Here is a 72089-nt window from a genome sequence, read left to right as displayed (position 1 = left end):
TGTTGAATAAGTCATGTGATAACTGATATTGAGGGGATAGAAGAGCATGAGTAGGCTATGATTGATACAGACATTGATGTTGAGACAGATGATGTGTAATACTATGATGTGGTCGTGATATGGTTGTGATTGAGACAGGTGATGTGTAATACTATGATGTGGTCGTGATATGGTTGTGATTGAGACAGGTGATGTGTAATACTATGATGTGGTCGTGATATGGTTGTGATTGAGACAGATGATGTGTAATACTATGATGTGGTCGTGATATGGTTGTGATTGAGACAGGTGATGTGTAATACTATGATGTGGTCGTGATATGGTTGTGATTGAGACAGGTGATGTGTAATACTATGATGTGGTCGTGATATGGTTGTGATTGAGACAGGTGATGTGTAATACTATGATGTGGTCGTGATATGGTTGTGATTGAGACAGGTGATGTGTAATACTATGATGTGGTCGTGATATGGTTGTGATTGAGACAGGTGATGTGTAATACTATGATGTGGTCGTGATATGGTTGTGATTGAGACAGATGATGTGTAATACTATGATGTGATCGTGATATGATTGTGATTGATGACATGTGCATATTCATTATTCATCCCATGTGTGAACTATCTGTTGCATGAGTTCTGAGACACTGATATGAGGATGGATGGATATGAGACACAGTTGAGACTAGCTCCGGCTAGAGATATATGAGATGGACTAGCTCCGGCTAGCGATTTGGATGCCGATGGGATCTGGTTCCGGCGGTGATACATGGTCCATGTGTGGCCCCCATGGGTTCTGATTTGAGTATTCAGCGCGGACTGATTACGTCAACAGATGTGTATCGTAGGACAGACATGCATCACGACTACATGACATCATTATTGCATTTTGCATCGCATTTGCCTTATCTTTGTCTGTGATGTGTGGATTGTATCGGTTTACCCTTCTTATGTGGAATTTGATCTACTTGCTCTTATTTGTTGATCTGAGGTTGATGAGGATATACTGTTGGTTCTGGCTGTTGAATATGATCTGTTTAGTATAGGTTGGTTGGTTTGCTGCTAGATTGAAGTTTCGGTGGTTCGGTTGGGATTGAAAGGAGTTGTTTGTAGCTGCTAGTTTTGCTTAGTTTAGAGTTACTTGCGAGTACCTGTGGTTTTCGGTACTCACCCTTGCTTCTACACAATTGTGTAGGTTGACAGCTCTCTCTCAGATTCGGCTTAGTATTTTCTTTAGCAGATTGAGCTTCGGGACATACTCGAGAGGTAGCGGTTCATTCCAGACGTGCCCTTGAGTTATCTTTACTTTCAGTTTTGTTCTATTCGAGAACTATACTTTGATACTTGTATATTTTTATTCGAATCCTGTATTTAGAGGTTTGTACATGTGACAACCAAATTCTGGGTAGTGTTGAGTCTTAATTAAAGTCTTCCGCTTATTTATTATCTTTTATTCTCGTATTTCTACTTCTTTATCGTTGTGGTTGGGTTAGGCTGACGTGTCCGGTGGGAAATGGACACGTGCCATCACATCCGGCTTTGGGGTGTGACATTTTATTTCCAGAAAATCTGAATTGGAGCCTATTTGGATTGACTTAAAAGTTGATCAAATCTACTTTTAACTTTTAAGTTATTTTTAACTTTTGAGAGTATTTGACAAAGTTAAAAATAACTTAAAATTAATTTAAAATGATTTTTTAAAAAAAGTTAAAAACCAAAAGTAGGACTGTCCCTACTTTTTATTTTTTGACTGTCATTTAGAATTTTATTTTTTTATTTTTTGACTTAAAAGTTACTTCCTCTATCCATTTTTAATTGCCATGTTACACTTTTTAAAAGTTATTAAATTATATTAGTTCGATATTTTTTTAAAAAAAAATAGATATTCAAAAACCATACAAAAAGTACTATAAATTCCATTTTTTTGCATGTAAATATGATGAAAAAATACATCATAAAATGTTGGTCAAATTTATTATTATTTGACTCTAAAAAAAAAATAACAATTAAAAGTGAACGACTATAGTACATTTTTTAAGTCTATCCAAACGGGCTTTTAGTTAACACTCCTTGGTGTATCTGAAATGTTTAAAATGAAAATCAAGAAAATGTTACAACAGGATCAGTACACTGTACATGTGATATAGATCGTAAGATTAAGATATGATTCAACAAATGGAATACTAAGATAAGGCCAAAGACAGCAAAAAGAAGATTAAGACATAAAGAAATGCAAATAGAATAATCTTATTTATTTATTTGCCTAGGAACATGATCTTTTAAACTTTTAATAACACTTTAATGTACATTAAGAGAAAACAATTTATTTTTATTATTATTTTTTTTTATTTTTTTTTTAAGAGAAAACAATTATGATTGGTATCCAAAGTCTCTTTTCATTGGGCAAATTCAATGTATTAGCAAGCACAAACTTCACTGTTCACAACCAAAGAAAATGTAATTTGGCTAGCACAAAATCGATCAAGGATAAAAAAAACTTAGAAACTTTCCCGCTTCCTAACATAGATGATTTCGTATTCAGGAATTCAAATTCGAAATCTCTTGGTTAAAAATGAAAGATTACTCATCGCTCCACCACAACTCTGATTGGTAACTTGATAAAAACAAATTAGTATTAGACAAGTAGACATCAAGAAAATTTAAAATATAGACACTTTATGCTGAAATCTCAAATCCTGAACATTTGATGGATCCCATGGATATGTCAATCTCTATCAAATTGTCTTCTTCATAGACATCACTTATATCTGCCAAGAAATCCATTAAGCAATGTTGTTGAAAGATGGATTTTGGTACTAAATCTGCAAATACTACCTTTTGGTGTTGTTGATGAAAAGATGATAATTTGGGACTATCTTTTACAAATTGACCACTTGGAAGTGCTATTTCAATAAGGCTTTCTTCATCAGAAATTGAACCATCTGAGCATAGTGGACTCTGTTCTAACTCACCAGAGAATGGCCACTCAATATCTGAATCTTCACTTGAAGATAAGGGGCCACCAAGACTCTCACTTTCTGAAAATAAATCATGAATTTGAGTCGCCCCATTTTCAATTCTTGGATTTTGGACTGATGAAATTTGCTCAACTTGTTTAAAGTTAACATTTTGAGCAACCCCATTTTCAATTCTTGGATTTTGGACTAAAAAAACTTGCTCAACTTGACCAAAGTTGCCATTTTGAGACACCCCTTTTTCAATTCTTGGATTATGGACTGATAAAACTTCTTCAACTTGTTTTTCAATTCTTGGATTTTGGACTGATAAAACTTCTTCAACTTGTTTAAAGATCGCATTTTGAGCCACCCCTTTTTCAATTCTTGGATTTTGGAGTGATAAAACTTCCTCAACATGTCCAAAGTTACCATTTTGAGGTTCTTCTTCTTGGACTGATGATTTCTTGAGGATTTTATGTTTTTGTTTTGAGAATGTGAAAGCTATGGTAGATACAACCAAAACTGAAGTTGTGATGGAAATAGAAACAACCCCATGACCTGAAAAACTGGCAAATAACAAGTATGGTGGAACCAGAACTGCAATCCATGGTATTGAGCTTCTGAGAAGAGACATAGATGAAGACATTTGATTTGGGGTTTTTTTTCAAGATTTTGCAAAAGAAATAAGAGGAACAAAAAGGGCAAAAAAGAGGAAAGTTATACCCAATCAGGTAGCACCTGAAAAAGTTAAATGTTGGATAAAGAAAAGGGAAAAAAATGGGAACTTTGTTGAATGTACTGATGAACAATCAATAAGATGATTGACACTTGCAATCTTGATTTAAGAGTGTATAAGAAAGTGTCAAACAATACATTTTCAAGATTCAGAAAAGCAAATATAGCACTTAACTAGCTTGAGTCAAGTGCATACAAAAACTTGGTAAAGTAGACAGCAAGTGAAGTACACTAAACTGCCAAAAGAAGGAGCTAAAAATTGGAAGAAAACAAGTGGTTTAGTAGGTTTTAAATAATGAGATTAAGAATTTCAAACAAGAATTAAATTGATGTGCTGTTTCCTCTTCATAGACTCACATAGAAAAATGTATTTTTTTTGTTTTTCTAAACATTAATCTAGTGGTCTTCCTCTGTCACTGATTCTCTTGAAATCCTAAAACCCCTCTACTGTTTCAACACTTTGAAGTATGAGAAAGCCATGTGCTGACCTCTGAGCTTACCACATGGCATTTACACCTCCAATTTCCATAACACAAAAAACAAACCCCTTAAGTACTAAAAGAAATGGTTATTCTATTCTATGATTCAAAAAAAACTTTGTAACTCCAAGAAAACCATTATCACAGCAAATACCTGAAAGTTTGCTTTGAAGATTCAGATGGATAAACTTAATAAAAAGCAGCAACCTTTTTTTTGTTATTCAACTAAAGAACCTTCTTTTTTCACTTATTTGTGGCATTGGCTGAGTTTAAGTACCACCAATTACTCTTTTTTGCCCTCTTTCTTTCTGCAACTGTAACTTGACTTATAAGCTAGTCAGAATCTGGCTTTCCCAGCTAGGTAGATTCAATGCAATAAAAATAATTTTTAGCGGTAATAAATAGATACATTAATAAATAGTGCTAAAATCTTTATCGACATTAGTTAAGTGTCATTAGATCCAATGTCGCTAAAGTCTTAAGGGACATATACAAAGAATGCTAATTGCCGTTAAAAATACATATTTAGCGGCAATTGCTAATTAATTGCCACTAAAGATCATTTTTGATGTAGTGATTGTCCCTCCGTCTCATGTTATATGAGTTAGTTTGATTTAGTATGGAGTTTAAGAAAGAAATAAAACTTTTGAAATTTGTGTTCGAAAATAAGTGATAAGTATTTATTTGTGTAACTATAAATCATTATATCAATGATAAAATATATATTTTAAAATTAAATTATTACTTAATATAGAAATGTGACATCCCTTTTGAAACTGACTAAAAAAAAGTAAGTCATATAAAATGGATCATGAGAGTACTAAAAGCCTATTTGGATTGACTTAAAAGTTGACCAAACCTACTTTTAAGTTATTTTTAGGCATTTCAAAGTCTGACAAGATTAATAACTTAAAATGAATTTGAAAACAAGGATACATTTTATTTTTAGAGTTAAAAATTATTTAAGTTTAACTTTTTTTTAATTTAAAACCTATTTTTTAAGTTGATCTAAACGGACTCTAACCAAGGAGCTGACAAAATTTTGGTCAAAATTTCAAGTAACTTTTCCTTGGTGCCATCAATAGGATAGGAGTACTTTACAATGACCAAGACTTGTCAGGAACCAAAGTGATGCTGAATTGGGCATATAGAAACAATTTAACCAGAATTGTTTATCTAGTAATAACAAAAAAATAAAGATGATACTATAGTCTTTAAGTATATTTTTTGTAGCCTTTTTGAAATAATTTATCTAATGGGAAAGAGTTGTTTTTTTATAGTCTAGTTAGGTAGGGAAATAGTAGGAAATGATAGGAAGGTAGATGAAAATTCAAAAACTTTAGTGCCTGCCCTTTCTTTAAATCTTCTTCAACTGCATTTTTTTTTCCAGTTACATTATTTTATGTTGGGGAAAGGGTTAAATATATCCTTTAATCTGTGTGATTTAGAACAGATATATTCTTTGATTAAGAAAATAGTGTATATATATACTTGGAGTCTTGCTAATGATGTATATATACTTCGCTGTTTAACAAATGGTGATTTTTTAAATATACGAATGTGATAAAGGGCATGTATGAGGAGTCTTTAAATTTATTTTAGCATGATTTAGTTCTTTTAAATTATGATAATTTTCATTATGACTTGTTAATTTGCAATATTTGTTTTACACGATTTCATTATTATTATTTTGTTGTTGGATATTTTAGTGTCATTATTCATATCAAATTTTGTGTTATTTTCTTAAGAAACACCTTAGATAGTTGTATTTTGATAGGACTAAAGATATATTTGAAGTACAAGTAAATTATATGTTTGTATGAATACTTTACCGGAAAAACCAAAAAAACCCGAAAATCTGAAAAAATTCGAGGTTGAAAAATCCGAGTTTTATTGGTTTGGTTTGGTTTATAGATTTAAAATCCGATACAAATGGTTTGATTTGATATTTGAAAAATCTGAATCAATCCGGTCATGTACACCCCTGCTTCATAGGATTAGTCAAATTATTGAGAATGAAGAGGTGCTAACGAGGTGTTAATTATGTGATACATAGAAGGATAAGTTATACACAATAATTATAACATACTGTTATACGATAGTGAATGTTGAGTTATTAAAGTCCAACATATCCAAAAGATGAGTATTGCATTAATGCACATGCTAAAATTGATATGCGATCAAAAAGTAATATTAGGTAATAAATTGTTTGGAATTGTTGTTGTTGGATAAACAATGGGATGAATTAGTGCTTTCCTGATGAAATTGATTAATGTTGATTCCCCATTAATCTAATCTTTTTTTATACAAAGGGGTTCTCAACTTTCTTGTAGACCATCATATAGACATAAAAAGATTGCAAATTAACCAAGAATGCATCATTCTTCTAATAATAATAATGACCTAATTGCTTTTTCTCTTTTGGTTTGTGCCTTTAATGATGGCTTTTTGCATGCTTTTAACATGTGGGACATTGTAATTTAGAATTTCTCCACCTACAAGCAATTTGACTCTCCCATCATCCAAGCACCAACTTGTTAATTTAATTTAGAGAAAAAAAGAATACAGTACATTTTATTTTCCTATTCCAAGGTCCATTATTGATAATAGGGTTATTCTTTTGTTACCTAAAAAAGGCAATATGGCTTGCCCAAATTATAACTCATTTCTAATTAAAATGGAAAATATACCTACTACTTTTTTTTGGTTTTCAACGTGATGTTCGGTACTTATATTGAAGCCCGATTAAAATTGGATTCGCGTCGTAACGTCTCACATTAGTGGTAAAGCTCTCCTTAATAAAGACGATTTCATGCCTCAAACTCGAACCTCTGATTAAGAATGAAGGAGTATTTACCACTCCACCACAATCATTATTGGTATGCCTAATATGTATTCCGTCTGCATTGGCTATCATACGAAGGAGAAAAAGATTTAAGCATTAATTCAACTCTTAGTAGGTGTTTGTACATATATAAAAGTTTAAATATAAACACCTTTTTAATGTGTCTATGTTATTCTAATACAATTAAACAATAACAATAATTATATCTCAATTCCAAATAAATTAGGATCAATTATAGGAAGCTTTTATTGTTGATTATGTCCCTCGATCAATTTAATATCATAAAAACTTTTAGCTTTAATTAAAAGTGAGAAATTTTACTGGATAAGGCACAAAAATCTCTATGAATTGTGATCAAATTGTCAATTATGTAAGAGTTCTATTATCCTCCTAAATATGATTTACATATCTAAATTATACGAGGATCCTATTACTCCTTCCCTTATGCGAGAGTCCTTTGAACTTAATTGTCGATTTTTATATATTAAACATGTCGTGTCTATTAAGATAATAATGTTGTTGCATAGTTAAAGTGCACTTTTGCACTAATTTTTGTATCTATGAAGTTGCATCACTCATTTTTAACATCTATAAAATTATTCTTCATATTTTCCACATGTTTTCTTTATTTATGAAGTTATCATATTTTAAAGTTGATATTTTGCACAAATTTTCTTCATTTATTCGGTGTCTTAAACTTGTAAATTACTATTTTTTTTTAAAATTATTTTTTTTTTACGCAAATTTAAATTTGTCTGACCTTAGTAGATACTACTTATTATCAAATTAAAGATCAAGTAAATTGCAGATAACCCTCCAAAAGTCGTAGGAAAACCAAACTTGATTAAAAATTCAAACAATACAAATTTAAATTAATCGAATCCAGAAATATCGGTCATTGTAATCTTAGTCCTCCAAAAGTCGTTGCTAAAACAGTAAAACTTGAAAAAAAAAATGAAGCCACATGTCAACAAATTGCAAGTGCTACATGTCGCAAATCGAAAGGAAATTCACATGAAGTGTGAACTCTTTTGCACAAGATTAAGACTACAACATTCTTAAAAGAGTCTTAAATAACATTATTTACTCTTCTAATTGTCTTGGAGAAAGTAACTTAGACAAAAATAACCGACCACTATTTGGGATTTGTAGTGTTGCTTAATTACTGATTTAGGTTGTCAAAACATGGATTAAGGAGAATATGAGGGGACCATGTCTTAATCTTTGTGAATTTTTCTCATTGTAAAATGGTAATTATGTGGAGAAAAGCATAGTCTATACTTGGAACACAGAGCTAATTGATTTTGTCATACATTTCTCTTTAATATAATTCCACTTTCGTTTCAATTTATATGACAAATTTTACTTAGACATAAAATATAGTGGAGAAAGAATTACTTTTAAAATATGTAGTGTAAATCAGACTAGACATTTGTATAGAAAGATAAAATACAAAATTTAAAGTTAAGTTCTTGCTTAGGTCCGAATGGAGCAAGTCTAATTTGTCTTTTCGAAACTGTTGTCATAATGAATTCTTCTATTTGAAAAGAACTCTTTAATATAAGAAAGTATATATAGATACTACCCACTCTGTATTCGAGATATGTTTAGAAATTGATTCTTAAGTAATATATTCTATGTCTCAATTTATGTAATGTTATTTAACATGACACGAAATTTAAAAGGAAAAAAAAAAAGAGAAAAACTACACAATTCAGCCACCATAAGCTTGAGGGGTCAAAAAAAGAAATCAAATATACCAATATATCCCACTTCATTTGGTGACCTAAGGTACTTATTATTTTTCACCAAAATAAAAAAAAATGTGAACTTCATTACACCATACAATCAATTCGAGTCATCATGAACTACAATAAGCCAAAGGATGATTGTTTGGCTTTAATATTTTCTATCACAAAGAAACTCATAGATTAGGAGGATGACCTTTTCTTGATATATGTCTAAAGGCATGATTTGTATAACATTATATCCGACACTACAAAAAATAATCGTAATGAGCTATGAACTTCATCGTTAATTCTAGTTTTTTATTTTCCTATTCCAAGGTCCACAAGATTAGTCTTGTTAGTTTTTGCCAACAAGTATTTGGGCTGAAAACACATTGTAAGGCCCAGATATATACTTGATGTTGAGAAAAGGGGCCATGTAATAATAACCATAACAACATACTTAATTTCCACTTTAATTATTACATTAAAATTACTAAATTATTTTTTCTAGCAACAAAAAATCATTTAATTTTATTTAAGTATCATAAAAGTAACTAAAATATTTCTTATAACCAAAAAGTCACTCAATTTCGTCAAACAAAAACTAAAAGCGGTATATACAAGTAAACTTTAAATTAAACCTGGAATTCAATAGATGTCCCCCTATATATATTACAAAAAAAAAAGTATGTGTTGGCTTCATTTCACCACCAAAAAAGACTGAGAATTTGATGTTTCTTCTTTGGTTTAATTACTCACATGTAATTGCTTCTTATCTAGGCTTCCCACCTAAAACATGAGCTCACATAAATAACCATCTACTTAACCGCTCAAACTAAAAATAATTTGTGGATATATAATATATATGTATAGATTATACATAACATGTATATAACCATGTATACTTAGTGTAGAATTTATGCATATCAACTATAAAAAAGTAAGTTATAAATTCGATCGGCTATAATTTACACGTTGCCCAATCTATATATTCAACTACTAGCCAACAAACAAATAAAAGCTTATCATATAGGATAAAGTATATTTCCTTAGCACAAAATGGTCCAACCTAATAAAAACAAAGGAAAAAAAAGCTATAGTTAGAAAATTCTTGTTCCCTTCTTTACATTATAAAGAATCCTATTCAATAAAGCACTACAAATAAGCGTTCATCAAAGACCCTTTTCACCTTTGCATATTAAAGAAAGATTCCAAGTAAATAATGCTCAACAAAACTCTCTATGCATGAATTTTAAGTAAATAACAATAAAAAACAGAAGTGTCCAAAAGATTACTTTGGGCTTGTGTAGATAAAGACTTTGGAAGTAGCCCAAGGGAGCTAGTTGGACTTTGAGTTGGTCCATTGCAACATGCAAGTTATAAATACCCGAAACTATCATAAACGGTATCTAAATACCTTCTGTTATATTTTTAGGACATTAATGACCTTACCATCGAATTTTTGGATTGTATATATCCTTTGGACTAACGGAGGGACACGTGTCTTGATCTTAAAGACCTACCCGAAATTCATTTGATTTGCTGTTGTTGTTGAGTGAAAAGACTGAGGTGTCTTGTTTCAACTGTCATAGAAATAGACCTAGGCAAAGATTAAAGTGCTCAATTTAGTTTTTTTTAGAGCATTTTAATTTTTGAATTTGTCTTCTAATGGGTCTTAGATATGATACAATGTTGTTGAGATTTCTAATAAAGTTTTGATATTTTCATCAATTTGGTCTTCAAAGTGTTCCATTACTTCTTTAAGCATATTAGGGCTTGTAATTTGTTGGTTGAAGTAGAGTGAGTTCTTAACCAAGACTGATTTTTTTCCTTGAAATTTGAAAGTTAATTTTGATTCTTTGATATGCTTCAATGTGTTGCTTTTTATTTGAGATGTATGTTGTAGCCTATGGTATCAAGATTTGAGTTCTTTTAGGAATGAAAATTATTTTTTATTTTTGAAATGGGCATATGAAGATTTTGGGTTGGATCTTAGTTATTTGGGTGGGTGTTTAATTTGGGTCTTTTAATCAAATAAGTTTTGAATAGGTCTTTAAGATCGAGACATGTGTCCCTCCGTTAGTCCAAAGGATATATACACTCAAAAATTAAATGATAAGAGCATCAGTGTCCCAAAAATATAATGGAGAGTATTTAGCTATCATTTATGACAGTTCGAAAGGTATATTTGTCTTTTTTCCTATTAAAAATAACCTAAAAATTTGTAATAACAACTGTAACTCATTCGTACACATCTCTTTTTATTTTCTGTGCCTCCAGTGAGTTAGAGACAAAATTCAAAAAGATCAATTTTTCAATGATATCTATGATTTGAGTTATGAATACATATTTATTGTGTGTATAATAATTGTATATAATCTATATACATTGACAGAGAAAAATAAACAATGAATATGACAAGTTATTTGTGAAAAGATACTTTTTTTTCTTCTGAAAACCTACATTAAATATATTTTTATCCATTACTTGAAGGAGGAGTTGATTAATTTCAAAATTTCAAGTTTAATTTGTATGAAAATTTCTCATATATGTGTACTTAATTCATGTATTATAATAGTATATAATTAATATATAATTTATATATATCGGCTAAGAAAAGTAAACTGTAAACGTGATGACTACTTATGAAAATAACTTTTTTATTCCTTCCGAAAAACTACATTTGATATATTTTTATCCATTACTTAGAGAAAGAATATATTAAATTTCAAGTTTGTATGAAGATTTCTCATATTAGTACGATAAGAGTTGCACTTGCCTCACTAAAATCTCATAATTGATACGCAATATTTAAATTAATATAATAAATATGTACGTGTATAGTGGTGGAGTCATCAATTTTATTAAGGGATATGTCGAAACATAAAGAAGTAAACACACACAAAAAAATAATTTACTAATGAAAGTACAACATAATTACATATTATAATCGTACTCGACGAGAGTTTATATCTTGAATTATTTTTAAAATGGCATTATTAAAAATATTACTTAATATATACCATAATTTTTTTCTTCATGAGGTATCAAATAATTAGTCAAAAGTTTATAATTCACCCGATTTTGTAGTTCATCTTAATAAATTTTATTGTCAAAAAAGCTCTTTGAACAGATTTGATGATTTTTTTTATTTTGATTGATGCAAAACTAAAGGAAACGTTTATAATATAATGCTATTATGAAGTACATGAATTAACTTAACTCGTTTTTATTTGACCTAATGAAGGATTGATTCAAAAATTCAATTGTAAAGTCAAAAGATTATAAATTGAAGTAAAAAAAGGTTATAAATTCTTGTGAATTTGGATTCAAACGCATGACCTAAATCAATCTTTTGCAGCCCATCAACCGTTCTATCGACTAATCACCTTGTCTAAAGGTGTCAATTTTAATATATACACTATAAAATCAAAATTTCATTTATCTATATAACGTAATTTTTCAAAAATAAAAAATATGGGTTTATTTTTTCATGTGTTTATTTTTTTTAGTTTTACTACAACTTGCATGGAAAAGCTAAGGTGATTTTTAGAAAGAGAAAAAGGACAAATATACCCTTGAACTATCGTAAATGGTATGCAGATACCCTCGATCATACTTTAGGGACATTGGTGCCCCCTGCCGTTCAAAAACTAGAGCATATATGCCCTTCACTCTAATGGAAGACTAAATAGGGACACGTGGCGTAATCTTATTCGTCGATCCAATATTTAATAAACATCGGGTCGGTGGATAAGATTATGACACATGTATGTCCGTTAGTATAAAGGGTATATATATATGTTCTAGTTTTTGGACGGCAGGGGTACCAATGTTTCAAAAGTATGACAGAGAATATCTGCATACCATTTACGATAGTTCATGGGTATATTTATCTTTTTTTCCCTTTAGAAATAAATAAAGACAAAAAAACGTCGTATTGGTGGTGTCTTTATTTCTTTTTCTATATATAAATTATTGACTTCTTGTACTACTAGTGAATAGTGATTGAAACATTTGAAGAAACTATTAACAATACAACACTAACTTTAATTCACGGTACCTATTACTTGAAACTAAATGAACAATAAAAAATGAGTGATCTTAATCTTATTTTGTCGGCTAAAAAAATAAACAGCAAATATAATTGACTATTTATATAAATATCTCATTTTTTTCATCTGAAAATTAAATTTAATATATTGTTATACATAACTTGGAGGAAGAGATTTAATTTCAAGATTTCAAGTTTAGTATGAAAATTTCTCATTTTAATATGATAAAAGAATTGCACTCTTCCTTTTTTATTAGAAAAATCTTATAACTCATATCCAATATTTACACTAATATAATGATAAATATACATGTGTAATTTACATAGACTCGTATCATTTTATAATATAATCAGGGTTACTTAATATATATTTTTATAAGAAAATTTAACCATGATAAATAACCGTAGTTTGATATAAATACAGGGTGCAAATAAAGTCTACTATAAAAATATTATAATTATGAACTCTGTTGATATATTATTCATAGCTAATATTTTTTTTAATAATTCATCCCTAAATAGAATTAACGATAATTTTTTTGTTTTCTACATAATTTGTTCATTGCTAAATTTTTTTTAATAGTGTTTGTTTCCATTTTAATCCTTGCTTTCCTTACGCCTAATTTAACACTTGCATTCGGTGATGAGAATCATTTTTGTTTGAGAGGTGTCAATTATTAGCAGTGTAGAATTCAGTGGCGGAGTCAAGATTTTGAATAAGAGGGTTCAAAATCTGAAGAAGTGAGCACACAAACTAGTCGAAGGGGGTTCGACATCTATTATATATACCTAAAAAATAATTTTAACTATAGATATATAATAATATTTTTCGTCGAAAGGGGTTCAAATGAACCCCTAAGAACATGCTGGCTCCGCCCCTGGTGTAGATAAGTCTTACTTTTTTAAATATAGATTGATTACTTTTTAATTTCTTCATTTATTTGCTTTTTTATTACTTTTACTTGCCGAGTGTAAATAATGGTTCCATTATTGGGTGTATCTAATGGTTTAATTAATTTCCTCCGTTCGTTTTCCTATAAACAAAGGGAGATGACCTTGAATTTTTGGCAAGATTGGTCATATTGCAAATGAAAATGTACTTTCTTCAGTTTCATTTTATTTTGATCTCTATATTAAAAATAAATTATTTTACTTATGTATTTTAGTAAATCATATTCTTTTATTATTTTTCTTTATACTATCTTTGGTATTAAATACTTAAATAAAATAATAATAGTTAAATTTAAAATTTTAAAATATTATTAATAAAATAATTAAAATTTTCTTAAAGAGTGTATCAGGTTACATAGAGGAAATAATACTATAAAGCAGTACTTGTTGTACTCCCTCCGTCCAACAATACTTGTCCACTATATTATTTTGGGATGTCCAACAATACTTGTTCACTTTATGAAATCAATGGATAATTTTACATTTAGTTGCTAATTTACCCTTAACATTAATTATAATCATTTTCCTATTATATTTTTCAAGACATTTTGTTTATTATATTCAAAGGACGATATAGTAAAATTATCCTTTTATTAATAATTTCTTAAAGGTTGTGCCAAATCAATATAGTGGACAACTATTGTTGAAAATGGGAAGTACTATTTAGTGCTTGAAACCTTTGGCAAAACTAATTAACGACATAACACCAACTTTCTTTTGACTTTATTTCAATAGTACGAACTTAATTATTTGGTTGAAACTGATTAAATGAGGCATCAAACATCAATGACATTAACTTTAATTTGTCGGCAATTTGAGATGAACCAAAACTATTTTTAGAATAAGGAAAAATCTTTTTGGCCAGAATTATATTTTACCTATGTTATATTATTTTTTAAAATATTTTTACCCTTTTAACTTTAATACTTCTTAACTAAAAAATAGAAAAAAGATCAGTTTATTTTAAAATAAAAAAAAATATTATAGTTTTTTTAAATTTCTGGCCAAATTTTCTGGTCATTTGCCATTACCTTAATTATTATGTTTTTATTCATCATGATAGAGACCATTAATTAGGAATTGTCTTTTTCATTAAGGATGATAATGTCCATCATTAACCATAATTAGCTTTAAATTAGTCCTACTCACAATAAAATGGCGGTGCTTATGATAGTTACTTAATTAATTGTTTTTAAGTAGAGGAAGTGGTTTTAATTTATGATGGCTTTCATTATGTAATTACACTTTTACTGCAGGATTCCCCATATTATTTTATCATATAAACTATAAAAGAGTGGCATTATTATTTCTTTTTTTTGAAATAGCTCGGCCATTTGTTGTTTATAATCATCATAGTTCTTTTTGAGCTGAGCTTAAATTAATTTTAACAGAATAGGGTCAACCATACCTTTGAGCTATGCAAAATTGATTAAAAATATTCTCAGTTAATAATTTAGTTTAAAAATGCTTCTTTCGTTAATAGTTTGATCCAAAAATGCTTCTATTATTATTTAATGAGTCAAAAATACCGTATTTTTGGATCAAACCATTTGCTATAAGGTTCATTTTGAATATATATTGTTAGAGTGGGTTAAATTCCCACATTAGTTGGAAAATAAACTGGTTGGGATTGATTTAGGTCCAGATACTATATCTTTATATGATATCAGAGCTAGGTCCATCAGTTTGGGCTCCCGACTCATGCTCCAGTAATTGGGCGTAAGTGTGAAGAGGGTGTCAGAGTGGGTTAAAGTCTCATATTAATTGAGAAATAGACTCATAGTCTCCTTATATGAATTTGGACAATCCTTCCGTTATGAACTAATTTTGAAGGTTGAGTTAGGCCATTGTACCATATTAATAATATGACCTGAGCCTCTACAATAAAACCATCCTTAAATTTTCCTTCCTTCTTTTGGCTGTTCCCAAAAAGAGAAGCAAGAAAACTAACTCTTCTTCTTTAATATAATATTTTAACAGCATGTTGTATTATTAAGTATATAATTAAGAAAAAGTGGCTCTTGATTAAAAGAAGAAATATTACGTAATGAACTTTATCTTTTGGGATTCTTTCAGCTTTATTTTTTATAGGTTTCGAGTGTGTAGTGGTTAGTACAAATATTTAAATCAAGTAGCACCTGAAATTATTAATTAAACAGATGCACATGCATTGAATATAATTAATTGAAAACCTTTATTACAAACCAACCTGTAATTGCGCCACAATTTTGTTGTACTATCCCCCCCCTGGCCCCAACAATGCCTCTTCTTTTTTTTTACTCGAAAATATTGGCGAATTCAGAATTTTCATGAGGTTTGAAAAATTAAAAATATAATGTTGAAAATTTGAAATAGGAATTATAAAGGGAATTTTGAATTCCTCAACTAACCTCTAGTATTATGTATAGGGAATTCAAAATCTCTCTCTATATAAAATAATAATTTTTATCAAGGGAGTTCAGATAAATCCCTTACGTTCCTAGATTCGCCTTTGCTTAGGAGTTAAAAACACTAATTCTTGTCTTCAAGAGTAACTCTCACACACATAGAGTTTTGGGGTTCACCAACATGGATTGTGGTGCAGTGGTGGGACTGTTTCACCCTTAATCAGAGGTTTCGAGTTCGAGCCTTGGATATGAAAAAAATTCTGGTGGGAGAGACATCCCCGAATGGACCCTGCAGAATTTAGTCAAAGCTCCAATGTAGTTCCTGACACCAGGTAGAAAACCCCAAAAAATAAAATTAGGGATTGGGGGGTGGGTAGGGGTGGTGTTCAAAGAATTTCTTTATTAGTTGTTGGTTCTATAGAATTTTTTGAAAATATTATGTTATTATATAGTTCAATGTACTAATCAAATTTGTGAAATGCTAGTAGTTCCATCTATTTTATTGATAAGAGTATGAAAATAACAATTATATGTGATATCTATATTATTGAGTCTCTATCGTTATATTCTCAAAAACTCAAAATTATAACTAATTGCACCCAAATCTCAAAAAGTTAGGAATAAGTTATATGAATAGTCAGTTCTCTATTTAATTCGATGTCTACTCATGTTATTTTCATATTAAAAAATAAAATTGAAAAATAAGTTTAATATATAGTAATAATTTTAAAAGCTATAATATAACAAGACTAAATCATATTCTCCATTAGTAGATATTTCTTTTCTTTTCTTTTCTTTCTTACTCTTACCTATTATTTTTTTTTTAACCTATATAGAAGCATGAGTTAGAAAGTTGGTATCAACATATATGCTTGAAGTCATTAGCTAATTTGTATGTGGCATTTTAGTCTTTTGAGCTTGGTTCTAAATTTTGATAGGTAGAAATGAGTCACATTTTTATGCATGCTTTATTAATGTTTAATTGTGTCTGACCTTTTAGCCCTTTGGTACAATCTTATAGTTACAAAAAAGTGGGCCCATTTCTCATTATAATTGTGGGTTGGAGTTGACAATTTCTTTTCTATTTTTAACTTGCATATTTCTCTTATTCAATTTTAAAAGAGTATTGCATAATATTTATTAAAGGCGTTTAGATATGAAAATTAAATACTATTTATTATATTAAAAAATTTAAAATTTAAAATTTAAAATTAGAGTTGTGTTTGACCATATTTTCTACAAAAAATAAATAAATTAAAATTTAAATGTACTTTTAAATAGAATTTATGTCCATAAATTTTTAAAAACTAACAAATTTTCCTAGCTTGACTAATTTATATAAAGCATGTCGTAAAATCTTCTCTAAAAGAATAATATCTCAAAATGGATAGTTTCATAATGTCATAGATTAGATCCCATAATTTAAACTGAAAAGATTCAAAAAATTAATAAAAGAGAAAAAAATTAAAAATTAAAGTGAAGAGGGAAATTAAAATATGTTACAATGAAATATATATATATAAGTTTTAATGTCAATAATTATGTGTAATTAGTTGTAAATAAATCAATTAAAAAAGGACATGTGTCTATTTTTTCGTTATTGTTCATTACTTGCTTTCAAGAGAGAGTGCACATTCTCTATGTAACGTCAGCATTTAAGTGTATCTATTTCATTTTAAAATAATTTAGGAGAATAATATGACTTAAATTAAGTTAAAGTGTGTCATTGAGATTTATACTATAGTTTTGATACTTCATTATGACTTTGTGGCAAGTGATGATTCATCGGAACTTTGGACAATCCACCAAGTTTACTACTTCATTTATATTAAGTGAATTTTTTGGGCTTGTTTCATTGTTTAAAATAATTGAATTGTTAAAAGTTCAAGATAAATGTTTAATTTCTTTTTAATATTTATGCTTTCCTTTAAAGAAGTTTTATATTTTATAGGAGATAAAGTACACTATTTAAAAAGCTATGTATATGATTTCATAGAAGGAAAATTATGAAAAATATGATTTAAATTATGTCCTTGAATGTTTTTCTTAATATTATGTATTGGTTCACAAATTGATCACTTAATATAAAATAGAGGTAGTATCATATTTTGATACAAAAATTATTTTTTTCAAAATGAGTCAAATCTTAAAATTGTGTCACAAAATTTCATATTTATACAAACCAAACTGCAATATCTTAAAATTGAAAATGTTGGCCCCGCGCTTTGCACGGGCAAGACTTATCTAGTATATTACATATATGGATATGTATTTTTTATTCTTTCACTCTATTGATTCCAAAACTCATAGATTTTTCAAAGTAACTTCCTTTTATATGATTTTTGAGTTTATCTTGTAAAATTTCCATATTTTCACTTATAATAGTAATATCATAATTGATTAGGGCACATGTGATTAGCGCAGAATATATGATCAGATAATCTCAAGCACCTTTTCTCGTTATGTCACGATTCAGATCGTCGTGAGTGGTATCCACACTAACCCTCCGGTGGAAGAACCATTACTACAATTCAAATTAACAAATTCAATCACAACTAAGGCATTTAAAGTTACGGAAGCAGGTTTAAATGCTAAGGAAAAGAAACAGGAAGTTCCCATAAACTCCAAACCAAAAGTCTAATAAAAACAAATGCGGAATAATACCTAGACCCGGAAAGTCAATGTACCAAAACACCTAAAGTTCAACAAGTTTAAGAAAATGGGTACAACCCAACTAAACATAAGAAATCCTAATGCACTAGTCTAAGTCCTAAATGGGACATAAACGAAAGAGAACTCATGGCAGCCCAGAAAAACTGGCTCACCCTTGAATTCGATGATGATCACTGATCTTCTGAGCGAGGTCTGTCAATAGCCGCCGGAAGATGCCCTGTACTCAACAAAGAAAGAGCAAGTGCAGTGTCAGTTCACAACCACCGTGTACTAGTAGGATCATGCGACTATCCCACTAAGTGCAACATACATAAGCCATTACAACATAATAACAACATGCATACACCGAGCATATACAATATCAATATCATTACGAATAACGATCAAGTTCACAGTTCTCAAATTACACAGTTATGTCAAGTCAATGGTCTTCTCATGGAATCAACACCCAAACTGTTAGTGTACCGATACGTGGTACTCGTTCCAAGTTAGCGTGTCGAATCGTGACACCCGTTCCAATATTTATGCCGGTGCGTGGCAACCGATCCCAGTTAGTGTGTCGAAACGCAACACCCGATCCATTTAACAAGTCATAATCACAATCACAAACATATTCTCATAATCATACAATCAAGTCACGATTCCTGACATTCAATCATTCAACTATCCTCATTTACGATTTGTGTGATCAATAATGCAACATTCACTTACACACATGCATCATAATGAAGCAAGAACAAACATATATCACACAACATGAAATCACAACCATCACCTACCTCGAACAAAGCTTGAATCCCCTAAGAAACTTGATTCTTCCCTTCCCGGATTCTTTCCGCTTGTTCTTGGTCTACAAACAATCATAATAATGCGAGGATGAATAAACAACACCTAATTACCCGGATTATAAACAATAATATCAATCCTAGGTCAAACCCTTGATCCCCATACACATATTAGGGCTTTTTCCACCATAATTTCCAGATCAAAACCTCCCCCATCGATAATTACCCACTAGCTTACATTCGACGGATCGAAAAACGGATTCGGGGAGTTAAAACCTTACCTTTAGCCTTAAGAATGGTGAAAAATGGTCAAGAACTTGCCTGGGGTCGTTCCTTAGTTCTCAAAGTCGAAAAGTGCAGAATAAAACATTTTTGGAGTTTATTTCTGACTTAAATCACGATTGTCCCGCCACAGTGGACCTTATCCTGCTACAGTGGCGCCCCGCCCTGACGAGAATAATCTCACCCTAGCGGCTTGCACGGAAACAGAGAGCTAATTTAAGAATTCCAAACTCCCATTTCACAACACACCTTCAACTCACGACACTCAGAAACTACTCGTTCACGCTAAGATCAGTTTCGGAAGTTCTTCCCGCCCGAATTCAATTTCGTAAAGTCTCACGGGTTCCTTAACGTCTTAGCTATCTATTCATGTGATCAAAATCATAGTTAGATCACCCAATTGTTACCAGATTTCCCTAGACCTTACTGACTTGGATTTCGTCCAAATCTGGACTAGGTTGGGAAATTCTAAGTTACTAGAAAAAAGTTTTCCGGCCCAAAATCTTTTCCTGTTGACTTTTCTATAACGACGAAAACAGGTCGTTACGCATTATATTTTCAATATCTGCTACTTGTGAGTTGGGACAAATATAGCTATTTGTAATCTTATTTAATTTTATATGATAGCGTATTTATCTTAAATCAAAATTAGCAAATAACTCCAAATAATTTTTTTAGGTCCAATTTCAATTCTTATGAATTATAACAACATAGTCCATACTCATGAACACATCCAACTGACTTAACAATTGATAGATTTGGATGTTTTATTCCCAGTACAATAATTTGTTTCAAGATTATGCTTGATTAATTTGAAAGTACTTGCATGGTTCTATCAAAACCTACAACTCTATTCTTTTAGGAAATTTATATATTTATATATATCTTATAATATAAAAGAGTCAAGGTCATTTGAGTATATATTCTTTTTCAAAATAAGGTCATTGGATCACCAAGGAACGCGGCGGGATGGTGGAGATCCTTTTATTGATAATTTAAAAAATGGATTCGAGCACTTGAACGGAAACCCCACTTTCTCCTAGAGTTTAATAGAATATATACGTGGCGCGAATCTTAATTAATCGGGCCAATACATTTTAAATACTAAAGTTAAGTCTAACCCTCAATAATTGAGGATGATCATCTTTCAATGGAATAATTTTGTCCCTTGGTATAAAATGATTCCAAAAGACAACATCAATGGTGCCAAATATTCTGAGTCTTAATTTACCCATATTTTAATTAAATGCCTAAATTTTATTATATCTTCATTTTAAACAAGTTGAAATTGACTATATAAATTTTTACTATCAACGTTGCTCCACCATAATTCGTTTTAACACAATATTACAAGAAAAAGAAAATTAAAACGGTTATATTTTAACCAAAATAAGCCATTATTAAAATCAATTCACCAAAATAGTACATTTTCCTAAAACTTTACGAAAATGATATAAATGTGATTCACAGTAACGTTTTAGATTTGTTTTATTCAAAAAACTTAACGAGAAAAAGGACTAGCTCATTGGTAAAAGGCGTTTGATACTAACACATTGCTGGGAATAACATTTTAAACATAATACGTAACTGAGAATAATGTTTTAGCTTGCATGTAATACAACACATTCTTTCATATCAATCGAACAAAACCCATTAATTGAACAAAAAATCATGGAGATTCACATCAGCCACCTGCAACCATGGCCGGAAAGAAAAAACCCTCACCTCTCACCTCTTTATTCATTGTTGCCAGAAAGAAAAACCCGCCTCTCGCAGAATCGACACACTAACTACACTAGATTTGAAATTCTTTTGATCAGTAAACAATATTCAATAGCCCCTTTGGCCTACTTTACACTATGTATAGGCCAGATACATCACTTTATGCGATATATCGAGATGTACGCGATGTATCGGGACATTACTTTACACAATGTATCAATCGGAGACATCACTTTACGTGATGTATCAGTTGGAGACAGCACTTTACGTGATGTATCAGTCGGAGACATCCTTTTACTGGGTGTATCGGGACGTAAGCGGTGTATCGAGACGTTGAGTGATGTATTCGAAATTGAGACGCGATGTATTATTAGGACGTTGAGGGATGTATCTGAAATCGGATCGCGATGTATCGGGACGTTTTGTAATTTGTAAAAGAATAAGAATATGATGTAATTAGCTCTTAACACTATGAAATTTGTGTAAATTTATTAAAATTAATCAATTAATTTATGATAAATTATAAAATATTTTGTCTTCAATTAACCACCAAATTTCAAAAGGAGGACATCTTTTGATGTCATATTTCCATATTGCCCACTGGAATATTAAGTTGATGCTATTTATGATGGGACTATATAAGGACTAAAACAGATTCCCCTCTCACTGTCACATCCCACATCTATATGCTGATGCAAACATCTAACTACCAACTTTTTGAAAAAATAAATATTTTCAACAAATCAAAAACTCAAATAAGTTTGGATTGGATTTGTTTTCTTAAATTTGATTTCGGATTAATTGATTTGATTATTTTGAATTTTCGATTTTGAGTCTATGTAAGTTGAGTTTATGAATATCCTAACAAAATATTCATGTCAAATTGCCTTAATAATTTCTCATTCCCAACACAATCATCAAAATATAATGTTCATTCAAACAATGAAACCATTCTCAAAGAAATTTCTAATATGAGCAAAGTAAAACCATGTCTAAATAAATCATATATTTAGCTTATGTTAATTCAACTCATTTCAATTCAGATAGCCTTTAATTTTGGGTGGAACAGTAGATCTATTAAATTGAGTAATACTTTGTTGTTTAGCTGATCTTGACTCACTTATAGATCTTAGCTAGTAATTAACCTTTTTTGGGTGGGTCAATTCATGAGTTGCACTATGACCTATTATTTTGCCTACTTCAACTCATTCAAATTTAATATAATTATATTTTATCCGTTTAAATTCAACTTACCCCATTCGATCGACCATTTAACACCCTTACACTTAATTTCAAGTATACTCCAACACCAATAAATAAAAAGAATTTCGAATATAACACTACCAATAAATTATCCAGATTAAAAGATATTCAAGTAAAAGAAAGATTAAAACATAAAACATTTTCACTATAACAACTTCATATTGATCTTAGGTCACACAACTAGCTAGGCCCCATTTAATAAAATATCCATATGGAAATGTGTAACCTTATTCTATGACTAGCATCTCATATTGCTTTTTAATTTGAGCTTCTTGTTATGCTATGATTGGAAGAGAAAAAGCTACTAAAGAGATAACCCAATTTTTTTCCATAAGTTGCTTTATCATGAAAGATACCATCAACCAGGAGCTGTCGTAGTAAGATGGATAAGATCTCTTCAAGCCTTCACACTTGGAATATAAAAAATATATATGTTAGAACATGCTTCTTTCTTAAATAGTTTTTCATAACGTAAATTTAGAAATTCAATACGAACATCAAATACGTAACAAAATATCGAAAAAAATTAATCATGAAAGATACCACTTTGGCTTTCAGTGTCAAAGAGTGTACTTTAGGTTCCTTCGTGCAATTGACACTTAATATATATAACCTTTCATATATTGATTGACCAAGCGTGATACAAGTTGAAAGTGACAAATAATAATGTAAGTCCATAAAGTAACAAAATTGTTCAATTAACTCAGTAAAAAAGCCACAATGTAAGGGTGAAATATTTTTATTTTACCAAACTATAGTTTAATAATCACAAATTGTTGCCCCACTAACCCCTTTTTTTTCCCAGATACCATCAACCAGGAGCTATCGTAGTAAGATGGATAAGATCTCTTCAAGCCTTCACACTTGGAATATAAAAAATATATATGTTAGAACATGCTTCTTTCTTAAATAGTTTTTCATAACGTAAATTCAGAAATTCAATACGAACATCAAACACGTAACAAAGTATCGAAAAAAAGTAATCATGAAAGATACCACTTTGGCTTTCAGTGTCAAAGAGTGTACTTTAGGTTCCTTCGTGCAATTGACACTTAATATATATAACCTTTCATATATTGATTGACCAAGCGTGATACAAGTTGAAAGTGACAAATAATAATGTAAGTCCATAAAGTAACAAAATTGTTCAATTAACTCAGTAAAAAAGCCACAATGTAAGGGTGAAATATTTTTTTTTTACTAAACTATAGTTTAATAATCACAAATTATTGCCCCACTAACCCCTTTTTTTCCCCTTTATTTGAGTTGAATAGTAAATTGTTTAAACATCCAACGTTGTTAACAGGTCGTTATTATTGTTTGCATACATGTTTCAACCCTATTATGATGTCTTTTGATTCACATATTTAAGTTTTGAAACTTTAATTGTCTTTTTACATGAATTTTTTGCTAAAGGCCACATTACTTAAATCGGTCGTGAGAAAGAAACTCTATTTCCTTTAATGGTGGTTTTACTTACTTCTTATAGTCCTTCAATCATAGTCCTAAAAGGGTAACACACTCTGGGGTCGTTTGGTAGGGACTATTAGGATAAATAATCTGTATATTATGTATGATATTATTTAATACTATATTTTGTAGGAATTTAGATTTATTTATAACTAATTCATGGATCACTTAAAAACTCTACATGGTATTATAGAATATATAATTAATATCTTCTATTTGATTGTATTAGTAATACATAGCATGTAATACCATGAGAATAGTATATGTAAAGACAAAAAAAACATCTCATATCTTTTTAATCATTTTGTTTATTTTCTTGATTTTATGTTTTATATTTGTACTAGTAAATTTGAATTACTATCTTAATGGTAAGCACCCCTCACTTCCAACCCGAAGGTTGCGAGTTCGAGTCACCAAGGGAGCAAAAGGGGTGGGAGCTCCTAGGGAGGGGTACAAAAAAGAAGAAAAAAGAAAGGTCATTGAACTATGAAAATTTATCTTATAAAGTCATTAAACTTTATTTTGTATAAATTTAGGAAAAATTACCTAAATACACATGTTATTTTACTATATTCTCTAAAATTCCCTACCATTTAAAAAAAATTCAAAAATCTCTTCTCGGATACATCGCTCCCCTCTTGTTGATACATCCCTCCCCTCTTTGATATATCCCTTCACTCTCGGATACATCCCTCCCCTCTTTGATACATCCCTCCCTTATGTATACGGATGTCCAGCTATCACATATCTGATACATCCCTCCTCTTTCAGATACATCTCTCCCCTATGTATCTGGACTTCTGTTGATGTATCCGGAAGTTTAGTGATGGATCGGAAGTCCAATGATGTATCCAAAATTCATAAATTTTAAGAGATTCTTGTAATTTGAAAAATGATAGGGAAATAATGTAATAAGTTCTTAACATTATGAAATTTATGTAATTATTTTAAATAAACTCATAACATATAAAATAATTTGTATATTTGTATAACAATTGCTCAATTTTAATAGTGTTATTTATTTACTTGGTAGTAGTATTATTTTTCTTTATTTGTCTGGAAAAGGAAAAAATAACTCTTCTTTGAAAAGACTTATCTGTTGTTTAGATCATATAGCGAAACTATCATTATGAATTTTATGGAGCAACATTGTTAGTGGTGATAATGTGTATTAGCTGATTACTGGAAAAAAAATATTATTGAGGGATTCATAATAATTTCATTTCACCATTAAAGCAGCAACTATCAAAGTTGAGCTATGTATAAATAATAATTTGTGCATCAAAATGTTATTCCTTAAGAGTTAATTTTTTAAAAAAGATTGTGTATTTATAAGGTTTATACTTATATGACATATAAAATAATTTATTTTGTCATATCAAATTTATTTTCTTAATAAATGTAGTTGAGTGAGTTTGGAAGATAAAAGTCTTAAGTTGGGTATTTTATTACTTCAAGAGTATAATTAAAAGAAGCTTTTTGTAAAATTTTAAACCAAACACAAGATTAGATAGGAAGCAATGAACCAAACACATGTTTATCAAGCCTCTATTTATTTTTTCTTTTCTCTATTAGAATAGAGGTTTTTTCTACTGCAAATTAATGGATAATTTCCTCATTTTTTTTACTGAACTAGCTCACTAGGAAGATTCATGGTGGAAAACATATTTTTACTAAAATACTAGGAACCTTTCTAACTTTTCTCATGTTATAACAATACTATTTTTTCTTTTCTTATCGATTTAATTATAATAACCATAAAAATAGTTACTAAAAAAAATTAGTCAAAAAATTTAATTAGAAAATAGAATTGTTTTTAAAGTAATGTTTGATCTTTTCAATTCTATACACATGTATATATAGCTAGGCTAGACAAAATTGAGTGCAAATCGCATGAATAAAGGGATTTGGAGTTTTTTACATGGTAATATTGGCTTGATAAACAAGTGTGTTTGGTAGGAAGGAAAAATGTTTTTCAAATCAACTATTTTTCTCAAGAAAGGATAATGACTTACCTTCAAAAAATAAGTAAAATATTTTCCAAAACTCTTTTTCAACCTCACACCTCAACTTTTCACAATAACTCAAGTCTCGGGTACCGATTCTCAATACTAGTCCAAGATTTGAGTCATGGTTCTCAATTTGGGATTCCTCACCCGACCCCGATTCAAGGCCCAAATCTTGGGTCTCAAATTAGATTGGGGTTGGATCTCATTTCGGGTGTTAGGTCTCGAGTCAGAAATTGAGGTCAAATCCCAAGTAGGTATTAAGGTTAGGTCCGGAGTTAGGTGTTAGGGTGGGGTTTCGTGTCGTATGTCAGAGTTGGGTTTCACATCGAGAGTCGAGTCGGGTCCCATGTCAAGGGTTGGGTTCAGTTTCAGGTTCTGAATCAGTGGTTGGGGTCTAGTGTCGAGATCGGATCCTGATATCAAAGTCAGTTCTTGTGGTCGGTTCCGAGTTTGGAAGTTGGATCTCGAATTGGGAGTTGGTTTTGAAGTCATGTCATAGAACCTAGGTCGAGTGTCGAGATCAGATCCTAATTTGAAAATAAGGTCTTGTGGTCGGATTCCAAATTGGAATTCGGGTCATAGGTAGAGAGTCGCGTTCAAGTGTCGAGATCGAGACTCGATTCAAAATTTAGATCTCGTGGTCGGCTTATGGTTTGGAACTTGGGTTTCTAAATTGAGAGGTGGGGTATAGTCCCGGTTTGGAAGTCAGGTCCTAGGTCGGGAGTCGGGGTCGGGTCTCATTTTGGATAACAAGATCAGATTCTTAGAAGTTGAGTGCAGGGTTGGATTTCGGGGTCGAGAGTCGGGAATTGGGGTTAGGTCCCGAGTGATTATCTGTATCAGATTAGTCATTGAGGTCGGGTGTCGGGGGTACGTCAATGTTTAGATCGAATCCAAAATCGATCGTCGGGATCATGTCTAGGTTCAAGTATCAGAGTCTGGGTCAGGTTCCAGTTCGAATGCTTTGTCTCAGATCGAAAGTCGGGGTCAGGTCATAGTTCGGATCTCAGAGTCGAATTTTTGATTCGTCAACGAGGTCATATCCTAGTTCAGGTGTTAGAGTCGGGTTCTAGTTCGATTATCGGGATTGGTTTTCGAATCAAAAACTATATTCCTAAAAAGTATTTGCTACTCTATCGGGGTTGGTTTTCGAGTCACAAAGTTGTTTATCATAATGGTGTATTATTTATAGATAATTGATAAGATTGATGATGAAGGCTAACTAATGTTCTAATAGTACCCTTCGGGGTGGCCAAGTTGTTTGGGCTTGGGACTTCCATGTTGGAGGTCTCAAGTTCGAAACACTTTGCCAGTGAAAGCAAGGAGTTTGCCTTCTGGGTCAAGCTCGTCGCACCGGGCATGCCTAGTGCGGGTTACCTCTCCTATGTGGTTTGCAAGATATTGCATAGGAGCGGGGTTTTACCCTGTGCGCATCCAACCCTTGTCATCAAAAAAATGTTCTAATAGTAACTAGCACTCTTTATTATGAGTAGTTCCAATATAATGACATTTTTCATTAGACATAGCTTCAAATGAATCAAATTAATGAATTGTGAATTCTAAGAATCCAAAAAAACAATAATAATAATAATAATAATAATAANATGTCATAGAACCTAGGTCGAGTGTCGGGATCAGATCCTAATTTGAAAATCAGGTCTCGTGGTCGGATTCCAAATTGGAATTCGGGTCATAGGTAGAGAGTTGCGTTCAAGTGTCGAGATTGAGTCTCGATTCAAAATTTAGATCTCGTGGTCAGCTTATGGTTTGGAACTTGGGTTTCTGAATTGAGAGGTGGGGTATGGTCCCGTTTTGGAAGTCAGGTCCTAGGTCGGGAGTTGGGGTCGGGTCTCGTGTTGGATAACAGGGTCAGATTCTTAGAAGTTGAGTACAGGGTTGGATTTCAGGGTCGAGAGTCGGGAATTAGGGTTAGGTCCCGAGCGAATATTTGTATCAGATTAGTCATTGAGGTCGGGTGTTAGGGGTGCGTCAATGTTGAGATCAAATCCAAAATCGATCGTGGGATCATGTCTAGGTTCAAGTATCAGAGTCTGGGTCAGGTTCCAGTTCGAATGTTTTGTCTCATATCGAAAGTCGGGGTCAGGTCATAGGTCGGATCTCAGAGTTGAATTTTCGATTCGTCAACGAGGTCATATCCTAGTTCAGGTGTTAGAGTCGGGTTCTAGTTCAATTATCGGGACTGGTTTTTGAATCAAAAACTATATTCCTAAAAAGTATTTGCTACTCTATCGGGGTTGGTTACCGAGTCACAAAGTTGTTCATCATAATGGTGTATTATTTATAGATAATTGATAGGATTGATGATGAAGGCTAACTAATGCTCTAATAGTACCCTTCGGGGTGACCCAGTTGTTTGGGCTTGGGACTTCCATGTTGGAGGTCTCAAGTTCGAAACACTTTGCCAGCGAAAGCAAGGGGTTTGCCTTCTGGGTCGAGCTTGTCGCACCGGGCATGCCTAGTGCGGGTTACCTCTCCTATGTGATTTGCAAGATATTGCATAGGAGTGGGGTTTTACCCTGTGCGCACCCAAAGGGTAGCGGCTGCGGGTTTCCGTTGTCATAAAAAAAAATGTTCTAATAGTAACTAGCACTCTTTATTATGAGTAGTTCCAATATAATGACATTTTTCATTAGACATAGCTTCAAATGAATCAAATTAATGAATTTTGAATTCTAAAGGATTAAATCCAAAAAACAATAATAATAATAATAATAATAATAGAGCTCTATAGTAGTCTATATATATGTAGACTGATCCCTAGGGTTTAACATGGAAACTTGATATTTATAATTCATGGTGGCATAGCTAGTTAGTATCACACTTAGCTATTTTTGGCTATTATTTCAGATTGGCTATCTTGTCATACATTTTATAGGTAGGTATATATAAGGGCATCTCCAACCCAAATATCAAATTTTACATCAAATTTGGTGTCAGCACTATTTTTAGTGTAATCAACTCCAACTCACTGCATCAAATTCTACACCAAAAAGGTGTCAGCACTATTTTTTATGTAATCAACTCCAACCCACTGCATCAAATTCTACACCAAAAAAGAATATTTTTCTCTCTCTTTATTATTATATTATTATTTCTTATTTCATAAAACAAATTCTTTCTAAAACATTCACCATATATAATTCATATTATTTCCTTTTATAATCGTTTAATATAAAATTATTTTGTACCATAATTTTTTAAATAATATAAATTGCTAGCAAATATTATACATTATACATAATAATGGATAATACAAATAAAAGTGAAATCATTAATGAAATACAATTAAATAAACATTACATAATTGAAAAAATTATTTTAAATTCTACATAAATATTCAACTTTCAAGATCACTACGGTGCTCCCATAAATGCTCCATTAATGCATTACGTAGTTCAAAATGAGCAGTGTTTGCATTTTTAATTTTTGTGAAGGTTAATTGTAGTTATATTCAATTATAATTTATAGTAGAATTAACATAAATTTAATTTTAAAAAAAAGTCATACATAGAAAAATTAATTTATAAAAAAAGCTAAATTTTATATCTAAAATTAATATTATAAAAATATTACATAAAAAAAATATACAAGAGATTTAATTAAAACATACAATTTATATAATGTTTAATTAAAAATTTGTATAATGAAACAATATTAAAATATTCAAAAAGTGAATTGGTGTGATGAATAGTGTTACACCAAATTTGGTGTAAAAATTGGTGTGGGTTGGAGCTCAAAACACCAAATTTAGGATTTGGTGTTGGGTTGGAGATGGTCTAAGCATTGTTGTCCTTATGTATCTACTAGACACTGGTGTCCGTGCTAGCACATACCCAATATCTATTATTTGTTATTTTAGTTAATGTGATATAGATAGAATTTAGAAAGTTGATTAAATTTTAATGACTTTTAGAATTTTTAAGTTGTTAATTACTTTTTATTTGCGCAAATTTAATGTGAAGAGGTCCAATAAAATGTTCATAATTAAAGTATTTTTTGTTATCGATTGTTGATTTTTTACTCAAAGTAGTTACAAGATATAAACAAATAATATAAATCTATAACTAAAGAATATGAATTTAAAACTAAAATTTATAGTTGAAACCGATCCCATAATTTCGAAAATATTAACACTAATTACATTAAAGTAGAACAAGAGAAATATTTTTAAAAGTTTTTTCTATTATTTTTTGTATTTTAGTTTATGTGATATAGATAGAATTTAGAAAGTTAATTAAATTGTAATATGGTTTTTTAATTTTTTAAGTTGTTAATTATTTTTATTTGTGCAAATTTAATGTGATGATGTCCATAATTAAAGTGTTTTTCGTCATTGATCGTTGATCTTTTACTCAAAGTAGTTACAAGATATAAATAAATATTACCGACATTCAAAATAATAAAATTATAACTAAAGAATATGAATTTAAAACTAAAAGTTATACCTAAAACAAATTCCTTAATTTCGAAAAAATTATACATTAATTAAATTAAAGTAAAAAAAAATAATTAAAGAAGACGCTGAAGGATGCACATCAACGGATATGTGCCTACTTCAGCTGAACTCTCTCTTATATAATAAGAGAACTCCCTTTTCCAACCACATAAGCTCAAATTAAAGGAGAATTTATTTGTTTCTAGTGCTTGTTTCATTTTCCAATATTTGAAGATTAATAATATGAACTATCGTTTTTTTTTTCATCAATTGTATGGGTCAAAATAGAGACCTGACAATTGGACAAATCGAAAAATAACACATGTCAATCGAAGTCTATTCGTGTCCAATTCAACAAGGATAGTGCTAACATGAGTTGTGGTGCAGTGGCTGGATTACTTCACTCTTAATCAGAAATCTCGGGTTTGAACTCTGAATATGAAAAAATCCTTGTTGGGAGCGTCACCCCAAAAAATTCTTGCTCCTGTGACATTGCTAGACAATGTCATTAGAAACTACTTTAATAAGATTATTAATTATTAATTACTTGATTTCTTCTACTCATTAGTAAGAAACTTAAGACAGTTTTGAATGATTAAAATTAAGATATGTGATTATTTGAAATAAAAAATAATTTAAAGTATATTTTACCATTAAACAAGATATAAATTTAAAAATAGTTTTAAAAATTAACGTGATGCAACTGCAAATCTGCAAGTGATACGCACAATTTTAAAATATTAAAATTAAAATATCATGTGTTAGACCTAAAAAGAACAGAATAGGATGTCATCATTTCAAAATTTAAATTTGAATAATTATGTTTAGTTATTAATTTTAAAATTCAAAAATACAAATATAGACAGTGAAGTTCGAAAAATAGAATATCTCTCTAATCGATGAAGAGGATTATAAATTGAGAGTTGCTATCTTTTCTTAATCATCTTTTTTGACTTATTCTTCACTGCTATTCATAATTCACATGTAGTACGTGAAAACTACCAAAGTATGATTAGACCATCAAAAAAAGTATTGTAATTTGATTTGTTTTCTTTCAAATTTCTTAACGTAGATAGAGGCAGAATTTCCTCCTTTTTTTTTTTTTCTCTCCCAAAAAATTTGATTTGTAACTTTATCTTTCTTCAAAAAATATATTGGACAAAATAGCACATATGTACCATTAATAATTTTACTTTGACTCATCAACATTAAAGATACACTTTTTCTAGACTTGAATTTATGTTTTTATATATTAAGTGCTTTCATTCATAAGAATTTACGTTGCTATACATTTAAGTGCTTTCATTTGTTAATATTATTACGGTCAATCATAAACTTCTCGAATTACATTAATGTTTCATTTGTTTTCAGTAGTACGCTTAAGAGGAAGTGTTATTTGGTTCTTATCACTTAGTATAATATGATTACTTTTCATCACCATTTCGCACATCCCATGGATACTATACTTACAAAGAACTTGAAAAAACGTAAAATCTACAAATTATTTTCTTAATTAAAATTAAAACATGATAAATAAATAATTTAATAAAATTAATTAGTTAAATAATCTATATCTATGTTGATTTATGTGCAATACATATTCATAGTTGAAAAAAATACTATAACCCTGTGGTTAAATCGATAGATATTACCTAAAATAATTTTTTTTAACTAAAATAAATTAAATGTAAANTGGATACTATACTTACAAAGAACTTGAAAAAACGTAAAATCTACAAATTATTTTCTTAATTAAAATTAAAACAAGATAAATAAATAATCTAATAAAATTAATTAGTTAAATAATCTATATCTATGTTGATTTATGTGCAATACATATTCATAGTTGAAAAAAATACTATAACCCTGTGGTTAAATCGATAGATATTACCTAAAATAATTTTTTTTAACTAAAATAAATTAAATGTAAAGAAATTATAAATAATGTATTCAATCAATTCTGATAAAAAAAAATTAACAATACAAACACAAGTACAGTAAAATCGTGTAACTTCACATTTTATAGAATATGTTATGACCGTGAGTTTTTACTATTAAAATAATAAATAATATAATACAATTAAATGGTTAAAAAATTAACGTTGCCCGTGTTGCTAATCATGCGATCGCCAAATGGAAGTTAAGATTTTATTTTGAATTAAAATATGATTGCAACCTCCTTCTTAACCACCTATTTTCTCTTCATAATAATTAATTGTTGAAAGTTAATATGAAAAATTTGTTCATCCTTCTTATAAATAATAATATATTATTTTCAACTAATCACAAATGAAATTATTGCGTATTAATAAGATTTGTTTTTTTCAAAGATCACACATGTCTATGTCTCTACATTTAAGAGAAATGCATCAATTATAAAATTATTAAGTGTTATTTCAAGATCATGCGCATAACTATAGTAAGATATGAAGTGAAATATTTTAATCATTAAGCAAGAAAAACTTCAACCTAAAAAGGAGATTCTCATTCAGCATGATTGAATTATACTATTCATTACTATTTTTTTTTACAATTCATCAACAGGAAATTTGTTTTATATATGTTGTTTAAATACATGTTTTTGCATAATTAGGTCTATTCATGAACACATTAAACACACTTTAGATCCTTATAAAAATTTAACATAGAAAACATAAGCAAATTCATTTCGGGTGGGGAGGTTGTCACAATTATTATCATCTTTGTAAATTTTATAGAAAAAAAACATAAATAATTTCTCAGAGACCATTATACATTTTGCTTGATATTGAGAAGAATATCTACCACTTATAAAAATAACAACTTAATTTTTTATAAATAAACCGTGAAAAATTTGATGTAAAAATATTCAAACATAAGTAAACGTTGATATTGGTGTGAGAAGTTTTCTGTTAAAATAATAACGTAATATATATATATATATATCAATTATACTAATTATTACTATTCACATTATTATTAATTTTTAAATCGTATTATATTTCATTTGGTTTGTACCAGTACTAACTATATGTGAATTGCTTATGAAATTAATTCTTGAAAATTTATAAGAATTAATTTAAATAAAATTAATTTATTGCACATAATATAACATCTTACGATAATTTTAAGTCAAATTAGTGCTTTTTATTCTACTATTTGCAAGGTTAGGACAATCTTCCAAAAAAAAAAAAAGGAACAACAACATTTTAAATAAATTATAAGAACAAATGAAAAATACAAAAATAAATCATAAATTTAATTTAAAATACTACTACATTTTAAATATCTGCGCAACACGCGAATATGTATGCTAGTAAAGTCTAAACAAAAATTGTTCGATTCGTCAAATCCACATCAAAATATTATAGATTTGTCACACTATCACGTAGTTGATTTTAATCAAATAATAGAGGATCCAGGGTCACCATATATAATTGTGTGCACCAACCATGATTTGTTAGTTAACTAAATATTTTCTTGTCGAATTTGAAAAATGACAAAAAAAAATCGTACAAGAAAAGATTCTTGAAACCTTTTGACAAGAAGTTGTATTATGAGTACTACTATTAATTATAATTCAAATAAATATCTCTAAGCTACAAGCCTATTAGAACCATATTTAACTATAAACCATATTTGAAATAGAGGTTTTTTTTTCTATCGTGAATTAATAGGAAATTTGTATTATAAAATATGATTTTTTTATTAATTGAATCAATCCACTGGAAAAACGCATGATTTGAAACAGATTCTCACTGAAATACTGTGAAACTTTCTAAAAACTTTCGTTTGAAAATACTACTAGTTTTTTTCTTTTACTCACCGATTCAATAAAAATATCTTTAGAAATACTAATTTCTTTAATCATGTAAAATCCAGTTACTAAAATGAGACTAAATTTGAAATGTAAATGTAGACAATAAAATTCGCGTCGAGTAAAATAATAATCAAGAACGGAAAATTATGCAACAATCGTATTTATTATTTCAAGTGCGAGTGTTACAATCTCTATGATTCCTCTAAATTCGCCTTTTCAAATATAAATTCAAGGGTTCTTGAGCCTGTTCTTGAATTTTGTTCTTGTTCTTGGACTTTAATCTTGGATTCAAGGGCCTTTGGAGCTTGTTCTTGAATCTTTGATGAACTTGGACATTTAACTTTATCTTGATCTTGAACTTGAACTTGATCTTGACTTGAACTTTATCTTGATCTTGACTTCTTCAAATCTTGAACTTGAACACTTGAATTTTGAACTTGTAGCTTGTACAGAAAATGCGGCTTTTGATCCACGAGCTTTCTCTAGCTTCTTGTTCGAATTCTTGGTTCTCTTTTTTGAATTATGAGGACCCCTATTTATAGTTTTAGAATAGAGGATTTGTGATAGGAATAGGATTCCCTTCGACCAATCAGATTTAAGTGACATGACATATGTGCTTTATGGAGTAGGCTTTAATTAAATCTATAGTTATTAGATTTAAATAATTAACTCAATTATATTGATTCCCATCATTTTCAGTCTACGGTGAAGGAGACAAGGGCGAGGCACCGAACATGTTCTACGCTCAACCTCCATCCGTCATTAGTAATCTCAATTCGCTTTTCCTATTCACTAGTAACTAGCAGCCCCTTTACTAGGTTGGAATTCCATAATATTTATTTGGACTAATATATTCTTAAATTTAATATAATCTGAATCATTTTATAAATTTATAGTTAATAAATTNTTCGCTTTTCCTATTCACTAGTACACTGCACGCTACAACTAGCAGCCCCTTTACTAGGTTGGGATTCCATAATATTTATTTGGACTAATATATTCTTAAATTTAATATAATCTGAATCATTTTATAAATTTATAGTTAATAAATTTTAAATGACTATAAATGCCCCCTTCTTCAAGTTTTGTCGAGATATTTTATCTTTGAAAGACTAGGCTTGAAGAATTTGAAGACTTGGACTTGCAAACGTGAAGAAGTTGAAAACTTCAACTTGCAGACTTGGAGAATTTGAAGACTTCAACTTGCAGGCTTGAAGAATTTGAAGGCTTCAATTTGCAGACTTAAAGAATTTGAAGGCTTTAACTTGCAAACTTGACAAATTTGAAGACTTTAACTTGCACAGTTGAAAGATTTGAATACTTCAACTTGTATACTTGGAGAATTTGAAGACTTCAACTTGCATACTTGGAGATTTTGAAGACTTCATCTTGAAACAACTTTTATTCATATGGGTTTGCCCCCATTGAGTCACCACCATCTGGTGCAACTCTGAAGTTTTATGAAAGATTACTCATAGCTTTAACTTTCATGTGATAGATCAAGTGGGAACATTTGATTTTTTGACACTCATGCAACTGAACTTATAATATGGTTCTAAGCGCCTACGTACCTCAATCAAGAGGATCAAGTCACAACGTAGTTTTGGGAGAGTGTTTTCTTTTTGTGTGCCGTACACAATTTATACTCTTGCTGGCCAGGAGTGACATGCAGTTTAGGCTCGTACCTTAAGGAGCATTTTAACTTGAAGATTTAGCTCAAATTTGAAGAGCTTTATGATATACAGTTTAGGCTTGTGTTTCTAGAAGCATTTCAACGTTAAGATTTAACTCAAACTTGAAGAGCTTTATGATAAACAATTTAAGCTCGTATTTTAAGGAGCATTTCAACTTGAAGATTTAACTCAAATGTGAAGAGTTTGGTGACATATAGTTTAAACTCGTGTTTCAAGGAGCATTTTAACTTGAAAATTTAACTCAAATTGAAAGAGCTTTGTGACATACAATTTAAGCTTGTATTTCATGAAGCATTATAAATTGCAGTTTAGGCTCATACGATGAGGAGCATTGTAACTTGCAGTTTAGGCTCATGCGATGAGGAGCATTATAACTTGTAGTTTAAGCTTATGCGTTAAGGAACGTTGTAACTTGTAGTTTAAGCTCATGCGTTAAGGAGGGTCTAGATATGCATTGACTCTTCAAAGTCATCTTCGGATGTAGACTTACCCCACTTTGAAGTTCTTCTATATCTTCATCTTCACGAGGTCCATAGACAGGAGATCGTTGATCTTCTCTTAAAGTCATGCTTAATTCTATGTCATGTGCACGAGTTGCCAACTCTTCAAATGTATTGGGCTTTATTCCTTGCAAAATGTAGTGAATACCCCAATTTATGCCTTGGACGCACATTTCAATACTAGAAGTTTCATTGAGGCAATCTTTGCAATTGAGGCTCAGACTTCTCCAGCAATTGATAAAGTCAACAACTAGCTCATCTTCACCTGGACGAGCCTTTGTAAGTTCAATCATACTAACGACACGTCTCGTGGTATAGAAACGATTAAGGAACTCTTGCTCTAACCGCTCTCAACAATCTATTGAATTAGGTTCGAGATTTGTGTACCAATCAAAGGCATTTTCTCTGAGAGATCGAACAGACTCTTTAACAAGATAATCACCATATGTCCCAACATCATTGCAAGTCTCAATAAAGTGCGCTATATGTTGTTTGGAATTTCCTTTGCCATCAAATTGTTGAAGCTTAGGAGATTGATAACCCTCAGGCATTTTCAAGTTATCAATTCTTTGTGTATATGGCTTTGCATATATGGGAGAAAATTTGAATGAAGACTCAGATTTATCTTCAATTGCCTCTATGATAAAGTCCTTCAATTGATGAATTGGAATCAAACCTTCAGCAGAGATATGAATTTCTTTGATCTTTGTTTGCTTTACGCAAGACTCTCCTTCGTCTTAAATTTTAGAAAGCTTCAGAGGTGCTTGACTCGATCTTCTCTCAATCATGATATCCAACTTATTTGTTAACTTCAAAAGTTTAGCATCTTGTTCGTGTGCACACTTTGTCAAGCCTTCAATCGCTTTTGTCAAGCTTGCTAGTTGTTCTTCTATAGTGAAAGTCATTTTGATATTCTTTGATACTTGAAAAGTTGAGATGAGAGGTAGAGAATGTCCCATTGGGCATGCTAGAATTTATCGACAATAAAATTTGCGTCGAGTAAAATAATAATCAAGAACGGAAAATTATGCAACAATCGTATTTATTATTTCAAGTGCGAGTGTTACAATCTCTATGATTCCTTTGAATTCGCCTTTTCGAATATAAATTCAAGGGCTCTTGAGCTTGTTCTTGAATTTTGTTCTTGTTCTTGGACTTTAATCTTGGATTCAAGGGGGAGATTGTTCTTGAATTTTTTTATGATGCGATTTTTGATCCACGAGCTTTCTCTAGCTTCTTGTCCGAATTCTTGGTTCTCTTTTCTGAATTATGAAGACCCCTATTTATAGTTTTAGAATAGAGAAGTTGTGATAGGAATATGATTCTTTTCGACCAATCAGATTTAAGTGACATGACATATGAACTTTATGGAGCGGACTTTAATTAAATCTATATTTATTAGATTTAAATAATTAACTCAATTATATTAATTCATAATATTTATTTTGACTAATATATTCATAAATTTAATATAATGTGAATCATTTTATAAATTTATATTTAATAAATTTTAAATGACTAAGTAAATATTAATAGCTTCTTAATTATATAAAAAAATATTTATTTTGAATTAAATATAAAAATTAAAAATATCCTATAATACGAACCGACAATGTCCCTTTCCAAACTTTGTTTCCCACTATCTTCCGGAAATACGTGAAAAGAAGCTTAAAAGAACGCAATTAAATTTTATATATTGACAATATAAAATTCTTTAACTTAAGATAACATATTAAAGATTTTTTTAAAAAAGTCTGAATTTTGGCCTTGTCAAATCTACATTTATGTAATATAATTTTTCTAACAAAAGATTATACTATTTCTACACGCTAATTAGCTTTGCCAATGCTTCCTCTTAAGAAACTAAACAAAAACTTAAAATCTTTAATCAGAAATGAAAGAATCTCATTCATTCTACTAAATTTTTTAACTCGAGATAAAAATAATGCAAAGTGACTAATAAAAGCGCATAACATCGATTTAGTGACTAATATTACTTTATGCATGCTTAGGAACTAACATAAATCGCTAATCATGGAGTTAAAGTACATTTATTAAAAAGTTAATCTCAATAGTTAAACTAAAACTATAGCAAGGTCTAGCTAGCTAGATGCCAAGATCCATAGGCGGAGCCACCTTAGGGGAAAGGTAGTCTAGTGCATTCGTCAAAAAATTATATGATGTACAAAAATTAAATGTTAGTTATATTTGCATATTCTTAACATAATTGAGAATAAAATTTGCATACTCTTTACTAAATTCCTGTATCCGCTACAGGCTAGATGCCACCCAAATGTTTTCCACATGAATACCTCAAAGGTCATTTTAGAACCTTAGAGTAGGATTACGTATTGGTCGATTCGGTTCTGTTTTAATTTGAAGTTTTTCGGTTCGACTTATTTCTTATTGATTTGTAAACATGTTAAACCATTATAGAATCATTAAGATATTAACTTATCGGTTATTGATTATGAAAATTTATTTTATCGATAAGATTTGATACAAAAAGAAAATCATTGAAAATTACTTATAAACAAGGTGACAAACCAAATAAACTACGTACATGAGTTGACTGATTGCATATTGCTCAAAAGCAAACACACTCAAATTGTTATATAACCGAGAGGTTGAGACTGTCAGAAATAAAAATATGAAATTAAACTCTAAATCAAGGACTTTATATACTAAATAATATAAATATAATTATTTAATTTACTATTAGGTTGTCGGTTAAATAAACATCAAACCATTAAGAACTAATAACTCGATAATAAAATAAATCAAAACCATTATCAGAACTGCTAAACTAATAACCCATTATCAATAAAACCAGTAACTTATATCTATTCAGATTATCGATTTCGGATCGATTTTAAACTGACTCAAAGTTTGAAGGAGAAAAAAGTAATTTTAACATAAAGTATATAATGTGCAGTGTTGCAAAATTGCAAGATGTGATTGGTAGGTGCATGAAGTGTAATATATAAAGTAAAAAACTGATGAAACTTTTTTCCAAAATAATGGAACATTCCTTTATTTAAACAAAGCATTATTAGTCTACCAAAGTATCTTCCAAACTCATTGGAGAATAAAAACACTTTTTTCCCCATTATTTCAGTTGCCTTTTCTTTTCTTTATCATTCATTACAAAGAGTAGCAGTTGAAGTAGAAAGAGAGAGAGAAAGAGAAAGCGAAGAGAGAAAAATGACAAAATAAGCTTTCCATCAATCAATTACACAAAGCTGCAGAAATCATGCTACCTGCCCTTTGAGTTAAAATTCTTGATTTGCTTTCTGGGGTTCCTCTAAATTTTTATACATATATATATATATATATATAAAGGTAATGGGTAAGTTACCAAATCCTTCATCTCTCTGTGTATTTCTAGGTTTGTTTCTTTCTTTAACTGGCATGGCTTTCCTTTTCTTTTCTGTTTTTCTGGTCTTTGTGTATATGTAATATTAGGAAAGTTTTGATTTTTATGTGTTTTTTTGAGGTTTAGACATGGAATTTAAATGATTTTGTTTGAGATATGAAGTGGGGTTTTTGTATTATGCAGTAATGGGGAATGTGAGTGGGAAGAAGAAAGATGAAGAAAGTGCAGAGAGCTCTGGAATCAAGAATCAAGAACATGGGGAGGAAGAATATATGGAGTATGGTTTGTTTCCAGATTCCATGGTTCAGTCTCCTCCTCATAGTTCTAAAGCTTATCATCACTCTCCTTTGATTTTCGCTCCACAGGTAAGAGGAGTGAAAAAAAAAAAACAAGTATTATAGTATATTTTTATGTTAGTTAGGTTGGCATTATCAAGATACAATTTTTTTTGTTTATTTTGTTAGAGTGGGTTAGCACCCCACCACATTAGTAGCGGAATAGACCAGTGGTTTGCTTATATAGACTTGGGTAAAAACCCTCGTGAGTTAGTTTTTGGAATTAAATTAGACTCAAGTGTCATATATTCATTGTAGACTTTGCACCGTCTCCGTGTTACTTGCTGTATTCTTTTCGCTGTCTCCTTCTTCATACATGGATTTGTTGCGCTTGAATTGAGGGTCTTTCGGAAAAAGTCTCTCTACCTTCACAAGGTAGTGATAAGCCTCATAGTCCTAAAGTAAGTTGTTGTTGCAGTCATATCTTTATATGGTATTAGAGTCTGGTCTATATCCATTTGGGCTTTCGATCCACGCTTCAGTTGGGCTTAGCTGGAAGGGGGTGTTAGAGTGGCTAGAATCCCACATTGATTGAGAATGGACTGGTGGTTTTCGTATATGGGTGTAGATGATCTTCACCTCATGAGCTAGTTTTAGATTGAGTTAGACCTAGGTACCATAACTTACCTATTTAACCTTGTGTTATGGTAAGTCATTGGTATTCTTTTATTTGGAGTGAAGGAGTGTTATATGTATATAATATATCTGTTTCAAGAAAATCAAGTCTTCTATAAGTACTGTAGATCTTTTTATATAACTTTTTGGCAGTATACTTTAGAAGGGAATGCTTAAATTGTTTAAAGCTCTTCTTGAACTATAATTGTGTTTTGTGAAGAATATATTTGGTAGGTGGTTTTTGCCTGAAGTGGAGTAAGTTACTTTTGGAGTTGGGAGATTTAAGTGGTAGTAGTATAAGATTCCTGCCTGTTGTACAAATTTTGTGGGGTTAATGTGTTGTGTCTGGTATGTTAATGGACTCAAAAGAAGATCATTTGGCCATTTGTTAGTCACATAATATGGAGGGGGACCAACTGACATAATAAATGTGAAGCATAAATATATTCCCCCTTTTTTTTACAGCTCACTTGTTTCAATTCCTCAGTGGAACTTTTAGTAGAATTTAGGCATTGAAACTTTCCTCTATGTTCAGTTAGATTCCAACTATTCATCTTTATAGAAACTCTATTCTGCAGGTTCCAGTTTTCCCCTTACAAAGGCCTGATGAAATATTAATGCAAAATCAAAGTGGTAACATAGTGCAAAACACAATGGAGTATGGGGATATGCCTTGTGCAAATGGGATACCAACAATGATCACATGGAGTCATGGGGGACATGAAGTTGCTATTGAGGGATCATGGGATGGCTGGAAGACAAAGTATGTTTGATTGATTCTTCTTTCTTTTGTTGTATTCTGTCCCGTAAGCTTGTTTACGAGGTGATTTCACTTTTTTACAATAGAAATTTCCTGCAAAGAACAGACAAGGACTTCACTGTCATGAAGGTGTTGCCATCAGGCGTGTATCATTACCGGTTTATTGTAGATGGACAATGGAGATATGCTCCAGATTTGCCATGTGAAGGTGACGATACGGGTAATGTGTTCAATGTCTTGGACTTGCAGGTAATCTTTTGTGAACCATTCTGATTTAGCTCTCAACATTGGATACTCGGTGTGATTCATTTGATCTCCTTGTCGATATATACCACAGTAAAATGATCACACATTTGCATATGTCAATATGACTGGCGAGACGTTAGTTGTGAAAGCATAAATTATTTATATGCTAAAGTATTTAAGGGGAAAAGGTGGTAAATAGTCTTGTTAGGCTGTGACAAGATTGAGATACTGGGATAAGATCTGAAGTTAAAACAAGTAGCTGAAGATAAGGTTACAGTGCTGCTTCCTGAATCCAGATCTTGTCATCATCTGATGCAGCTATCATTACCTGTTTCCAGGCCTAATAATAAATTTTGTTCTTTCTGCCCTTGTGCCCTCCAAGATTTCCAACGAGCATAAAAAAATTCACCATCTAATGTAAGAATGGCTGTTATATCACTCACATGTACAACAACATACCCAGTGTAATCCCACAAGTATATGACTCACATGTAGACCAGAAAAATAGATTAATAGGATAGTGTCGTCGTTTGTTCCTTTATCTCATTGCCAAACAAGGTGAAGAAACAAAAGCAATATGAAGAGGCAAAACTAAACTCCTTCAATGTGCTTAATCTGTTAGTTATGTCATAGGATGCTATCGAGATTGTATCATCTGGGATATATACTACTTAAAATTGAAAGGATTCACCTGTAAATCTGTTGTTGAGAGTTTTGGATTTCAAAGATGTGTAATGAATATAACTGCCTAATTAGTCTTCTGAAAAAGAATCTGGTCGGGGGGGCCAAGAAAAAGCAGTAGCTGTGGCTCTATGTCATTGTCTGTTGTTTTCTTTTCTTTTACTTATCAGTATCTTGTACACAAATACACTTTGAAAAATCTTTGTTTAATCTTCTCCGACTTTACTACTGTAGAATAATTAGGATTTCCATTTTCACAGGCCTAAGCTTGTTTCTCTGTCCTTAATTACTAAGATCTAAGGTGTTGTTAGAGCTCAATTTAAACCAGGCACTCGACATTAGAAATGACATTGCACAATCATACAATTGCAATGCTGGAAGACTGGAATTCTTTAAGATTTAGTTAATTCGAGTGCTTCCTTTGTAAAATGCAAGACAATTTGGTCACTGCCACTAATGTTGCCAAGCAAGCTAGGTGACCTCTCTGTATACTGTTACTGCAAATGTTATTGAATCTGGAAAAAAGTTGTAACTTAGCATACTGTACTCTTCTTGAACACTGTCCCCTCATGCAGTCAGTTCTTAATTGGGATGTTGAGAGCACTTCCCTTCTTAATACATTTGACTTCCTACTCATGAGGGTTTTGATAATTTGAATTAACACATGTACTAATTTTATTAAGGGAATGCCTTATTGTGCTGAACCTGAAGGTGGTTCTACTTCTTGCTTCATATGATGAAGCCTAAAGGACAATAGTCTATAAGGAGCACGTTAATCGTCTCTTCTCTATTACCCTGTCATGTGATTATCATTTCCTATGATCAACATAATGATTCTACTTTCAACTCATATGCTATGCAGGATATTATTCCAGAGGTCCTAAATAACACCAATTGGTCAGAAGCACCTCCTTCCCCTGAGTCAAGCTACAGCAATGCACCTTTCAGTTCAGAAGATTTTAACGAAAAACTACCTGATTTGCCTCCTCTGTTACAACAGACACCCCTGGACCAACCGTCTTCATCTGCTGGTAGTGTGGAGACATTTCAGAAGCCATTACCAGCAGTATTGAACCATCTTTACATACAGAAAACCCGTAGCAGTCAATCAATGGTGGTACTAAGTTCAACACATAGATTCCGCACCAAATATGTGACAGCAGTACTTTACAAGTCCTTGAAAAACTTAAAAAAGTGAAAACACTTGCGAAATTTTCTGGAGTTGGAAGTAAAGGAATGTGCCAATGGATTCATTTTGAATACCAAAGATGATCTATGTAAGAAAAGGTAACAAAGGTCTCTACTACATGATGCAAGTGCTTTTTTGTTGTTTTGACAATCATTTCAGAAGTAAGCATCTGAATTTTACAGAAAATCACGATGAAATCTTGATTTTGTTTTTGCATCTTCATGTGATATTTACCAATGTGATGCTTCTGAATATCTGTATGTAATATGTATTTACAGTACACTGTAGTTTTTGAAAGAATTATAATTTGTAGTTATAGTTAGGATTTTGTAGCTATTTTCTCTCTCCCTCTAATCTCCTCTCTTTGTCATCTCTTCCTCGCCTCTCTCCTCTCCATGTCCCCTTCTATAGCCTCTATATGTCTCTTCTCTTTCAATACAAATACAAATTATAACAATCAATTATACAAATACAAATGATGAGTGTCAACTATACATATATTTTTCAATGATACAAAATACAAATACATATGTATTCATTGATACAATATTCATAAAAATGATAACAATCAATTATACAAATACGAATGTTGAACTTGATACAATTGTATTTGCTAATACAATTTATTCATTGATACAAATTGTAGTCGTTAATACAATTGTATTCGTTGATACATATACATACTAATTACATGTACAATCCATCAAATATACATATACAATCATTGATATATATACACTTATCCAATAGATATACAAATACAATTTATCTCTCTTCTTTCTCTCGCTCATCTCTCTCTGCCCTCTCCCAATCTCGCTTGCCTCTCCCCCCTTTTAACATGTAGCTACGAATTGTAATTAAGCAAATGGTAGTTATTTTACCTGATTATATTTCTAATTTTAGCTATTTTATATTTTTCATCGTGAATGTATTCTCATTATCTGATGATTTTGGGCTTCTTCATTGTAAATATTATTTGTTTTTTTTTTATAAAAAAAAGTGGTCTGATGGCTCATGAAGGTTCTATAATTAGCTTTGAAAATGAAATTATATCTATTTACAAACTTATATTTTGCAACGTCATAAATATCTTACAAGATGATTAGAAATTGTCCTAAAAAAAAATTTGACAATGAAAAATACTAGAGTATTAAGAATAAACAAGTTTTATCTATAAAAAAGGGCAGAAACAATAAAATCAAAACAATACAAAAATTAATAAATTGCTTAAAAAATAACTATAATTAGTTAATAATTACACAATCATTATTCATCCCCTTGTGAAGACATAAGTTTCCAATATTTGTAAGGGGTGTGAGTCGATGGAGAAATCAATAGGAAGAGCAAATTCACAACAAGGGTCTCATGACTCAACTTCACTATTTGAAAAATATCATGACACTTTGTTCAATTTTTAGGTGGAGCACATGTAAATGGTTTTATTTAGCTGATAACAATATTTGAAGCAAAGACGGATTTAAAATTTTAAATTTCTGGGTATCACCCTGCTTTGAATAGTAACCTATGGCAAAATTGATTGTGAATTTTCGAGTGTTATACTGCTTTGAATAGTAACAATCTCTAGCGCAAAGCAAGATGATACACAATTTCGACTTATACTATTGATTTAGTTAAAATTTACTTGACTCGAACTTGTATCTAGGAGTGTGCAAAAATCAAATCGATCAATAAAACAAATCGAAAAAATGTTATTGGATCATTGTTATTAGGTTAACTGGTTTTTAATGATTTTATAAAAGAAAATTATTGGGTTATCGGTTTAGTATTGGTTTTTAGTATTGGGTTATTGGGTAAACCGATAACCCATTAAGACGATTAAAATTTACTACTACACCCTTCATAAATTTTAAATATTAATAATTTAATATAACTAGACACTATATCAGTACTCTACACTACGGTTTACACACTTCACACGTCACAGTACTTCTACTTCACATTAGAAATTTCATATTATGTTTTGGTTGTAACATGTAATTGCAACTTTAGTACTACATCTATTCTTATTGATGCAATTTCTCATTATATTTCTTGTTTAACTATATAAAAACATTTGCAGCTGATTTGTTTGTCTCACTGTATCGCGCCAAATTGTTATAGAAATGAGAAATCATATATTTATTTATGAACACTTTCTTATTGGGTAAATCAAAAAGCAAACCGTTAATGACCAAAATTGATAAATCGAAAACCGATAAAGAATATCTTATTGGTTTGTTACTGATTTAGCATATTTAAAAATCAAAAACCGATAAATTAAACCAATAATACATAAAATCGAACCAAACTGACCGATGCACACCCTTACTTGTAGCCTTAAAGTGGTAAACCTGAGCATTAACTACTTGCACCATTAGTAGGATCATTGTTTTTAAGGGTGTCACACTTAATATTTATAAATCTCTATATATATATATAGAATTTCAATCGAAACCATTTGAAGTAGATATTTTTTTCAATAACTTGCTCATAATAAAAACAAATTCCACATTAAGTGATAATATTGACGAGTACATACATCTTCACCAATCACTTATTTAAACCTCATTTGTTTCCATTCATTTATTTACACAATAGAAGTTTGAACTTAGTATTCAGATCTCATTAAAACAATTTTTTAAATATTTTTTAATTATTGAATAGATTTATTTTAATATTTTAATTAAATCTCAATTATTAAGTTTTTTTTTTTTAAAAAAAATCAAATACTATTTATGACTTTGAATAAATTTAAATGATTAACATTTATAAGAAAGTATTGATATTATTAGCTAGATGTTATCTATCAAATTTCTTTTTTGAACAAAGATGACATTTCAAAATTACTCCATCTACTTCCATTGCTAACTGAATCCGTTATCTATCATTTATCAAATACTAGTACTACTCACCCACCATAACCATCATTGTTTGTCATAACTTAGGGGTGACAAAATGATAACTTATATGGGTATCTACTTATATTTATCTATTTTAAATTAACAGATATCCAATTCATTTAAAATGGATAAAAGACTAACAATATGCATATCACTCATCTATAAGTGGATAGTGAAATGGGTAAAATAAAAAAAATTAGGCATGGAGGTGGGGGTTTGTTGGGGGTGGTGGGGGTGGCAGGGGTTGTGGGTCGGGTTAGGGTAGGTGGAAATAATAATTTTTTTTTTTTTTTTTAAGAAGTTTTACTTCTTTTTTTTTGTGGGGGTAGGGGGTGAGGAGTGTGATAAAACATTTTATTTTTAAATCTTTTAACAAGATCTTTACTATAATATGGGTATCCAATTATCCAAATTATTCATTGAATAACTCGTTTTTATCCATCTAAAATATGAATTGAGTCGAGTATTTTTTCCATTTTTATTTAATTCGTTTTGATCGATTCATATTCAACCCGACTCACTCATTTGCCACTCTTAGCCATAACCATCGTTTCCTCAAATCAGCATAGTTTAGATGTTGCCAGTTGTCACCGCTAATCATCATTACCAACATGGTGAAGCCATAGACAAAAGGGTCATCTAGCGTACACTTTGTCAAAAAATTATGTGGTGTGCATATGTTCATTGTCAATATTATGAGCGTATATTTAATTTTGCAAATCTTTAATATACTTAAAATGAAATTTTTGTATATTTTTCACCTAATTTCTGACTCCACCACTAATCACCAATCATCATTACCACATAAACTATCTATTATACCGAATGTCATCATCATCAATCACCATGATAGATTATCAATCATCAGTATCCGTCAACACAAATCACCAATACAAAGCACCAATACCTAGTATATTTTATACAAATTTCATAGTGCTAAAAGCTAATTACATCATATCTCTACTCTTTTTCAAATTACAAAAAATTCTTAAATTTGGTAGAATTCGGATACATCTCAAAACGTCCTGATACATCGTGTTCCGATTTCAAATACAACTTTCAATGTCCTGATACATTGCTTCTTGGTTTTGAAACATCACTCAACGTCCCGATACATCGCGTGAAGTGATGTATTCGAAAATAGAAAAGAGTAGAAATTTTTGTAACTTTTTAAATGGTAGGAATTTTTTAAAAATATAATAAAATAAATTGTATTTTAGATAATTTTTTTGCTATTTTATATGAGAGGAGAGAGAAAAGTCCAATTGGGTCGAAAATGAACTTTATTATGTGATCTCTTTTAGACTTTAGTTAACTTAAAAACTACTTCAATTTATTAACCCACCCCCGGCTGTATTTTTGTGAAGTTTCCACTAAAGAACCCAAAGTCTATCATATCTCTAGATTAGCCCCCAAAAGATGTAGGCTTTTTACTTTTGTGTCCTCAAGACTTTTCTCTTCTTGATTGTTCATTAGTCGTTTCTGGACTGGACTTTATTGCACACTTTGACTGTTCTTGGATATTTTTGCCATAAATCTGAGCCTCCAAAATTTGATATTTCATATAGTTTTGATCAATCTTTGATATTATCTCCCTTTGGAATTGGTCAAAAAATTCAAAAACCCTTGTAGTTTTCTTGTTTTTATATTGATGGGTTTTGTCTATTTTGACCACTACATCTGAAATTCTTCAAGTTCAGTACTGTTGGGGGTTGTAAATCTCTTCATTGGGTGTGCTAAAAAATCCAACTTTGAAGGTTCTTGATTCTCCTTTTTGATCTGTAAGGTACTGTTTTGATGTCAGTTCTTTGGTAATAGCTGTAAAGGTTTTAGCTTTTAACAAGTTGGATTCATTTCCTGTTCTTGATAGAGTTGTTTGTGTGTTATAGAGATAGTTTAGTTATGGCTTCATGTAAAAAAGGAAGAATGAAAGATGCAGTTTTTAGGCGTTTAGTATCTGTAGCATTGATAACTGTGTTTGGAATAGTTTTGATTTTGATTCTCTTTAGGACTAATACAATTTCTAGTTTGATAAACAGTGACATTTATGAGAGTACTGAAAGTATTGAAATTATTGAACCGAAAATTCCGAAACTCCTCTTGCAAAATGAGTTGTCTGTTAGCTTGCATAAGAGGAATCAGATCCCTCCAAGAAACTTGGATTTGTATCCAAAGTTAGTGAAAGATCGTGTAGTTATTGTTTTGTATGTTCATAACCGGCCCCAGTATCTTCAAATCGTGATCGATAGCCTTTCTCGCGTGGAAGGAATTAGTGAGACTCTGCTGATTGTTAGTCATGATGGATATTTTGAAGAGATGAACAAGATTGTGGAAGGCATCAAGTTCTGCCAAGTGAAACAAATATTTGCACCTTACTCACCTCATATCTTTTCCAATAGCTTCCCAGGTGCATCTCCTAGAGATTGTAAAGATAAAGATGATCCAGTTGAGAAACAATGTGAGGGAACTCCTGATCAGTATGGGAACCATCGGTCACCGACAATTGTGTCATTGAAGCATCATTGGTGGTGGATGATGAATACTGTGTGGGATGGGCTAACAGAGACTTGTCAGCACTCAGGTCATATTCTCTTCATAGAAGAAGACCATTTCATTTATCCCAATGCATATCGCAATATGCAGTTACTTACTGAGTTGAAGTCAAAAAAGTGCCCCGACTGTTATGCTGCCAATCTAGCGCCATCTGAAGTGAAGTCGAAGGGAGAGGGATGGGAATCTTTAGTTGCAGAAAGGATGGGCAATGTGGGTTATGCATTTAACCGGACAGTGTGGAGGAAAATTCATAATAAGGCAGCAGGATTTTGCTCTTTTGATGATTACAATTGGGATATAACAATGTGGTCGACAGTTTATCCTTCATTTGGTTCTCCAGTTTACACGTTACGAGGGTCTAGGACCAGTGCCGTTCATTTTGGGAAATGTGGTTTGCATCAAGGTCATAGTCGTAATTTAGCTTGTATGGACAATGGCAATGTGAATATTGTTGTCGATGAAATTGATAAAGTGGCAAATATCAAACCAGAATGGGAAGTTCGGAAATATGAGCACCAGGCAGGATATCAGGCTGGTTTCAAGGGATGGGGAGGCTGGGGAGATGTACGGGATCGCGAACTGTGTATGGAGTTTGCTAAAATGTATGTCTGAGGGTGATCTTCCCCTTTCTGAAGAGTGATATTCTGAGCTTCACAACCATACTACTTTTAAGGTCTGGAAATTCTGGTTTCCCATGGAAATCACTCTTAGTGTAAAACATGTGTAAAGTTTTAGGAATGATGTTATGCTTTACATTCACAGGCCAGCTATTATTGAGTGCACACTAAATTTTGTTTTGCATCCCCTTTCTGAAGAGTGGCACTCTGAGCTTCATAATCATACTACTTTTATGGTTTGGATCTTTGTGTTTCCCATGCTCATCATTATTAGGTGTAACACATGTGTAAAATTGTAGGAATGACATTGTGTTTTACATTCACAGGCCAGCTATTATTGAATGCACACTAAATTTTGTTTTTTATAGTTCTTTGTTTATGTTTACAGATAGTTAAGTTTTTTAATTCCTTGGTTGCACCTATAACCTATGTTGTCCAAGAATTTTTTCTCTCTCTTAAGGTTCTTCTTTTATTTGGGCGGTATGCAGTGATAGATATTTTTTTCTGGATAAGGTACGAAATTAATGGTAGAAATATGCCGATACTTGCTGCACATACTTTCTGTGGCTTTTTCCTTTCCGAGTACGTTCAGTAAGGTTGTCTTGGTGCTGGCGGAACATCTCATTTAATACTGAGCAGCTTTTCCTTTTTGAATTAGAAATATTTAGCATCTCATGTTAATTGTTGCATCCATTATTACCGTGTTGTTTCTACTGTGACCTTTATTGTCTGCTATTTGTAGTAAGTTCCTTTAACTGCAATGACCAAATAGTCTCACCAAATGGTGGGTTGCAAGTCACTTTTTTATCAGAAATTGCAAGGGATTCTTCCAAAAGGATTCAGCTAAATACATCAACTTTTGATTTTTAAAATGAGAATTCTCTCCTTGTTTCTTACTGTACTTCCAGAAATGCTTAGCTGTGTTCAATTTTTACAGCTTGCTATAGTTGGAAGTAGAGACTGTTTTCTATGTTCTGACCAGGATTAGTAACTGCTCAACTCATTAGAATTGGTGTATCTGAAAATAGTTCCTTCTACATTGATTGGTTCTTTCCTGTACCAAAAACAAAAGGGACTTTTAGAATATGGATCAACTGATCAAGGGACCGCCTATTGCCCAATGAGCTGGAGTAACGGCCTTGCGAACCAAGGTTGGTTCAAATCCCAACAAAGGCGTAACTAGGTAATTTCTTCTCATTTGTTTAAGCAACCTAGAGTTGCCCAGTACATGTGTTGGTCAGTCGTTTGAGGTGCGTGCAAACTAACCATGATACCATTATTATTTGATATAAAGGACATCTAGAATATGAAATAGTGCCTGGAGATTGCACAGAAATGCATGACTTTTATGTGTGTCACAGAACTCAGAAGGATTTTGACAGACAAGGAGGGGGATTGATAGGTTTATATCGTCGTTTTTTTTTTCTTCTTGCCAGCCTCTGCAACCAGTTTTAGCTGAAGTGGTAGCTAACTGGATTATGGATATGGATATGGATATGGATATGTTGTGTCTGTCGAGATAAAGCATCTCTTTCCTATTGATCTCCATATGTCAAGAAGTGTTCATCATCTGCTGATATTAATCTCTGTTTTTTTAGCTGTAGCATCTCTGTGTATCGTCCGTTTGACACTAGAGCACATAAACCTTGAATGTCCTTCTGTGCGTGTGTGGTTGTTTACTTAAAGCTTTGATTTCGGAACAATCCTGTCATAGCCATTAGTTTTCAAGGTAATAAGCTGATATCGCTCGTGTCTATTGAAAGAGATGCACACACTTGTGCTCACTTGATGGTTTTCAGCTCGCTTTCACATTAAACAATTGTGACATTGGTGTCTCCGATTTGGTATCTGTAGTTACATACTTAAATTGAGAAAAACTTGGACTCATTACGACTTTACTGCTGCACCTGCCTAACTTTTCTAAAGTTTATAATTCCTTTCTTCTGAAGGAGAGCCTGGTAAAGTTGTTGCCATGTGATAAAGAGGTCACGGAGTTTAAACCCTTGAAATGTGCATAGCGGGAGCTTTAGTGTATTGGGTTGCCTTTTTTTTTCATCGCAAATGAGGTCAAAAGTTCATGTCCTTTGTGCATCTAGTTCCATATATGGCTTCTCAAAATTAGCACAGTTGAGGGTGGTTGGTTGCAAACAGGACGAATATGTGAATGATTTGGCTGTTGGGAAACCACATTTTATGGTTGCATTCTTGTGGTTTGGCTGTGAATGATTGCTTCCCTTCACACTAATGCATTCTTAGGAGGCGTTCCATTGTGAAATCTTTTCGTTTTTTTTTTTGGGAAAATGCATAAGTACCCCCAGCCTATGTCCCAAATCCCTGAGACACACCTAACTTTTACTAAGGTCCTATTACCCCCGAACTTATTTTTTAATTAATTTTCTACCCCTTTTCGGCCTATGTGGCACTATCCTTGAAAATTTTGTCAACACGCGCAGGGCCCACAAGATAGTGCCACCTAGGCCGAAAAGGGGTAGAAAATTATATATAAAATAAGTTCAAGGGGGTAATAGGACCTTAGTAAAGATAATGTGTGTCTCAGTACTTGTGCATTTTTCTTTTTTTTTTTAGAGTTGAGCTGTGAAAAACATGTTTGACGTAAAATTCCAAACAAAAAGGTGTTATCACCTCAAATTACTCACCAAAGTAAAAAAAAAAAAACTTCAATTTGTATTTATGGGTTATTACAACTTCAATTTTTGATATTATTTTTCACTTTGAAATAAAAACTATTTTTTTTTCAAATTATAAATGAAACATGGTCAAATGCCCTCGACGGCTAATTGTTTTGTTGTTGGTGGTGGGGTTAGTTTGTTTCATTCAAAGTTGATATTTTTTTTTAGATGATGATGGTGTACATGTTGATTCTATTTTGGTACATAATGATGGTGTAAACACCATATTTGAGTTAAGCATTATCATGTCATCAAAAAGCATTCTTTAAAACATAATATATAAGTTAAATACATTGAAATGACCATTTTGTTTGACGAGAAGCATTACTAATAATTTTTATTTGAAACAGGTAGAAACCACCAAAAAATCAACTTTGAAGAGGTAATGCTACCATCAATTACAAGAAAACAACCAGGCAGACCACCAAGTAACGACTGTAAGAAGGGATTCAACGAAGAAAAAATACAAGAGGAGTAGAGTCACTTGTAGTAAATGTGGTATATCAGGGCATAACAAAAAGACTTGCCCCAAGTTTGCTTATCAAAATTAACAATGATATATTATTTTCAAATTTTTTTCTTAATATTTTTTTGCTTCTTTGCAAAAATTCTAGGATTTTTTAAGAATGATGAATGCAATTTTATCCAACTTTGGTTACNTTTCAAATTTTTTTCTTAATATTTTTTTGCTTCTTTGCAAAATTCTAGGATTTTTTAAGAATGATGAATGTAATTTTATCCAACTTTGGTTACTCTTGATTAGTGTATTCTTATTATTGGTGAATTAATTGACATATCGTTGGTATTAAATACCAACCTTAAATATTGAATATGAACAACAACTACTTAGAGTAATTGAAACCAAAATTATTACACAATGTTCAGTTAATATTTTGATATAATGTTTGAGTAATACTAAAAAATATTAATCAATAATAATGGTTGTTATAATGGCTAGCATGTACATATTTGGTGTATTTTTGGTGAAATAATCACAAAGATTGTTCAAATTGGGGATATATAGTGCCTGATATTTTGGTATTACGAGCATTAAATACACAAACACGAGTTTGGTTTGAATTGAAATCAGAATTAATGCACATTATTAACGTAAAAAAATTGATATAATAGTTGAGTAATACTAAAGAATGTTAATAATAATGGTTGTATATCATAACCATCAAGTACACAATTGGTATACTTGTGGTGGAGCAAGCACAAATATTGATAAAAAAACCAATTATTTTCAATTATGATATTTTGGTATTCTGCATATAATTAAAAACCAATGTAATAATGAATTAACATAAAAAAATTTGATTTGAAATCATAATTAACCCACATTTTAAACATAAGTATAGATTGGTATAATATTAGAGTAATACAACAAAGTCTGTCATAATAATGGTTGTATATAGTGACAAAAACGTTGGTATTATATACTAGAAACATACATTCAATCTGTAGCAATTACTTAAGTTCGAATATATAGTTTGAAACAACAATGAACATAGACAATTGATGTAATGAAAACACATTTACGTAATAATACTATGGTATATTACCAATCACATACATTGTTATTATAAATCAAACTCACACTATAAATTTTAATTTACTCTTAATCTTTTAGAAATGGGGATTTCATCCTCAAAATCGTTGTCATGAGGATAATTTTCTTCAACCAATTATGAGGATAATAACAACACACTCATTGATTCGATTAGAGATTTTTTTGTTGTCTCTAAAACTGACGATTTTTTTAGTTGCTTCGCTTTTACTGACGGTATAAATAACAATTTTCCTCTTTCCGTAATTTCAAGGTAATGCTCCATATCTCAATTGAAAATTTTCAGAATAAAAAACTATCATTGATATGTTCATATCTTCTCGACACACATACTCATCAAATACACATATATACAAACCACAATTGCTACAAAAAATATGGAATATGACTTTTTCGAGGCGTTCTATTCATAGAAATCAAAATATCAGATAGAAAAAATTAACAATGGTGAAAGGGATGGATGAAAGTGAAGAACTGAAAGTGAAACAATGATGAAGATGATGGAAGAGAGAAGGGTGAAAACTTTTAGCAAAATAATTAGGAATATTTAATGTTTTGAATGAATAAAAATGTTGGGAAGATAAAAAGGTTTTAGTGTAAATACTTTTACTTTTTGTGAATTGTATAAAAAAGGCAGTAAAATAAATGGGTTTTAGATTAGTGTAAAGAACTTTTACTTTTTTTGGAGTGTATAAAAAAGGCAGAAAAATAAAAATATTATTAGATAGGCACCTTAAAGTAACGTGTGACTTAAAAATAGTAATTGAAGAGATAAAATATAGAAAAATTAAATATCATAATTATCATCCCAAAATTAGACAAATAATCCCAAAAAGAGGAGAGAAGAAAATAAAAATAAAAAATTAAATTAAATCCGAAAAATTAATTATTGTGCTATGTTTGTAATTTTAAAACTATGTTTGCAATTAAATAGAAGTATGTGTATATATTGTTAATTAAAGTCTTAAGTAGTATATTATTGTAATTTTCACTTAAATAATATAATATACATTTATCTATTTGGTTGTTATTGGTTTCGGTTCAGCTTGATTCAGTTATTCGGTTATTAATCATACACAAAACTAAAAGAAACAATTCATTCAAAATGTGAAAAAAGTGACAACAATACATTCAAAACGAAAAATAGTTAGAATGATTGATATTACAAAATTTTCGATCACTAAATTTACTATGAATAAAGCATCAAATTCACTATTTTGACCTAGAAAGAAGAGACAATGACATTTTCAGTCCCGTAAAAATTGTCACAGACACCCATAGGCCATATACATGAAACTAATAAGATAAATGTTTTCACCTTGGAGATATTTGCTTTCATAAGTACATTATAAATAAATTTGATGAAAACAAGTATAAGATCTTTAAAATTATTTATAAAAATAATATATTATATGTTAACAATAAAATATATGTATATAATTTATCGGTCTGATTTAGTTATTTCTTTAGTTTTTTTCGAACAAAATCATAACCAAATCAAATACTATCGATTTTTAAAAAGGAAAAAAGGACAATTATACCCCCAAACTATCGTAAATGGTATGTAGATACCCTCCGTCATACTTTTGGGACATTGGTGCCCCTGCCGTTCAAAAAGTAGAGCATATATGCCCTTTATACTAACGGACATACAAGTGTCATAATCTTATCCACCGATCGATAATTATTAAGTATTGAATCGACGGATAAGATTGTACCACGTGTCCCTATTTAGTTTTCCGTTAGAGTGAAGGGCATATATGCTCTAGTTTTTGGACGACAGGGACACCAATGTCCCAAAAGTATGACAAATGGTATCCGCATACCATTTACAATCGTTCGGGGGGTATATTTGTCCTTTTTCCCTTTTAAAAATATAAAATCAAATCAAATCAAATCGATTTGATTCATTCCTGATTTAGATCAATTTTTATCCAAACTGTGAATACCCCTATATCCTCCATGTTTTTAAATACATCTCATCTTCACCCTACCCTTCATTCCCTACCACTCATCTATCTCACATCATATTTGTTTAGATTATATACAAATATTTTTTATTACATATCGAACACAAAAATTAAATAAGAAATTTATTTTCTTTCATACCGAACACACCCTTGACTCTACTCCCTTCCTCTTTCCTCTGATAAGTGATACTTTGATAAATATATATATGCATATAAGCATAATATCAATAGCAATTTATAGGGATGTTTTATATAAACAGTAATCGATTCAAATGCTTCATAACTTTTTTCATATAAATAAAAAAGCAAATTTACACACATTAATATTTTTTTGGCCAATATAACATGGAAAAATTGAAAAATATTTTCTAAATACGAATGGAGAAAAACCTCTTCAAATATTTACATTATTTCATGTATTGCAATAGCCAATAGCTTTCTATATCATCTAGAATTTCCTTTTATTCTTGATTTTTTTTTTATATTTAATACTATATCTTTTTTCGCGATTATGAATCCATATATGAGTTTTAAAATGTATTATTCTAAATTCTAATATTTATTTAAGAGTTAATACCTCAAAAGGACATTATCATAGTAAAGATCGATCTGTATTTCATAGACATTCTGATGATAAAATTAATGACTAAGTGACTTTATATCAAGTCATGAGCGATAGCAAAGTCAAATCGTCGTCTATAGGCGAAGGACGAAAGCTCATCCTAAATTGTAATAATTCTTATCTAAAAACCTATGAAGTACCAAGAGGCATAGAGAGGGAGCTAGATCTATTTATATTATGTATGTATATATATGTATAAGAGCTAGAAAATAGAGAGGAAAAAATACATTTATGTAACAATTCACATTCATTTTTAATTTTTTTTGTTGGAAAACTGAATTAAAAAGACATAATTCATATTGCCCACAACAATCATTTTATGTATGTGTTAATATTCAAAATTTTCAACCGAGTTTATAATTATTGAATACATTTTGTTCTGATTGACAATTGAGCTGTTATTATAAAAATATGAGTTTTCAATTGAATTTACTATTATAAAAAAAATAGTGAATTTGGAAATTAAGAAAAAAGAAATCTATCAAGTTTAGATAAGCCAAGAAGAAAATAAATAAATAAATTGATTTATGCTTACAATTTTTGTTAGTTTTTTAGTTAAATTTTCTTATTGTGTTTACTGTTATAACAAAATTTAATAGTAACTTTGAACTAGATTTTTTTGAATTATTATTTAATTTATTTATCTGATTTTGATTTAACACTTAATTCAAGAAAACAAAGAAAATTTTGAATCTTCTCAAGTTAAAATAGTAAAATGTATCAAATATTTTTTACATTCGTATAATTTTAAATATGATGTGAAAAATTAAAATTTAAAACTATAACAACATATCCATTCAATGGAGTCTGAATAGAATATACACAATTCTTATTATTACATAGAGAGTCGACTCAAGTGCATCGAACCCAAACACGAGAAAGAACATCCAAACATGAGTGGGAATCATAAAAAAAAGTAGTGGCAGAGAGTGGTTTCCCTTTTCAGGCAGAAAATCCAAAAAAGAAAAGAAAAGACTTAAATCCTAAAATATTTTCTCTGTGCTGCTGTGGTCTCATGTAGGGATGTGGAGCATCCTGTGTAGACAACCAAACGTTAATTAGTTACAGCAAATTTCAGTTGATTTAATTGCTTGTGCCACTCTTTCTTTGAGTATTTAAAGGTGTTTAGGTAAAGCCCCAACAAAAGTATATGCTTAAAGACTCTATTTTTAGCTAACCATTTTTCTTGATTTGGCTGAATGATTGATAATCAAGAAGCATAAGTTGAAGAATTTCTTCATAAGCTTTTGGTGCTTCTTCACATGGAGGAATCTTGGATTGGTACAAGGTAGTTCAAGTGGGTATCACCTTTTACCTCTTCTTTTTGTTAAATTTGGTGGATTCTTGCTGTAACTTGTCTTTTCTTTATCACCTTATTTTGGTACTATATTTATTCTGGATAAAGGTGAGACCTTTTGGAGTTTTTGTCTGGTTTTCAATTTTTTGTTGTTACATTTCAGATTCTTCATTCTTGATTCTTGATTCTTCTAGGCTTTTACTAATAACATAGGGGAGTTTTTCCATCCCCAATTTTGATATCTTCTTGTTCATTATTAAGAATCAATACAAAAGATAGCTAGAGAAACTGAAATTCAAAGAGGATATAGAGAGATGTCTTCTAGTTCTACAACAAACAGGACGAATTGCTCAAGGGGCAGTTCAGCTAGATCTAGGCATGGTGCTAGAGTTATTGCTCAGACTTCAGTTGATGCAAAGCTCCATGTGGAGTTTGAGGAGTCTGAGCAACAGTTTGATTACTCTAGTTCAGTTAACTTGTCTAATTCCACTAGCAATCTTCCATCTTCAACTGTATCTAATTATCTCCAGAAAATGCAAAGGGGAAGTCTAATTCAGCCGTTTGGATGTATGATTGCTATCGATGAGCACAACTTTGCTGTCATAGCGTATAGCGAAAATGCACCAGAAATGTTGGACTTGACACCTCATGCCGTTCCAAGCATCGAACAGCAAGAGGCTCTGACATTTGGAACTGATGTCAGGAAACTGTTTCGATCTTCAGGTGCTTCTGCCCTTGAAAAAGCAGCCAGCTTTGGAGAACTTAGTTTGCTAAATCCTATTTTGGTTCATTGTAAAAACTCAGGGAAGCCTTTCTATGCGATTCTGCACCGCATTGATGTTGGATTAGTAATAGAGTTGGAGCCTGTGGATCCAGATGAGGTCCCTGTAACTACAGCAGGAGCTATAAAATCTTATAAGCTAGCAGCTAAAGCCATTGGAAAATTGCAATCTCTGCCAAGCGGGGATATATCATTGCTATGTGATGTATTAGTTAGAGAAGTGAGTCATTTGACAGGCTATGATCGTGTTATGGTTTATAAATTCCACGAGGATGAACACGGGGAAGTAGTTGCTGAATGTCGTATGCCTGAACTAGAACCTTATCTTGGCTTGCATTACCCTGCTACAGATATACCACAAGCTTCAAGATTTCTCTTCATGAAGAATAAGGTTAGGATGATATGTGATTGCTTAGCTCCACCAATTAGGGTGATTCAAGACCCAAGATTGGCTCAGTCGCTGAGCCTTGGTGGATCCACATTAAGAGCTCCCCATGGCTGTCATGCACAATACATGACCAATATGGGTACTGTTGCATCTATGGCGATGTCTGTGATGATTAGTGAGCAAGATGATGAGTTGGATAGTGACCAGCAAGTGGGAAGAAAACTGTGGGGTTTGGTAGTTTGCCATCACAGTTGCCCTAGATTTCTTTCTTTTCCTTTGAGGTACGCGTGTGAGTTCTTGCTACAAGTTTTCAGTGTTCAGATCAATAAAGAAGTGGAAATGGCAGCTCAACTTAAGGAAAAGCAGATACTGCAAACTCAAACTGTTCTGTGTGACATGCTTCTAAGAGATGCTCCCATGGGGATAGTTACTCAGTCTCCTAATGTTATGGACCTTGTAAAGTGTGACGGGGCTGCACTTTATTATAGGAACAAACTTTGGTTGCATGGTGTTACCCCTACGGAGTCCCAAATCAGAGATATAGCTGAATGGCTTAATGAATCTCATGGTGATAGTACAGGTTTAAACACTGATAGCCTCATGGAAGCTGGCTGCCCAGGTGCTTCTGTGCTCGGTGATGCGGTATGTGGAATGGCTGCTATAAAAATAACTTCAAAAGATTTCCTCTTCTGGTTCCGCTCCCACACAGCTAAAGAGATCAAGTGGGGTGGTGCAAAACATCTTCCTGGAGACAAGGATGACGGAAGAAAAATGCACCCAAGGTCATCATTTAAAGCCTTTCTGGAGGTTGTTAAGCGGCGGAGCCTGCCTTGGGAAGATGTGGAAATGGATGCCATCCATTCCCTGCAGCTGATATTGCGAGGATCTTTGCAAGATGAGGCTGCTGATTGTTCTAAAATGATTGTGAATGTCCCTGCTGTAAATACCAGTATAGATAGAGTGGATGAACTTCATATTGTCACAAACGGAATGGTTCGTCTCATTGAGACAGCATCATTACCCATTTTGGCTGTTGATGCTTCAGGCCGTATCAATGGATGGAACTCTAAAGTTTCTGAACTAACTGGATTGCCGGTAGAGAATGCTATAGGTGTACCTTTGGTTGATTTAGTTATTGATGGTACAACAAACACAATTAAAGGTGTTCTCTCCCTGGCTTTGCAAGGTGATATTTTGGTTATCCTTGTCATTTACTTTGTTAGTTCAATATTTGCAATATGTGTAGATGAACGTACCTTGTGAAAAAAAAAAAGATTGTTTCATGCCACTTTATCTATTTTTCCTTTCTTAAATTACAACTTATGCACGAGCTGCATCGGCTATGTCAAATTGTTTATTTATCAATCCTAGCAACATTTCAAAAAAAAAATCCTAGCATATTTGGTCTCATTTTGAGTTTGTTTCCTCGTGTATAAAGACCTCTGACATGAAGCTCTAAAAAGAACAAAGGAAATGTCAAAAACTGTAGTGGAATTCGATGAACTGTTTTGGACATTGCAGTTGGGCATTGCTGGTCTTTCACATTTTTGGCCCCTCATGCAGTCTGAAACTTGTACTTTATTTCGACCTCAATGCTGGATATTATCACATTATTTGTTGTTGCTACTATTCTCTTCTCCATTATTTTCAGCATGACTTCTCTACTGTATATCCCTTCCATACTTGATTTTGATATGCTTTACTTGTGCCGAGGGTCTATTTGAAACAACCTCTCTACCTTCACAAGGTAGGGATAAGGTAGCGTATGCACCACCCTCCCTAAACCCCACTTGTGGGATTACACTATGTATGTTATTGTTGTTGTTCTTGTTAGGATCCCCATTCAGGGTATTTCCCTCTCCCTTCCTGTCTTATTTCTCTGGTATTGCTACTTGACATCCATGCAATAACTTCTGTGCTTATTTTGTTCTTTTCGATTTTTTTCCTTGAAAATGATTCTATTTTGATATTTAAATTGCAGGCAAGGAGGAGAAAAATGTAGAAATCAAACTTAGAACACTTGGTCCTCAAGAGAAGGTCGGGTCAATTACAATAGTGGCTAATGCCTGCTGTAGTCGAGATGTTAGACAAAACATTGTTGGAGTTTGCTTTATTGGAAAAGATGTTACTGGGCTAAAGCTGATTAAGGACAAATATAGTCGCATTCAAGGTGATTATGTTGGAATTATCCGCAGTCCATCTCCTTTAATTCCTCCAATTTTTGTGATGGATGAACATGGAAGATGTGTGGAATGGAATGATGCTATGCACAAGTTTACTGGGTTGAAGAGGGAGGAGGTCATTGATCAAATGCTTCTTGGTGAAGTTTTCACAGTCAATAGCGTCGGTTGCAGGGTTAAAGATCAAGACACATTGACCCAGCTCACGATATTATTGAATAGAGTAATTGCTGGTGGGGAAGGTGAGAAATTGTTTTTCGGGTTATTTAATAAACAGGGTAAGTATATTGAAGCCTTAATCTCTGCAAATAAAAGGGTTGATGACAATGGCCGGGTAACTGGGGTCTTGTGCTTCCTGCATGTTCCTAGTCCAGAACTTCAATATGCAATGCATGTGCAAAAGCTGTCAGAACAAGCTGCTAAAAATAGTCTTAAAAAGTTGGCTTATGTTCGACTTGAACTAAAAAACCCTTTAAATGGGATAAATTGCATACAGAATCTGCTGAAATCTTCTGATTTAAGCAAGGATCAAAGGCAATTGCTGAAGACAAGCACAATGTGTCAAGAACAACTAGCCAAGATCATTGATGACACTGATATTGAGAGTATTGAGGAATGGTATGATAATCTGACCTGCATTTATTGTTATACCTTTTATGTAAAGAAGAAATATCTGTTTTATGCTTAGGCCATTGCACTAGTATTTCTGCTCATCTGGATCATAGCTGTAGCTTCTATGTACTTGCAAAGAGCTACTCTGCCTGTCTGTTTTACACAAAGTGTGTGCCTGGCATTTTGGGAGATTGCTAAGGAAGTTCCTTTTTTTTCCGTTTTGTAGAGATTGCTAAGGAAGCTGATGCATCAGTTCTTCTGTTCTTTGCTTTCAAAAGTCTTTGATGTCTTTCTCTCTTCTTGATGTTAGTTTATGTATCTCTATGGTGAATGGCGGGGATGGATTGAAACAAATGAAGAATGGGTTGCTTAGAAGTTCCCTTAGGTTATCCAAAAGGCTAATGATCCACAATTTATGCTATGTGGTCACTATTACGCTTAAGGTTCTTACCCTGTCAGGAAAATAGGGAAAAGAAGAGAAGAGTCAAAGTACAAGAAGGGAAAGTAGGAAAGAAAATAGTGGGCTTAGAAATGAAATTGTCCTGCTCTCTGGTTTTCAAACTGAGAATTAGAGAGAGCCCAACTGTACAATAAACTATGTTGCGTAGGCACTTCAAAATTCGTGTGCGACACCTGTGTCGAGTGTCGACACGACATGGGTGTGGGTGTAGTGTGGGATTAATACCTGATTTGGTCAACTTGCCTTGGATACTTTGACTACATTCTCTGACCGAGAAGTATAGATTGATTGGGTATATATATTTGTCTAAAGTATGAAAATGCTTTTCTATTATGCAAGGTACCGTTTGAGTAAAATATTGGTGTTTATAAAGAATATAAAGTTAGATTAATTTAAGTTCTATAACTTTAACTAATCAAAATCTATAGTTTATATGTCGTAATATACATTTATTGGTCATATCCCAATACCCATATCTGCACTCGGATCATACCCCTGAATTCTAAATTTTTTGTGATGAAGAATCCGACCTCTAATCTGCACCCATATTGGATACCCACACCATGTCCGAGCAACATAGATGACAACTACACAAAAAGCTTCAATCTAGTTGGGGCTGACTGTATGAACCCTCTGCATCATAAATGCTCTATTTGGGTCCGTAATATTTCGATATTCCATACTTAAGGATTATCACACAAGGAGTCTCTACTATACTCTAGTAGTTCTATCCTTATTATACAAGAGTCTTCTAGTTGGTATCACCTATATGGATTTTCAACTTCCATTTTTACTAGATTTGGCTGGATACTGATATATTCTAAAAAAAAATTAGATGACATTTTTAAGTAAACTTTTTTCAATGTGATTTTAGGTCTACCTCTTCCTCTTTCAACACGTTCATATTCATCATATTTTCACATCTGAGAACTGGTGCATTTGGAGGCCTATGTAACATGTGGTCAAACCATTTCAAACAACATTCTCTCATTCTATCCTCTATATGCACTACTTGCACTTGTAGGTGGTTGTGATCATTTCTGATCTTATCTAATATTGTATGACTGCAGATCCATTTTAATTTGCATCTCTGTGACACTCATTTTGTGGATATTTATTATCTTTATATATTTTTGGACTGGTCCTGATCATTGCAATATTTTTTTCAGCTATATGGAAATGAACTCTTGTGAGTTCAATCTTGGAGAAGTTGTTACAGTGGTCATTAATCAAGTTATGATTCTTAGTCAGGAGCGCAAGGTTCAGGTCACATGGGACTCGCCTGTCGAAGTATCACAGCTGTACCTGATTGGTGACAATTTGAGGCTTCAACAAGTCCTTTCTGACTTTTTGACCACAGCTATCCTCTTTACTCCCTTTGAAGATTCCTCTGTGCATTTCAGAGTAATTCCAAGGAAGGAACGTATAGGGACGAAGATGTACGTCATGCATCTTGAATTTCGGTAATCATTCTCTTATCACTCAGATTTGGATTTATTGATTATTTTGCATGCAAGTCATTTGTCAAAATGAAGTCTATGGGCTTGTTTTAGATTGTGAACTAACTACTGCTAGTTATCTCAACATAATCCCAGCTATGTTCTCAAGATTGTGATTACACTCCATGCTTCTTAGTGTACATATTTTGCTGTTTTATTGGAAAACACGGTTTTTTTAAAGTATGATTTGTGTGGCATAAAATGTTTAAACAGAGTAAATTACAGAAATTTGACTTCTACGAGTACTAATCCAAATGTAGAGACTTTAGATTCTGTGACAAAGTGCGCAAGTTCCATTCTTCATTTCCTCAAAGCTATTTTTTCTCTAATGATATCTGAAGAAAGCTCCTCCGCTTTAAACATGGGAGACCATTAAGTGAACATGTAAATTCTCTTGAATTGGAGGTACCGATGCATATATGTACCCACAAACCATGCTGAAGCTGAAAAATGCCAAGTAAAGCTTTCTGAGCTGCTGAAACGGCACTAAAATGCCCTATTGCGTGTTAATCTTTTATCTCTCTTGTAATACGGGGTTAAATAATAAACGTATTACATAAGGCTTGGGAGATTAGAAGGGACACAAGTAGTATGAAGACTAGGACAACTAATTGTATTACGGAAGCAACTAGGAAAGTGAGGGGTTTCAAAGGGTAACTTTGGTGGACATAGAGGGGACTGGTGGTGGAATTGAGAGGTCCAAGAAAAAGTGGAATTCAAGAAAGTTGCTTACATGAAGTTAGCGGAGAGCAATAAAGAGGAGGAAAAGAGGGCAAATAGGGAGAGGCACAAGACTTGAAGGAAGGAAGCAGGGATAGCAGTTACGACGACAAAAATGGCAACATTTGAACATGTGTATGAACTAAAGGACAAAGATGAGGAAAAGAAGTTGTATAGGCTTGCCAAGGCGAGAAAAGGAGAGCTCGCGACCTAGACCAAGTGAGGTGCATTAAAGACAAGAATGAAAAAATATTGGTGGAAGAGACGTACATTAAACACAGATAGCAGGATAATTTCATACTCTTAATGTAGAGGGACAAGAATATTGTGTCGGGTGATTTAGAGCACTTCAAGAGCCATCAAGATTTTGGATATTGTAGGTGTATAAAGTTTGGGGTGGTTAAGGGGGAAATTGCAATTCGTAAGATGAGAGGGGGAAGAGTGATTTGGCCAAGGTGAGATTCCGATGAAATTTTGGAACAACGCAGGCAAAATAGGTATGTAGTGGCTGACTTAGTTGTTTAATGTTACTTTTAGGAAGACTAAAATATCCGGAGAATGGATGTGGGATATAATGATCTCGTTGTACAAGAACAAGAGTGATACTCAAAATTGCAACAACCATATGGGTATCAAACTATTAGGCCACACTATTGAGTGTTTGGGAGAGAGTGGTTGAGATGGGGATTAGGAGGGATGTGTCTATTTTCGAGAACCAATTCAAATTCACGCTAGCGTGATCAACTATGGAAGTCGTTCATCTTTTAAGGAGATTGTTGGAGTAGTATAGAGATAGAAAAAGAGACTTACATATGATGTTTATTGACCTAGAAAAGATATATGACAAAGTCCCAATGGAGGCTTTATGGTGATGCTTGGAGTTTAGAGATGTACATGTGGCATATATTAGAGTGATTAAGGATGGACATGTACAATGGAGCCAAGAACAGAGTGAGAACAGTCGAAGAAACACTTCCCAATTGAGATGGGGTTGCACCAGTCATCAATTCTTAGCCCATTGTTTTTTGCATTGGTGATGGATGAATTGATACGACGTATTTTCGGGAAAGTACCATGGTGTATGTTATTTACTGATGATATAGTATTGATTGACGCGACATGTGGGAAAGTTAATTGTAGACCGAAGGTTTGGAGACAGACCTATAGTCTAAAGGTTTCAGGTTGAGCAGAATCAAAATAGAGTACACGAAGTTCAAGTTCAGTGACGCGTCACATGTGGCGGATGTGGAAGTGAGGATTGATACACAAGTCATTCCTAATAGAGGAAGTTTCAAGTATCATGGGTCAGTAATCTAAGGAAATGGGGAGATTGATGACGATGTCACATCGTATTGGAGCTAGGCGGATGAAATTGAGGCTCACACATGGTGTCCTATGTGATAAAAATGTACCACCTTGACTTAACGACAAGTGTTATAGAATGATTGTTAGACCAACTATATTGTATGGAGCAAAGTGTTGGCCAATCAAGAACTCACACATCCAAAAAATGAAATTAATGAAAATGGGGATGGTTACATGAATGTTTGGGAACACTAGGAGAGACAAAGTTAGGAATGAGGATATACGGGGGCAAGGCGGGAGTGGCCTTCGTGGTGGACAATATGCGGGAAGCGAGACCGTGATGTTCAGGCATATGAAGAGGAAGAACATAAGTGCTCTAATGAGGAGGTGCGAGGTTGACAGTGATAGCCTGATAGGTCTAAGGAGGGGTAGAGATGGATCTTGGAAGAACTAGGGAGAGGTGATTAGACAATATATGACACATCTTTAGCTCACTAATCCTATATAAGAGAAAATGGAGGTCGAGGATTAGAGTAGAAGGTCTGTTGGTAATTAAGTGATTTCTCTCTTTCCTGTTGGATAGCATCGTATTCTTCAATTTTATCACCATTGTTGTTTATGTTACTTTGGTTATCTTTACTATTTTTCTCTGTCAAATCTCAAACTTTTCTTTTCTTTGATATTTTCAGCATAGCTTGTTTAACTCTTGTATTTTTCAAACTTGTTTTGAAAAACACTTTTCTTGAGCCGAGAGTCTTTTGCAAATAATCTCTCTACCCTCTATGATAGGGGTGGTTTGCCTACACCGCACTTGTGGGGATCACACTGGGTATGTTGTTGTTGTAGTAACAAACAAGGGAAATTTGCCTTGAATTTCTTTTTCCTGGTCTGTTAGAATTTACTTAGAAGGCTAGAAGTAGCAGTGCAGTGCTCGATTAGGTTTTTAGCAGTTTTCACTGATTCTGAGATTTCAAATGTTGGAACTCTTTGGAGTGATCCTTTTCTATCACCCTTTAGCATAAGAGTAATACATTACATATATTATTGTAGTATCCAACAGTTTCTTCTAGTTAAAAGGAGGGGATGGAAAGAGAAGGGGAAAATTGAGATTACCCTCCAGTACAGAAGGAAGAAAGGAAAAAATAAATATAAAATATCTCAATTTATCCAAATTTTATAGAGCTGCGTTTTTTTTTCTTTTTTTTTTTTTTTGGTAATGACTGTGAACTATTACCATTGGCAACCAAGAAAGTAATACATACTAAAGAGCACCTAGGACTACAATCACCTTCTAGGAAGGGTACTATAGCCATCTAGGCCCCAGGCAGAACAAGAACCAAAGCAAACAAACTAATTACATAATTTCCGAAACAAAGACCGACATCTATGTGCTCTCTTTGTACTATGCAGTAACTGTAGTCTATGTGTGATCTATTTTTGTATCTGTGTACAACAACAACAATATATTCAGTGTAATTCCACAAGTGAGGTTTAGGGAGGGNAAGGGGCAAATTGAGATTACCCTCCAGTAAAGAAGGAAGAAAGGAAAAAATAAATATAAAATATCTCAATTTATCCAATTTTTATAGAGCTGCGTTTTTTTTTTTTTTTTTCTGGTAATGACTGTGAACAATTACCATTGACAACCAAGAAAGTAATACAAACTAAAGAGCACCTAGGACTACAATCACCTTCTAGGAAGGGTACTATAGCCATCTAGGCCCCAGGCAGAACAAGAACCAAAGCAAACAAACTAATTACATAATTTCCGAAACAAAGACCAACATCTATGTGCTCTCTTTGTACTATGCAGTAACTGTAGTCTATGTGTGGTCTCTTTTTGTATTTGTGTACAACAACAACAATATATTCAGTGTAATTCCACAAGTGAGGTTTAGGGAGGGTACTATATAGGTAGACCTTACCCCTACCTTTGTGATGTAAAGAGGTTGTGTAACTACAAATTTTATGTACAATGGTTTGTCTAACTATCTTCTAATTCCTTGCTTGCCAAGTATGGTAGATCATGGCTCCCCAAGTGGGGGCGTCAAAGATGGTGGGATGTTGGGGGTGTCCCAGATGGTTGAGCTTTGGGGCTAATCTCTGGCCTGCTCTGTCCAAGTGCAGAGTTGGATCACGTGGCCCGATCGAAATAATGGGCTGCTGGATTCCTAAAGCAGAGTAGACTGTGTGAGGCTAGCTTCATAGAGCTGGAATTTATTATCCATATTCTTCCAAGTTATTTGGCATCTATATGACCATTCTATCTATTTGAAGGGGAGAAATCGGTCACTCTGTGAAAAGAAGTAAACAAACAAAAATGCAACAAGACGGATAAAACCAAAAATGAGGAGACTAAATATAACCATTTGAACCCACAGGGTATGTTGTTGTTGGTTAAATGCTAGATGCTTAAGTACTTGAACTTGTAATCTTTTAGTCCTATAATAATAAGCTATCGCATACCCTTTCTCCTAATTCTTAACCAAGGTTTATGTGCGAAGTTTGAAGAGTGATCTGCTTCCACTGTACGTTAAAATCTTACTATATTGCATTTCACCTCTCAGGATCACTCATCCATCCCCAGGGATACCTGACGAGCTAATTCAACATATGTTCCACTACAGTCAGAGCATATCAAGGGAAGGTCTTGCCCTATACATCAGCCAGAAACTTGTTAAAATCATGGATGGCACCGTCCAGTATCTTCGTGAGGCGGAGAGATCCTCATTCATTATATTAGTTGAATTTCCACTGGTGGAGAAGAAGAACAACTAATAATTCCAGACATAAAGTGTTCCTGACTATCCTGCTGCAGACAACATATTTTTACATGACCAAGTGGAGTTCGCTAGTACTAATTCACTGACTATTTCTAATGGCTCTTCATAGTTTACCTAGGCTTATGCAAATGGCTTAGCGAAGAATTTCCACTGCTGATATCTTTGCTCCATCACTGGAAAAAGGCTAATTTCAGAGAATCAGCTGCTCGACCAGCCAACTGGCGTTGCTATTTGAATGGATTGTATGTTTACCCATTGGAGTGGTGGTATGCCATCTAATGTAGAAGCTGCAACATCAGTGTCAACAGTTGCTTTTCGAGGCCAGAGGGTTGTTGCTTCTTCTTCTTCTACCTAATAGCGTGGGGCGTGGGCATCTTCATAGCCATTTAGGCAGCAAAGGGTGTGAAGAATTCATCATAACTTAGTTATCAACTGACATAATGTACAGCAACTATTAAGAAGAACAACCTTTCAATATATCATTTCATATCACTCTACTACTTCAAAGTAAAATCCACATAATCATACTCTTATATATATATATATATATATATATATGTATATGTATGTATGCCAACTAATTATTTGTTTCAAATTTTAGATAAATAGCCATTAAATATAGGGAAAAAGGACAAATATACCCCTGAACTATCGTAAATGGTATGCAAATATCCTTCGTCATACTTTTGGGACATTGGTGCCCTTGCCGTCCAAAAAATAGAGCATATATACTCTTTATACTAATGGACATACACGTGTCATAATTTTATCAGCCGATTAATATCGAATTGACGGATAAGATTGCGCCACGTGTCCCTATTCTCATATATACTCTAGTTTTTAGACTACAGGGGCATCAATGTCCCACTAGTATGACGGAGGGTATCTGCATACCATTTACGATAGTTCGAAGTATATTTGTCATTTTTCCCTTAAATATATGACATTTCTAATCATAATAACGTGGTGCAGATATGATATACAATCATTTTTATGAGATGTCTACCTTATTATTATTCATAAAAATTAGACTTTATCAAAAAACAATATAGGGTAAAAATAGAGAAACAAATTTAAACAAGTGAAGTTCAGTAAGTAGTACTACTAATTCTTCATTTGATCTCAACCCTTTGACTTGGAAACTTTTTTTTTTTCTAAAATTTATGTTAGTGATTACATTTATATGTAATCAATTTTTTTTCTACAATTTTTGTTCTTTCTTAAAGCAGAAAAAGTTTCAAGTAGAATATATACTTTAAAGGTGTTTTTATGGAAAGGATATTTTTCGAATATGTTTACCCTTAAGAGATATTTGTTGAAAGTTAACTAGACCACGGACCACCATTAAATATATATATATACCCATGTACGATCAATTTTCTGAATGAAAGAGCACAAATATGAAAAAGTTTTAACTTATGAATAATCACAAATTTTCTTGTCTTTTTAGTTGTAAAAAGTATATAATTGGACGACAATATTTCTTTTGGTTATAATTAGAGGTCTACTAAATAAGTAAAACTTTCTTCACTTTTCAATTCATCAAAAGTTCAAAACATTAATTTCTTTGATTTGATATTTTATCGTATGCACATAATTACAAAATTTTAGCTTTTGACAAAAATCGAAAGCATGGCTAGTTAAAGCAACCGTTATTGTTCGTGACCAAATTAAAGAGATTTCACTTGTTCATTGTAAATTTGCTTTTCTGTATAACTACTTGTACTCAACTAAACTAATTTATCAAATATAATTATTTTTTAGTTGTACAAGTATTGAATCACTCTATCTATCAAAATTTTAGATATATAGCTGGATTGAAAAAATCCCTTAACATTATTTTTTCCACTATGTATAATTTAAACTTTTATCTGTGATGATCATTTATTTTAACTGATTTCATTGATCATTACGTCATATCGTAGTGTGATAATTCTCAATTACTTAGATCTTTATCAGTTTGCAACAACATCTTTTTGAAAGATGAGAGAGCACCAAAGTTTTTTATTGCAATTTTCCTATAATTAAGGTCATCATGGATATATTATATTACATATGACATTTTAACAACTTTGGGTGAATTGACATCATTAGATTCCATGTGCCAATAGTTCCACTTCCTGTGCTGTTTAGGGACCTCCTACTCTTGTTTCTTTGAATTTTCAAAATTATTTTCGCCGAAGATATAACTAACATTAATTATGTGAGATTTGTTAAAATAAATATACCTATAATCTAGCATGGTTAAACGATATTTTAATTTGCATGAAAGATAAACTTTCTATTTTATTCTCAATGACATACTTTTATAATTAAAAAAGAGTTTAATTTTTAAATTACTATCCGTTAATTAAAATGGAAGAAGTAATTATACAAATATGAACCTTGTTTATTAGATAGAAGTACCCCACCTATAATTACACGTTTGCTAATAATTAAATATAGCCTAGTTTGTTAATTAATTAGTAGTATACTTTTTAAGGAATTGAAAGTCAACTTAATTCATCCATCGGCCTCAAGTTGATAGCAGTAATTAAAAAAATATTTTATTTGATTGATAGAACTATTAAAAAATCTTTTTTTTGATGGAACCCGTCAAAGGTTTTTAACGATAAATATTGTTTAAAAATTAGAGATAATAATAAGATCAAATCACAATCACAGATAGATAGATACAAAAATTAGTAAGTTATTTTTGAAGGTTGAAAAATGTTATTTAGACTCGGAGATTTAGTTGGAAATAGATATACCTTCTTCTTTATTGATTAAATATGTTATCACCATCAATTTGTCTTAGCGGTTTCTTACAAGATCCTTTCTATACGGGGAGTCTAGTATTCTTTTTCATAACAATTACATCTTTCACTCACACACGATGTGATGAATGTGTTGTCGTGACCGCTTAGACACTATTCATTTGGTACAAAGATTAATAAGTGCCTCAAATGCCCTAAACCTATTATTTTAAACACATATATATGGCTTCTCTGACCCTTTTGTCATTCTCATCTCAAATATGTCTCGTGTCCACACTTATAATGTCAACTGAAATAGGCATATAATAGACCGATCTGAGACACAAGCATAATGTGTGTATTTGACATGATCTTTATTTTTTTCGTCACATATCACTAACATTACTCTTCCAGG

The 72089-nt window shown here is 31.9% G+C and overlaps 4 protein-coding genes across 7 annotated transcripts; 3 read left to right on the top strand and 1 right to left on the bottom strand.

Moving 5' to 3' along the window:
• Window positions 1–2361: 2361 nt before the first annotated feature.
• Window positions 2362–3899, bottom strand: LOC125877940 (uncharacterized). The gene has a single exon (XM_049559231.1). It carries the CDS (start codon window positions 3600–3602, stop codon window positions 2676–2678), a length of 927 nt encoding a protein of 308 aa, XP_049415188.1. The 5' UTR covers window positions 3603–3899; the 3' UTR covers window positions 2362–2675.
• Window positions 3900–39965: 36066 nt separating this feature from the next.
• LOC125877150 (SNF1-related protein kinase regulatory subunit beta-2-like) lies at window positions 39966–44325 on the top strand. 2 transcript variants are annotated; one of them, XM_049558486.1, is made up of 5 exons: window positions 39966–40139; window positions 40350–40531; window positions 41695–41879; window positions 41963–42125; window positions 43666–44325. In XM_049558486.1, exons 1-5 carry the CDS (start codon window positions 40136–40138, stop codon window positions 43999–44001), a joined length of 870 nt encoding a protein of 289 aa, XP_049414443.1. In that variant the 5' UTR covers window positions 39966–40135; the 3' UTR covers window positions 44002–44325. The 2 variants fall into 2 exon arrangements, with proteins under 2 accessions (XP_049414443.1, XP_049414442.1); XM_049558485.1 differs by having other exon boundaries at window positions 39966–40178.
• Window positions 44326–48323: 3998 nt separating this feature from the next.
• On the top strand, window positions 48324–50388 carry LOC125877149 (alpha-1,6-mannosyl-glycoprotein 2-beta-N-acetylglucosaminyltransferase). The gene has a single exon (XM_049558484.1). It carries the CDS (start codon window positions 48795–48797, stop codon window positions 50055–50057), a length of 1263 nt encoding a protein of 420 aa, XP_049414441.1. The 5' UTR covers window positions 48324–48794; the 3' UTR covers window positions 50058–50388.
• A 7486-nt stretch (window positions 50389–57874) lies between these two features.
• On the top strand, window positions 57875–69470 carry LOC125877146 (phytochrome C). 3 transcript variants are annotated; one of them, XM_049558478.1, is made up of 5 exons: window positions 57875–58202; window positions 58742–60566; window positions 61362–62178; window positions 63802–64095; window positions 68724–69470. In XM_049558478.1, the coding sequence occupies exons 2-5, from the start codon at window positions 58745–58747 to the stop codon at window positions 68932–68934; spliced, it is 3144 nt and encodes a 1047-aa protein (XP_049414435.1). In that variant the 5' UTR covers window positions 57875–58202; window positions 58742–58744; the 3' UTR covers window positions 68935–69470. The 3 variants fall into 3 exon arrangements, with proteins under 3 accessions (XP_049414435.1, XP_049414434.1, XP_049414433.1); XM_049558477.1 differs by having other exon boundaries at window positions 57875–58211; XM_049558476.1 differs by lacking the exon at window positions 57875–58202 and having other exon boundaries at window positions 58227–60566.
• Window positions 69471–72089: the final 2619 nt, after the last annotated feature.

Source organism: Solanum stenotomum, chromosome 9 (genome assembly GCF_019186545.1).
Source record: "Solanum stenotomum isolate F172 chromosome 9, ASM1918654v1, whole genome shotgun sequence".
Taxonomy (NCBI): Eukaryota; Viridiplantae; Streptophyta; class Magnoliopsida; order Solanales; family Solanaceae; genus Solanum; species Solanum stenotomum.
Note: the sequence above shows the minus strand (reverse complement) of the source record. Positions and strands in the feature narration are given on the sequence as shown.

Excerpts from the sequence above, each read along its gene's own strand:
- LOC125877149 (XM_049558484.1), top strand. The coding sequence starts at position 48,795 with ATGGCTTCATGTAAAAAAGGAAGAATGAAAGATGCAGTTTTTAGGCGT.
- LOC125877940 (XM_049559231.1), bottom strand. The coding sequence starts at position 3,602 with ATGTCTTCATCTATGTCTCTTCTCAGAAGCTCAATACCATGGATTGCA.
- LOC125877150 (XM_049558485.1), top strand. The coding sequence starts at position 40,136 with ATGGGTAAGTTACCAAATCCTTCATCTCTCTGTGTATTTCTAG. Across the intron at positions 40,532-41,694 it reads CTTTGATTTTCGCTCCACAG|GTTCCAGTTTTCCCCTTACA; the intron begins GTAAGAGGAGTG and ends TCTATTCTGCAG. Across the intron at positions 42,126-43,665 it reads TCAATGTCTTGGACTTGCAG|GATATTATTCCAGAGGTCCT; the intron begins GTAATCTTTTGT and ends TATGCTATGCAG.
- LOC125877146 (XM_049558476.1), top strand. The coding sequence starts at position 58,526 with ATGTCTTCTAGTTCTACAACAAACAGGACGAATTGCTCAAGGGGCAGT. Across the intron at positions 62,179-63,801 it reads ATTGAGAGTATTGAGGAATG|CTATATGGAAATGAACTCTT; the intron begins GTATGATAATCT and ends TATTTTTTTCAG. Across the intron at positions 64,096-68,723 it reads GTCATGCATCTTGAATTTCG|GATCACTCATCCATCCCCAG; the intron begins GTAATCATTCTC and ends TTCACCTCTCAG.